The 72,089-nt window shown below is 41.0% G+C and overlaps 1 protein-coding gene across 1 annotated transcript; it reads right to left on the bottom strand.

The window, feature by feature from the left end:
- Nucleotides 1-39,801: 39,801 nt before the first annotated feature.
- On the bottom strand, nt 39,802-40,158 carry LOC148846212 (uncharacterized). The gene has a single exon (XM_088955947.1). The coding sequence runs from the start codon at nt 40,156-40,158 to the stop codon at nt 39,802-39,804; it is 357 nt and encodes a 118-aa protein (XP_088812073.1).
- Nucleotides 40,159-72,089: the final 31,931 nt, after the last annotated feature.

The following is a 72,089-nucleotide window of genomic DNA, read 5'->3' as shown; positions in this document are numbered from 1 at the left end:
GGATTCTTAATCAAGAAGAAAGGAGGAGAAACCCTAACCAAGAAAGAGAAATATCAGATTTCGAACCACCTTGAAGAGATATAGGATATCTCCTGCGAATTGAGAGAGGATCTCATTCATACTCCAGAAAAAGAAAAAGGCAGTTCAGCCTTTTCGCCTTTAGAGTTCTCCTCCTGCCGCCGTCATCTTTTTTGCAAGATTAGATCTTTGCAGAAAAAGAAAGTCAAGAAATCTGTTCTTGACATTAGTCATGCAACAAAGACTAAAAGGATTCATTGTTTAGTGTTTCCAGAGAATTCTTGTGAAGGATCCAGTGTGTAGGACGCACCCTGTTTGTTCTGTTCCATCCACAGCTGTGTCATCTTCAGCAGGAACGGATCTTGGAGCATTCTTTGGGCGTGAACACCAACTTTGGGAGATACTGCTTCTCTGGATCAGGTATATTCCTCCCATTTATCTTTTGGTACAGATCTGGTTTGGTTATGGTTCAAGTAGGATCCTTGAATATTGTATTCTAAACTTAGGGAATATAATTCCAAGTTGGGAGAAGGTAGGAAATTTTTTGAAATTCGCCCACCCATTCCGCAACCTTTATGGTGTCCATTAGATGGATCCTACCATTCTTTCAGTGGTATCAGAGCCACAGGTTCGAATCTTGAACCAAAAGAAAATCAGATCTTACCCTGCACAGATGGATAGAAGGTGTTCTTTCAAGATTTGCGCAGATTGTTTTCTTTTTTCAAGAAACTGTTTCTTGTTAAGGGCGACTGATCTGAAATTAATTTTTTATTAAATCCAAAATTTATTTAGAATTGTTCTTTATTTATTTTGATTTAATGGACTGTTCAAACCTGGAGATCGCAGTGCAGATTTGGCGCAGATAGTCTGTGCACCCTTTTTCTTTCTATTTATTTATTTCATTTAATTTGGTTTGTAAATAATTTTTTTTATTTTTTGACTGAATGTATAGGATTTGATCAAGAATGTAATTAATAGAAATAGGATTTCTGTTATTTTTCTTGATTAAAGAAGAAGGAAGAAGAAGGCGGCGCTGGAGATTTGCAGTTGGAGAAATCGCTTTCTGCGATTTGCAGTTTGTGAAACTACAACCCTTGTGATTACCCTCTGTTTTGCAGGTGGTGCGAACAGTCCATAGTTTGATTTGTGTTTGTTTGAAATCAAAATTATTAATTTCAAATCTTTCATGAATTAATTCTTGAATTGAAAATCAGTTTTGGATCCTCTCGGACTAGATTGAACCAAAACTGTTTGGACCGAATCTGGGGTTCGATAGGGACTGTTTTTCAATCTGTATTTCTCACACTTGCTGTTTCAAATCTGATGTTCAATTACAGGGATTAATTCGGCCCACCTGTAAAGCCCAGTTTTAAAGGGTTAAAACTGCAAAAGGCCCATTACTGTGAGATAAGCTGTATGGGCCGAACTGCTATCTGCGATTCAGCCCATACACCTAGTAGTCATTAATTGTTAATGACTTAGATTTTAAATGGGCTATTCAATGGGCTTTACAGCAGTTAATTGATTGGATCAATTCCTCCTGTACATGTGATGTTTGGATGTTTGATGTGCTGCACCCATGGGCCATAAGAATTTGGCCCATGAAGACTCGTTAGTGGCTCTTGCGCACACCATGGCTAAATGCACATCATTGCCATGGTGTCCTTCAAGGTCATTGGATGACCCCTCTTTGCTTGGTGGGCCCCACAACCCTGAAAAGGGATGCGTACGGAACCCCTAGCCGATTAAGGCCCACCAGAAATCTGACTTTATGAAAGTCAGTGGGAGCCACTTTGGTTTGACCTAAATTAAAACTAGGGCATTTTTTTGTTCCCTCCAGCAAATATGAATGCATGTGATAGGGAGACCCATATGATGGACTCTCTAAAGGCCTTCCGTCATTAGCACAATGATGGGTCCTTCAGTAATGAGGAAACGCATCATAAAATTGGGCTATCCATTTGCTGTTGGATCTATTAGAGTGTTTCATAAGATGATAGGGGCGTCATAGACCGATGTGGGAGGGGCTTCACCAGAAAATGAGAACTCTCTCACGGTACCTTGGCGTAACCTGAATATGATGGGTGTGCACTCACTGGACAGAAAGGTTTACCTGAAAATGGCTCTGAACCTTGTCTGACAGAGGCCAAAAGGAAACTCATTTAATGAGTGGATATGATCCGTCACAGAAAGGTGGTGGGGTTATGCAGCTGAAACAGTTGGCTTCACGCACCCCATGTGATTTCCCACATTTCTAGAGACATTTCGTCGTCTCCGTCACTGAGAAAGGAGGGAAATCTCAGAGATGAACAAATGGGAATGGAACATAGATTAAAAGCCATATCTATGTAGGTAACATGAATCAAACTAAGGTTGTGGACTAATGATTTTGCTATTTTATCAGAAAATGGCAAACGGTCAATTTGCAAAGCTTCTAGACGATAACAAGCTTAAGGGCCCAAACTATGCCGACTGGTACAGAAATCTTATGCTAGTTCTAACTTCCGAAAAGTTAGACAAGGTGGTGAAAAATCCTGCTCCGGAACGTCCGGGTGATAGGGCTTCTGAGGCTCGTAGGAGGGACTACCAAGAGTGGGAGGATAAGAACTCCCTAGCCCACTGCTTTGTCATTGCCTCATTAGACAACTCAATACAGAGGCAGTTCGATCAGATCGAACTAGCCAAGGACATATTGGACAGTCTAAGAACAATGTATGAAGAGCAGAACCGTTCTACTCGACAGAAGGTCCTGAAATTGTTCATGACCGCGCAGATGACCAAAGGGCAGAAAGTTCATGACCATTGTCTTCGGATGATGGGATACATTAACGAACTTGAAGCTCTTGGATCCGGGCTAGATCTTGGCACGCAAGTGGATGCCATCCTCAATTCTTTGCCCTCTTCCTTCAATGCGTTCACAATGAACTACAATATGAATAAGCTGAATGTCAACGTCCAGGAACTCAGCAAATTGTTGCGGAGAGCCGAGGATGTACTCATGAAGGATGAGCCTGTGGTTATGCTTGCTGAAGCTAACAGATCGGGCAAGAAAAAGAGAAAAGCAAAGAAGCCCCAGAAGAAAGCTGCCAAACCCAAGAAGTAGAAGAAGAACAAGGAATCTGATGTCTGTCACTTTTGCAAGCAGACCGACCACTGGAAGAGGAATTGCCCTACCTACCTAGAATCTAAGAAATGTAACATCGAAACTTGTGTCATAGAAACTAACATGTTAGTTACTTCTGTGTCCTAGTGTGTTGACTCCAGGGCTCCAACTCATGCGTGTAACTCACTGCAGGGGTTCAAAGTTAGCAGATGGTTGAGTGAAGGTGAAGTGACACTATTCTTGGGAACAACTGCAAGTGTTGCAGCGGCGGCAATAGGAACCATAGAATTAGTTTTTAAAGAAGGAATACTTGTACTTAAAGATTGTCTTTATGTACAGAACTTGAGAAGAAATTTAATTTCTGTTTCAAAACTGTGTGCTGATGGATATACTGTTTATTTTAGTAATATGATTACTGTTAAACGGAATAGTAAATTCATCGCATGCGGGGAACTAGAGAATGGTCTCTATGTTCTACATCCTTCTCTGGAAACTAACTTAACCGAAACTACGTCGGTTGAAAATCCCAAGAAAAGGAATCGTGATACAGTAAGTCCCACGTGCCTCTGGCATTACCGACTTGGCCATATCAGTATTGACCGAATCACAAGGCTGGTAAAGGATGGTCCTTTGGATTTTCTAACCGTAGAAAATCTTCCCACTTGTGAACCTTGCCTTCAAGGTAAGATGTCTAAGCGGCCATTTGACGGTAAGCCTGAAAGATCTGAAGGCACACTTGACCTGATACATGCTGATGTATGTGGTACCCTGAGTGTTAGGACACGCAATCAACACGTGTACTTCATCACTTTTTCAGATGATTTTTCACGATATGGTTACGTGTACCTAATGAGACATAAGTCTGAATCATTTGAAAAGTTCAAAGAGTTCAAACAGGAAGTCGAGAAACAGTTAGGGAAAGAAATTAAGGCCCTTCGATCAGATCGAGGTGGCGAGTATCTCTCTAACGAATTCAGGGACTACTTAAAGGCCAATGGGATAGTGTCACAATTAGCTCCTCCTGCTACACCTCAACTCAACGGTGTTTCAGAGAGGAGGAATAGGACCTTGTTGGACATGGTCCGGTCGTTTCTCGTACGCTCACAATTACCCACATCCTTTTGGGGATACGCATTAGAGACTAATATCTACGTGCTGAATCGGGTTCCAACCAAATCAGTTCCGAAAACTCCATATGAACTTTGGACTGGAAGGAAGCCAAGTGTAAGACACTTGAAGATTTGGGGTTGTCCTGCACACGTTAAAAGAACAAGTGTGGATAAGTTGGAATCTAAAACCAGCCGTTGCCTGTTTATAGGCTACCCAAAGGATTCGGTGGGTTATCTATTCTATGACCCGAGTGAGAAGAAAGTGTTCTGCAGTCGAAACGCCCAATTCTTAGAATCCGATTACATCCTGGACACCCATCGTCAGGAAATAGTTCTTGATGAGGAGAGCTTAGGAGCAGTGGGAGATGTCCCACAAATTCCAGGTAATGACCAACCTAGAAGAACCACCCGGGTATCCAGACCACCAGTCCGATATGGTTATGACCAGGATAGTTACCTGGTGGAAACATTGACTAGTGAAGAGGATCCCGTGACTTACGCGGAAGCTATGTTAGACATAGACTCCCAGAAGTGGGTGGAGGCCATGAGAGCTGAAATGGACTCAATGGAGACCAATGGAGTCTAGACTCTAGTGGATCTGCCCCTCGGGGTAAAAGCAATTGGTTGCAAATGGATCTACAAGAGGAAGAAGGGCCCCGATGGCAGGATTGAGACCTTTAAAGCTCGCTTGGTGGCGAAAGGGTATACTCAGAAAGAAGGCATCGATTATGAGGAAACCTTTTCGCCCGTGGCCATGCTTAAATCCATTAGGATCCTGCTAGCTGTAGCAGCGTACCATGACTATGAGAGTTGGCAAATGGATGTCAAAACCGCGTTCCTGAATGGAGATCTTAGTGAAGATATCTACCTGCAGCAGCCGCAAGGCTTCATTGCTGCTAGTCAGGAACACATGGTATGTAAACTTAATAGATCCATATATGGACTTAAGTAGGCTTCTAGGAGTTGGAACATCCGTTTTGATTCTGCAGTCAAAACGTTTGACTTTGAGCAGAATCCGGATGAGCCCTGTGTTTACAGGAAGTCCAGTGGGGATAAGATCACCATTTTGGTGTTGTACGTGGACGATATCCTACTCATTGGGAATGATGTAGGAATGTTGACTTCGGTCAAGGTATGGCTATCACAGCAGTTCTCCATGAAAGATCTTGGAGAAGCTTCATACATACTGGGTCTTCGACTCTATAGAGATAGATCGAAGCGGATAATTGGATTATCCCAGGCTACTTATATTGACAAAATTGTCAAGAGGTACAGCATGGAGAACTCCAAGAAAGGAAACGTTCCTTTCAGGCACGGAGTCACTCTCTCCAAGAAGATGTCTCCCAAGACCTCTGAGGAGATTGAGAGCATGAGAGACGTTCCCTATGCCTCAGCCGTAGAAAGCATCATGTATGCCATGCCGTGCACTCGCCATGACATTGCTCAGGCGGTGAGTGTGGTAAACAGATTTCAGGCAAACCCAGGGCAGGAGCATTGGACTGCTGTGAAGAACATACTCAAATACCTTCGAAGGACAAAAGAGTTTTGTCTGGTATTCGATGGTAGTTCACTGCAATTTCTAGGGTATACCGATGCCGATTTTCAGTCGGATCCAGATGATAGAAAGTCTACATCTGGGTATATTTTCATGATAGGATCGTGTGTTGTTTCCTGAGTGTCAGCAAAAAGGGGTCCTAAGTTGCAAATTAATAGTACACAACCCAAGCCGAGTGCATTGCCGTAAGTGATGCTGCCTTATGAATGAAAGTGTTCACTCATGAATTTGGAATTCAGCACATCACCCATTCCATTGTTGTATGACAACACTGGACCTACGGGAGGATGATAGCAAGAGGTAGCATCAGCGGAGAATGTGGTAGACCCATTGACTAAGCCACTAACACAGAAGGTGTTTGAGAAACACGCAAAAAGTATGGGACTCCAGCTTGTACCAGATTGGACCTAAGTGCAAGTGGGAGCTGTTAGACAGTTTTTGTATGCCCTTAGCTTCAATCTGATTTGATGTGCTTTTGTTATTTAGTGGAAATAAATAAAGTGCATGTTTGATTCATGTTGTTTGGTTTAATTCTATGTAAAACCCTAAAACTGGACATTTATAGAGACTCGTGTTAGTTTTAAATGTTCACAACCGTTGGATAAGTCTGGGGAGATTTATCCTGCCAAGGCTGATACTGGTGTGCCACCAAGTGTTGGGATGGCCTGTCTCAGCCACCAGGGTAAGACCCGAGGCACATGCAGTGTGGGATTACTTGAATCCTTGAACCGGACCAGATTTCCAGTATTGCCCTAGACCTTGGAGATAGATGGGCAAAAACTGGAAAGTTACACCTGACCCCTAGACTCGATTGTGACACTTCACTAGGTGTTGGATCAGGCTACCTTTGATATGCCAATCAGTGAGATCCTTAGCGGGGATCAAAACCTGGGTATGTTGGGGCAGTTTGAGAATTCATCTGAGTGGGTGATCATAGTGACTGAATCAGCCACTTTGTTGGACAAAGGGTAATGATCGGGAATGCACTCTCTCTGATGGAAACCAAACTGCCGGCAGTTGATTTCAATCGTTGGAATTTTGTTTTGCAAAATTAATATATTTATATATATATGTACGGTTTCAAATTGTTTGCAAATGGTTTTAATTCCCGGGATCCATGTGAGAGGAGAGTGCGGCACTGCTCCTTGTAACCGAGGGAGAGGTCCTCTCTTGTCGGGTAGTGCTTGATCATTAAGGGCTGAGAGGTTAAGTGTAAGACCATTGAGGATAATACCTGATGGGCTAATCTTGCACCTGCCCACAGTCCTTGGGTTTTTATAAGATGGCTTGGCCCAGGGACCACTTAATGTAAGTGTTGGGCCCATAGGGTCCATATGATGGACTCAAGGGGTTCATTGAGTTTTTCAGTGAATTCGGCTGGGCTGAACCCATGTGGCTGGTGTGTAGATCAATGCTTGGGTCCCACGCCATACAAAGATGCCCAACTGGGCAGTAGATTGGAATGTAATTAGACACTGAACACTTAATGGGCCAGAAGCCCATTTCGAGGTGGGCTGATATGATCACCCATCCTTGGGGCGAATCTGAGATTAATGTTAGTAAAAGGATTGGGCCTTTAGCCTTATCCACTCTTGGAGACCAAATTCAAATTAGATTTGAATCTGGTAACCTCCTGATAAGATCAGCAGTAAGCTAACTTTATCTGCAGATAGGATTAAGATTATCCCCTATCCAAATACTGATTTGGATTGGGATAACTCCTAATTAGGAGGATTCTTAATCAAGAAGAAAGGAGGAGAAACCCTAACCAAGAAAGAGAAATATCAGATTTCGAACCACTTTGAAGAGATATAGGATATCTCCTGCGAATTGAGAGAGGATCTCATTCATACTCCAGAAAAAGAAAAAGGCAGTTCAGCCTTTTCGCCTTTAGAGTTCTCCTCCTGTCGCCGCCATCTGTTTTTGCAAGATTAGATCTTTGCAGAAAAAGAAAGTTAAGAAATATGTTCTTGACATTAGTCTTGCAACAAAGACTAAAAGGATTCAATGTTTAGTGTTTCCAGAGGATTTTTGTGAAGGATCCAGTGTGTAGGATGCACCCTGCTGGTTCTGTTCCATCCATAGCTATGTCATCTTCAGCAGGAATGGATCTTGGAGCATTCTTTGGGCGTGAACACCAACTTTGGGAGATACTGCTTCTCCGGATCAGGTATATTCCTCCCATTTATCTTTTGGTACAGATCTGGTTTGGTTATGGTTCAAGTAGGATCCTTGAATATTGTATTCTAAACTTAGGGAATATGATTCCCAGTTGGGAGAAGCTAGAAAATTTTTTGAAATTCGCCCACCCATTCCGCAACCTTTATGGCGTCCATTAGATGGATCCTACCATTCCTTCATCCTTGACTATCGATTTAACTTGGGACCATGAGGAATGGTGATTTGCGATCACTTTTGGACAAGAAATAGGGGAGAAAGAGATGAAAAGGGAAAGGTTACCAAGTCTGAACTAAAGCATGAAATGAACCAGGCCTCATGTAGAGAAAAAGAAAGATTGAAAATCAATAGTTAGTCTCTCTTGTGTTACTTGAGTTTTTGCCTTGCCCGAGGACGGGCAAAGTTTAAGTGTGGGGGGATTTGATGAGACCAAAATGAACCCTAATTTTATCCCTAATATTTACTCTTTTACATTTATTTTTCATTTAAATGTACTCATTACTCATGTATTTCGATTCAGGGCAATAAAAAAGGCAATTGGAAGAAAACAGGGCAAATCGGGTGATTTTGCACAGTTTCGGCGACAGTCAATAATCTGGGCCTAACTCTCAATTCTGGACACCGAATTGGACAATTCAAGAAGCATTAGAAAGATGAAAGGAAGGCCCACAACTTTTATGTTTTGGGTTTTGATAGATTCGGCTCGCATCAAATATGACAATGAGCCCGAAGTCGGAGCAAGTTCGCAGCCATGCCCATTTCACAACTTAAGCCCAACTCGCAGAAGTACCTTGAAGCAGCCCAAGTTTTAAAGCAGCCCAACTCGAACTCAAGAGTTAAGAGTCCGAATTTCGAATATAATCTCCAAGGAGAGAGTTTTATCAGATCTAAATTCTTGAATGTAATCGTAGAGAGATAAGAAGATTGAGATTAGAGCATTAAATAAGAGATAGGATAGGATTAGTTCAAAGAAGATAAGATCAAGACTCCCTAAGGATAAGATGATCTCCTAGAAGAAGTTGGAAAACAGCCCTCTCCTTTGGCTATATAAAGAGGGGGGTGAACCAGCTCTAGCAATCACTCAATCATCCAGCAATCAAGCATCAAGCAACTCAAGAAGATCAGTTCGGCCATGGAGAAGCAAAGTATGGAGATTGCGCAGATCATGAGCAGCTAAGCTTCTTTTTCTGGTTCAAGGGGGGAGGTTCGATTGTGCCATTGTGAGGTTCTGTAGTTACCTTATTTTCTTTCTTTTTAATTCAAATATTCATTGGTTCTTGTGCACATTTTTATTGGAAGTTAATGTTAATTAGTCTGACAAACTGAATTAATGTTGATTTTCCTACTGCTATCCATGATTTCAGTGATCCGTAATTATCACGAATAATGGTACAAGTAGCAATTAGGTTGATATCTTTTTGGGTCAATTGTTCGTGATAGCCTTTGACCAATGTTTTAACATGGTTCAATCTAAATAATCGATGGAACAAAATTTAGTAATTGCAGCTATCTCAATTATTGTTATTTTGGTTTAAATGTTTTCACAAATCTTAATGCTATCATTGTTTAACATGGAACATTATTGTACCCAGTTGAGTGGTAATAAGTGTTGATTGAATGCTGGGTTTGGTCAACTGAAATAGGAAAACACAAGGTTTATTATGGCTATGCTAATAAATCTATGGTTAAATGCTTGAATTGCAAGAATTCTGAATTGTACCTAGGATCGATGGCCAATCGATTCAACCCGAACCCTTGAACCAGAATTCGGTAAGACTGATTTTCTCTTGTTTGTTTAGTTTGTTATTCTTTTAATTTTAGTTATTTAATTTTCCGACACAATTACTTTTCCCATTCGGCTCAGAGATTATTGATTTGCTCCCTGTGGGATTCAAGCTAGAACCACTTTTACTGCAAACTTTTTATTGTGGGACTATTACTAATTTTGAGGGCTTCGACAAACCCGTCAAGGTGCAAGATCAGCCCACCAGGTATCATCCCAAATGGCCTTACACTTAACCTCTCAGCTCATAATGATCAAGCACTGCCCGGCAAGAGGGGACCTCTCCCTCGGCTGCAAAGGATAGTGTTGCATTTGAAGGGATAGGAAATCCATCACATGGACGCTCAAAGATTGCAGAATAAGGGGGGCAAATTTCAAAAATTTTTCTCTCCCTTCAACTGGGAATTGAAATCCCCATTTAGAAAATCATATTTTCAAGGATCATTCTTGAACCATAAACTGAACCAAATCTGAACCAAAAGGAGTAGGGAGGGATAATACCTAATACAGAGAAACAGTATCACCCAATGGAGGTGTTCACGCCCAAGGAAGGATCCAAAATCTGCTCCCACTAAAAATGACGCAGTGTAGTGTGGAGCAGAATCAGTAGTGTTCTTCCAAAAGATTGGTATCAAGATCAAATCTTGATTTCTCCCATGAACTAGAGATCGAATGGCTATAGGCGGCGGCTGCAGGAAGGAGGCGGCAAGAGAGTATTTGCAGGGTGCAGAATTCTCTCTTCTAATAATCTTAAAGGGATCAGCTCCTAATCCCATTTGGAGTTGCTAACCCAAATCATATTTGGATTAAAGTCCCCTTAAGTGATAAGGGATAACCCTTATCTTATCTACAAATTAGATCAGCCATCTCCTAATCTAATTAGGAGGTTTCCAGATCCAAATCTTATTTAGATCTTGGACTCTCTAAGTGGATAGGGTCTGGGCCCAATCCTATCTGCTGACCCATCTCAGAATTCGCCCCTTAAGTGACTAATCAAATTAGCCCAGTACAAAATGGGCTTAAGGCCCATTTAAGGTTATGTATTCATTTAGCCTTCCAATCTGCTGCCTAGTTGGGCTTTTTGTATGGCGTGGGACCCTAACATTGATCTACACATCAGCCACATGGGTTCGGCCCAGCCTTTGTTACAAGGCGTGGTCGAATACACTGTTATGGATAGTGCACCCCCTGAAACCCATCAGATGGGCTCTATGGGCCCAACACTTACCCTAAGTGGTCCCTGGGCCAAGCCACCTTGTAACACCCAGGGACTATGGGCAGATGCAAGATTAGCCCATCAGGTATTATCCTCAATGGTCTTACACTTAACCTCTCAGACCATAATGATCTTACACTGCCCGACAAGAGAGGACCTCTCCCTCGGCTGAAAGGAACAGTGTTGCACTCTCTCTTCTATGGATCCCGGGAATTAAAACCTTTTTCAAATCATTTAGAAACCATAATATATATACTTTCATATCTCATATAAAATATATTTTGCAAAACAAATCTCAACGATTGAAATCTGCTACCGGTAGTCTAGGTTTCCATCAGTGAGAGTGCATCCTCGATCATTACCTTTGTCCGACAAAGGGGCTGATCCTGTCACTATGATCAACCACTTAGATGCATTCTTAGACTGTCCCAACATACCCAGTTTTTGACCCCCACTACGAATCTCACTGAATGGTACATCAAAAACAGCCCAATCCGACACCCACTACAGTATCATAATCGAGTCTAGGGGTCGGGTGTAACTTTCCAGTTTTGCCCATCAATCTCTAAGGTCCAGGGCAATACTAGAAATCTGGTCCAGTTCAAAGATTCAAATAATCCTACACTGTGTGTGCCTAGGGTCTCACCCTGGTAGTTGAGACAGGCCATCCCAACCGACTTGGTGGCACCATAGTGTCAGCTTTGTCAGGATATGTCTTCCCAGACCGACCCACTGGCTATGAACATTCTAAACTAACAAGAGTCTCATTAAGTGTCCAGTTTAAGGGTATTACATAGAAACATACCAAGGGAACATGAATTAAATATGTACTTTTATTCATTTACAATAAACTCATAAAGTACATCAATTTGATTGAAGCTAAGGGCATACAAAACTGTCTAACAACACTCTCTAATTAAATGGATCTCGGGAATTAAAACAATTTGCAAATATTTTGAAACCATACTTAGATATATATCATATATATAGATTTTGCAAAACAAAATTCCAATGATTGAAATCAACAGGTCAAGTGTAACTTTCTAGTTTTGCCCATCAATCTCCAAGGTCCAAGGCAATACTAGAAATCTGGTCCGGTTCAAGTGTTCAAGTAATCATACACTACATGTGCCTTGGGTCTCACCCTGGCGAATGAGACAAGCCACCCCAATAGTTGGCAGCACACCAGTGTCAGCCTTGGCAAGATAAATCGCCCCAGACTTATTGAACGACTATGAACATTTAAAATCGACACAAGTCTCATTAAGTGTCCAGTTTTAGGGTTTTACATAGATGTATACCACCAAACATGAATCAAACATGTACTTCATTTATTTACATTAAATATCTAAAGTACATCAGAAATGATTGAAGCTAATGGCATACAATAACTGTCTAACAACTCCCACTTGCACTTGGGTCCAATCTGGTACAAGCCGTAGTCCCATACTTTCTACGTGTTTCTCAAACAACTTCTGTGTGAATGGCTTAGTTAATGGGTCTGCCACATTATCCATTGATGCTACCTTTTGAATCAGGGCATTCCCTCTACCAACGATCTCCTGCAGTACAAGGTACTTTCTCTCGATGTGCTTTGACTTTGAGTGAGCCCGAGGCTCCTTAGCCTAGGCGATCAATCCATTGTTGTCTCACAACAATGGGATGGGTTTGTGCTGGATGAAACCACTCCTAATTCATGAATGAACTTCTTCATCCACACAGCTTCCTTGGTAGCTTCACTTGCGACAATGTATTCGGCTTCGGTTGTGGAGTTTGCCATGGACACTTGTTTGCTGCTTTTCTAGAATTTGCAATGAACTACCATCGAATACTAGACAAAACTCTTTTTCCCTCCGAAGGTATTTGAGTATGTTCTTCACAGCTATCCAATGGTCCTGCCTTGGGTTGGCCTGGAACCTGCTTACGACACTCACTGCCTGAGCAATGATAGGGCAAGTGCATAGCATGGCATACATGATGCTCCCTACTGCTGAGGCATAGGGAACGTCTTTCATGCCCTCAATCTCCTCAGAAGTCTTGGGAGACATCTTCTTGGAGAGAGTGACTCCGTGCCTGAAAGGAACGTTTCCTTTCTTGGAGTTCTTCATGTTGTACCTTTTGACAATTTTGTCATTGTAGTCAGCCTAGGATAATCCAATTATCCACTTTGATCTATCTCTATAGAGTCAAAGTCCCAGTATATAGGTAAGATGACTAAGCGGCCATTTGACGGTAAGTCTAAAAGATCTGGAGGCACACTTGACCTAATACATTCTGATGTATGCGGTCCCCTGAGTGTTAGGACACGGAATCAACACGTGTACTTCATCACCTTTACAGATGATTTTTCACGATATGGTTACATGTACCTAATGAGACACAAATTTGAATCCTTTGAAAAGTTCAGAGAGTTCAGACAGGAAGTCGAGAAACAGTTAGGAAGAGAAGTTAAGGCCCTTCGATCGGATCGAGGTGGTGAGTATCTCTCTAACGAATTCAGGGACTAATTAAAGGACAATGGGATAGTGTCACAACTAGCTCCTCCTACTACACCACAACTCAATGGTGTTTCAGAGAGGAGGAATAAGACCTTGTTGGACATGGTCCAGTCACTTCTCGTACACTCAGAATTACCCACATCCTTTTGGGGATATGCATTAGAGACTGCTATCTACGTACTGAATCGGGTTCCAACAAAATCAGTTCCGAAAACTACATATGAACTATGGACCGGAAGGAAGCCAAGTGTAAGACACTTGAAGATTTGGGGTTGTCCTGCACATGTTAGAAGAACAAGTGTGGACAAGTTGGAATCCAAAACCAATCGTTGCCTATTTATAGGCTACTCAAAGGATTCAGTAGGTTATCTATACTATGACCCAAGTGAGCAGAAAGTGTTCTGCAGTCAAAACGTCTAATTATTAGAATCTGAATACATCATGGACACTCATCGTCAGGAAATAGTTCTTGATGAGGAGAGCTCACGAGTAGTGGGAGATGTCCCACAAGTTCTAGATAATGACCAACCTAGAAGGTCCACCTGGGTATCCAGACCACCAGTCCGATATGGTTATGACCAGGATACCTACCTGGTGGAAGCCTTGACTAGTGAAGAGGATCCCGTGACTTACGCGGAAGCTATGTTAGACATAGATTCCAAGAAGTGGGTGGAGGCCATGAGAGCTGAGATGGACTCGATGGAGACCAATGAAGTCTGGACTCTGGTAGATCCACCCTCTGGGGTAAAAGCAATTGGTTGCAAATGGATCTACAAGAGGAAAAAGGGCCCTGATGGCAGGATTGAGACCTGCAAAGCTCATTTGGTGGCGAAAGGGTATACTCAGAAAGAAGGCATCGATTATGAGGAAACCTTTTCGCCCGTGGCCATGCTTAAATCCATTAGGATCCTGCTAGCTGTAGCAGCATACCATAACTACGAGATTTGGCAAATGGATGTCAAAACTGCATTCCTGAATGGAGATCTTAGTGAAGATATCTATATGCAGTAGCCACAAGGCTTTATTGCTACTGGTCAGGAACACATGGTATGTAAACTCAACAGATCCATATATGGACTTAAGCAGGCTTCTAGGAGTTGGAACATCCGTTTTGATTATGCCGTCAAAATGTTTGACTTTAAGCAGAATTCGGATGAGCCCTGTGTTTACAGGAAGTCCAGTGGGGATAAGATTACTTTTTTAGTATTGTACGTGGACGATATCCAACTCATTGGGAATTATGTAGGAATGTTGACTTTGGTCAAGGTATGGATGTCACAGCAGTTCTCCATGAAAGATCTTGGAGAAGCTTCATACATATTGGGTCTTCGACTCTATAGAGATAGATCAAAGCGGATAATTGGATTATCCCAGGCTATTTACATTGACAAAATTGTCAAAAGGTATAGCATGGAAAACTCCAAGAAAGGAAATGTTCCTTTCAAACATGGAGTAACTCTCTCCAAGAAGATGTCTCCCAAGACTTCTGAGGAGATTGAGGGCATGAGAGATGTTCCCTATGCCTTGGCCGTAGGGAACATCATGTACGCCATGCTGTGCACTCGCGCGGACATAGCTCAGGCGGTGAGTGTGGTAAGCAGATTCCAGGCTAACTTAGGGCAGGAGCATTGGACTGCTGTGAAGAACATACTTAAATACCTTCGAAGGACAAAAGAGTTTTGTCTGGTATTCGATGGTAGTTCATTACAAGTTTTGGGGTATACCGATGCCGATTTCCAATCGGATCCAGATGAAAGAAAGTCTACATCTGGGTATATTTTCATGATAGGATCGTGTGCTGTTTGCTGGAAAAGTAGCAAATAGGGGTCCACTGTAGACTCCACAACCGAGGCTGAGTACATTGCCGCAAGTGAAGCTGCCAAGGAAGCCGTGTGGATGAAGAAATTCATACACGAATTGGGAGTGATTCCATCCAGTACATCACCCATCCCGTTGTTGTGTGACAACAATTGAGCGATCGCCCAGGCTTAAGAGCCTCGGGCCCACTCGAAGTCAAAGCACATCGAGAGGAAGTACCATGTACTGCGGGAGATCGTTGGTAGAGGGGACATCATAATTCAGAAGGTAGCATCAGCGGATAATGTGGCAGACCCATTGACTAAGCCACTAACATAGAAGGTGTTTGATGAGACCAAAACGAACCCTAATTTTATCCCCTAATATTCATGCTTTTACATTTATTTAGCACTTAAATGGACTCATTACTCTTGTATTTCGATTCAGGGCAATAAAGAAGGCAATTGGAAGAAAACATGGCAAATCGGGTGATTTTGCACAGTTTCGGCGACAGTGAGTAATCTGGGCCTAACTCTCAATTCCGGACACCGAATTGGACAATTCAAGAAGCATTAGAAAGATGAAAGGAAGGTCCACAACTTTTATGTTTTGGGTTTTGACAGATTCGGCCCGCATCGAGTAAGAAAACGAGCTCAAAGTCGGAGCAAGTTCGTAGCCAGACCCATTTCACAACTTAAGCCCAACTTGCAGAAGTTCCTTGAAGCAGCCCAACTCGAATTCAAGAGTTAAGAGTCCGAATTTCGAATGTAATCTCCAAGGAGAGAGTTTTATCAGATCTAAAGTCTTGAATGTAATCCTAGAGAGATAAGAAGATTGAGATTAGAGCATTAGATAAGAGATAGGATAGGATTAGTTCAAGATAAGATCAAAACTCCCGAAGGATAAGATGATCTCCTAGAAGGAGTTGGAAAACAGCCCTCTCCTTTGGCTATATAAAGAGGAGGGCGAACCAGCTCTAGAAATCACTCATTCCAAGGCCCAGTCGAATTCACTGAAAAACTCAATGAACCCCTTGAGTCCATCATATGGACCCTATGGGCCCAACACTTACATTAAGTGGTCCCTGGGCCAAGCCATCTTATAAAAACACAGGGACTGTGGGCAGTTGCAAGATTAGCCCATCAGGTATTATCTTCAATGGTCTTACACTTAACCTCTCAGCCCTTAATGATCAAGCACTGCCTGACAAGAGAGGACCTCTCCCTCGGCTGCAAGGAACAGTGCCGCACTCTCCTCTCACATGGATCCCGGGAATTAAAACCATTTGCAAACAATTCGAAACCGTACATATATATATAAATATATTAATTTTGCAAAACAAAATTTCAATGATTGAAATCAACTGCCGGCAGTTTGGTTTCCATCAGAGAGAGTGCATTCCCGATCATTACCCTTTGTCCGACAAAGTGGCTGATTTTGTCACTATGATCACCCACTCAGATGAATTCTCAAACTGCCCCAACATACCCAGGTTTTGATCCCCGCTAAGGATCTCACTGATTGGCATATCAAAGGCAGCCTGATCCAACACCTAGTGAAATGTCATAATCGAGTCTAGGGGTCAGGTGTAAATTTCCAGTTTTGCCCATCTATCTCCAAGGTCCAGGGCAATACTGGAAATCTGGTCCGGTTCAAGGATTCAAGTAATCCCATACTGCATGTGCCTCGGGTCTTACCATGGTGGCTGAGACAGGCCATCCCAACACTTGGTGGCACACCAGTATTAGCCTTGGCAGGATAAATCTCCCCAGACTTATCCAACGGCTGTGAACATTTAAAACTAACATGAGTCTCTATAAATGTCCAGTTTTAGGGTTTTACACAGAATTAAACCAAACAACATGAATCAAACATGCACTTTATTTATTTCCACTAAATAACAAAAGTACATCAAATCAGATTAAAGCTAAGGGCATACAAAACTGTCTAACAGATAACTCCAAAAATATTGGGAGGTTTCTTAATTAAGAAGAAAGAGGAGAAAACCCTAGCAGAAATATCAGATTTCGAACTAGGGGGTTTGAGTAAGCAAGAAACACATCCTGCAATATGAGATTTGATCTCTCACAGACTCCAGAGAGAAGAGACAATTCTGCCCTCTTCATCCCTGGACTTCTCCTTCTTCAGCCGCCGCCACTACCTGTTGGAAGATTGGATCTTTGCAGCAACAGGAAGTCAAGAAAGCAGTTCTTGACAATAGTCTTGCAAGAAAGACACTAGGATTCGGTATTCAAGGTTTCCAGAGGGTTCTTGTGAAGAATCCAGTGTGTAGGATGCACCCTGCTGGTTCCGTTCCATCCACAGCTGTGTCATCTTCAGCAGGAGTGGATCTTGGTTACTTCTTTGGGCGTGAACACCAACTTTGGGAGATATTATTTCTCCGGATCAGGTATAATCCTTCCTGTTTCCTTTTGGTTCAGATCTGGTTTGTTTATGGTTCAAGTAGGATCCTTGAATAATGTATTCTAAATTTAGGGAATATGATTCCCAGTTGGAAGAAGGTAGGAAATTTTTTTGAAATTCGCCCCCCATTCCGCACCTTTCTTGGCATCCATTAGATAGTCCTACCATTCTTTCACGATCGCCCAGATTAAGGAGCCTCGAGCCCACTCAACGTCAAAGCACATCAAGAGGAAGTACCATGTACTGCAGGAGGTCATTGGTAAAGGGGATGCCCTGATTCAGAAGGTAGCATCAGCGGATAATGTGGCAGACCCATTAACTAAGCCATTCACACAGAAGGTGTTTGAGAAACACGTAGAAAGTATGGGACTGCGGCTTGTACCAGATTGGACCCAAGTGAAAGTGGGAGTTGTTAGACAATTTTTGTATGCCTTTAGCTTCAATCATTTCTGATGTACTTTAGATATTTAATGTAAATAAATGAAGTACATGTTTGATTCATGTTGTGTGGTATACTTCTGTGTAAAACCCTAAAACTGGACACTTAATGAGACTTGTGTCGATTTTAAATGTTCACAACCGTTCGATAAGTCTGGGGAGATTTATCCTACCAAGGCAGACACTAGTGTGCTGCCAAATATTGGGGTGGCTTGTCAGCCGCCAGGGTGAGACCCAAGGCACATGTTGTGTAGGATTACTTGAACACTTGAACCGGACTAGATTTCCAGTATTGCCTTGGACCTTGGAGATTGATGGGCAAAACTGGAAAGTTACACTTGACCCGTAGACCCGATTATGGTATTGCACTAGGTGTCAGATTGGGCTATCTTTGATATGCCAATCAGTGAGATCCTTAGCGGGGGTCAAAACCTAGGTATGTCGGGACAGTCTGAGAATTCATTTGAGTGGGTGATCATAGTGACAAAATCAGCCACTTTGTCGGACAAAGGGTAATGATCGGGAATGCACTCTCTCTGATGGAAACCAAACTGCTGGCAGTTGATTTCAATCATTGAAATTTTGTTTTGCAAAATTAATATATTTATATATATATGTACGGTTTCGAATTGTTTGCAAATGGTTTTAATTCCCGGGATCCATGTGAGAGGAGAGTGCGGCACTGTTCCTTGCAGCCGAGGGAGAGGTCCTCTCTTGTCGGGCAGTGCTTGATCATTAAGGGATGAGAGGTTAAGTGTAAGACCATTGAAGATAATACCTGATGGGCTAATCTTGCACCTGCCCACAGTCCCTGGGTTTTTATAAGATGGCTTGGCCCAGGGACCACTTAATGTAAGTGTTGGGCCCATACGGTCCATATGATGGACTCAAGGGGTTCATTGAGTTTTTCAGTGAATTCGACTGGGCCTTGGAATGAGTGATTTCTAGAGCTGGTTCACCCTCCTCTTTATATAGCCAAAGGAGAGGGCTGTTTTCCAACTCCTTCTAGGAGATCATCTTATCCTTAGGGAGTTTTGATCTTATCTTGAACTAATCCTATCCTATCTCTTATCTAATGCTCTAATCTCAATCTTCTTATCTCTCTAGGATTACATTCAAGACTTTAGATCTGATAAAACTCTCTCCTTAGAGATTACATTCGAAATTCGGACTCTTAACTCTTGAATTCGAGTTGGGCTGCTTCAAGGAACTTCTGCGAGTTGGGCTTAAGTTGTGAAATGGGTCTGGCTACGAACTTGCTCCGACTTTGAGCTCGTTTTCGTAATCGATGCAGGCCGAATCTGTCAAAACCCAAAACATAAAAGTTGTGGACCTTCCTTTCATCTTTCTAATGCTTCTTGAATTGTCCAATTCGGTGTCCGGAATTGAGAGTTAGGCCCAGATTACTCACTGTCGCCGAAACTGTGCAAAATCACCCGATTTGCCATGTTTTCTTCCAATTGCCTTCTTTATTGCCCTGAATCGAAATACAAGAGTAATGAGTCCATTTAAGTTCTAAATAAATGTAAAAGAGTGAATATTAGGGGATAAAATTAGGGTTCATTTTGGTCTCATCAAACACCTTCTATGTTAGTGGCTTAGTCAATGGGTCTGCCACATTATCCGCTGATGCTACCTTCTGAATTATGATGTCCCCTCTGCCGACAGTTGATTTCAAAATATTTGCAAATTGTTTTAATTCCCGGGATCCATGTAAGTAGAGAGTGTTGTTAGACAGATTTGTATGCCCTTAGCTTCAATCAAGATGATGTACTTTATGAGTTTATTGTAAATGAATAAAAGTACATATTTGATTCATGTTCCCTTGGTATGTTTTTGTGTAATACCCTTAAAATGGACACTTAATGAGACTCGTGTTAGTTTAGAATGTTCACAGCAAGTGGGTCGGTCTAGGAGACCTATCCTAACAAGGCTGACACTGTGGTGCCACCAAGTCGGTTGGGGTGGCCTGTCTTAGCTGCTAGGGTGAGACCCTAGGCACATACAGTGTAGGATTAATTGAATCTTTGAACAGGACCAGATTTCCAGTATTGCCCTAGACCTTGGAGATTAATGGGAAAAACTAGAAAGTTACACCCGACCCCTAGACTCAATTATGATACTACACTGGGTGTCGGATTGGGCTATCTTTGATGTACCATTCAGTGAGATCCTTAGCGGGAGTCAAAACCTGGGTATGTTGGGATAGTCTGAGAATGCATTTGAGTGGGTGATCATATTGACACCCTTTGTCAGACAAAGGTAATGATCGCGGATGCACTCTCACTGATGGAAACCTAGACTGCCAGCAGCCGATTTCAATCGTTGAGATTTGTTTTGCAAAATATATTTTATATGAGATATGAAAGTATATATATTATGGTTTCTAAATGATTTGAAAAAGGTTTTAATTCTCGAGATCCATAGAAGAGAGAGTGCAACACTGTTCCTTGCAGCCAAGGGAGAGGTCCTCTCTTGTCGGGCAATGTATTATCATTATGGGCTGAGAGGTTAAGTGTAAGACCATTGAGGATAATACCTGATGGGCTAATCTTACATCTACCCATAATCCCTGGGTGTTACAAGGAGGCTTGGCCCAAGAACCACTTAGGGTAAGTGTTGGGCCCATAGAGCCCATCTGATGGGTTTTAGGGGTGCACTGTCCATAACAGTGTATTCGACCAGGCCTTGTAACAAAGGCTGGGCCGAACCCATGTGATTGATGTGTAGATCAATGTTAGGGTCCCACGCCATACAAGGAAGCCCAACTGGGCAGCATATTGGAAGGCTAAATGAATACATAACCTTAAATGGGCGTTAAGCCCATTTCGAATTGGGCTAATTTGATTAGTCACTTAAAGGGTGAATTCTGAGATGGATCAGCTGATTGGATTGGGCGTAGACCCTATTCACTTAGAGAATCCAAGATCTAAAAAAGATTTAGATCTGGAAACCTCCTAATTAGATTTGGGGATGGCTGATCTAATCTGCAGATAAGATAAGGGTTATCCCCTTATCATCTGGATCCTACTGGAAATCGGCATAAATATACCCTAGAATTTGCAGTGAACTACCATCGAATACTAGACAAAACTCTTTTGCCCTCCGAAGGTATTTGAGTATGTTCTTCACAGCTATCCAATGCTCCTGCCCTGGGTTGGCCTGGAACCTGCTTACGACACTCACTGCCTGAGCAATGTCAGGGCGAGTGCACAGCATGGCATACATGATGCTCCCTACTACTGAGGCATAGGGAATGTCTTTCATGCCCTCAATCTCCTCAGAAGTCTTGGGAGACATTTTCTTGGAGAGAATGACTCCGTGCCTGAAAGGAACGTTTCTTTTCTTGGAGTTCTTCATGTTGTACCTTTTTACAATTTTGTCATTGTAATCAGCCTAGATAATCCAATTATCCGCTTCGATCTATCTCTATAGAGTCAAAGTCCCAGTATATAGAAAGCATCTTCAAGATCTATCTCTATAGACCTTGATCGAAGTCAACATTCCTACATCATTCCCAATGAGTAGGATATCGTTCACATATAACACCAAAAAGGTGATCTTATCTCCACTGGACTTCCTGTAAGCACAGGGCTCATCCGGATTCTGTTCAAAATCAAACGATTTGACGACAGAGTAAAAATGGATGTTCCAACTCCTTGAAGCCTTCTTAAGTTCATATATGGATCTATTAATTTACATACCATGTGTTCCTGACTAGTAGCAATGAAGCTTTACGACTGCTGCATGTCGATAACTTCACTAAGATTTACATTCAGGAACGTGGTTTTGACATCCATTTGCCAAATCTCGTGGTCATGGTATGCTGATATAGCTAGTAGGATCCTAATGGATTTAAGCATGGCCACGGGCGAAAAGGTTTCCTCATAGTTGATACCTTCTTTCTGAGTATACCCTTTCACCACTAAACAAGCTTTGTGGGTCTCAATCTTGCCATCGGGGCCCTTCTTCCTCTGATAGATCCGCTTGCAACCAATTGCTTTTACCCTAAAGGGCAGATCTACTAGAGTCTAGACTTCATTGGCCTCCATCGAGTCCATCTCAACTCTCATGGCCTCCACCCACTTCTGGGAATCTATGTCCAACATAGCTTCCTCGTAAGTCAGGGGATCCTCCTCACTAGTCAAGGCTTCCACTAGATAAATATCCTGGTCATAACCATAACGGACTAGTGGCCTGGATACCTGGGTGGATCTTCTAGGTTGGTCACTACTTGGAACCTGCGGGACATCTCCCACTAATCCTGAGCTCTCCTCATCAAGAACTATTTCCTGACAATGAGTGTCCAAGATATAATCCATCTCTAAGAACAAGGCATTTCAACTGTAAAACACTTTCTACTCACTTGGGTCATAGAAAATATCACCCACTGAATCCTTTGGGTAGCCTACAAATAGGCAACGACTGGTCTTAGATTCCAACTTGTCCACACTCGTTCTTTTAACATGCGCAGGACAGCCCTAAATCTTCAAGTGTCTGACACTTGGTTTCTTTCCGGTCCATAGTTCGAATGGAGTTTTTGGAACCGATTTGGTTGGAATCTGATTCAGCACGTAAATTGCGGTCTTTAACGCATATCCCCAAAAAGATGTGGGTAATTCTGAGCGTGTGAGAAGTGACCGGACCATATCTAACAATGTCTTATTCCTCCTCTCTAAAACACTGTTAAGCTGAGGTGTTGTAGGAGGAGTCAACTGTGAGATAATCCCATTGGCCTTCAAGTAGTCCCTGAATTCGTTATAGAGATACTTGCCACATCGATCTGATCGAAGGGCCTTATTTTCTCTCCCTAACTGTTTCTCGACTTCTTATCTAAACTCCTTGAACTTTTCAAAGGATTCAGGTTTATATCTCATTAGGTACACGTAACCATATCGTGAGAAATCATCGGTAAAAGTAATGAAATACACATATTGGTTGTGGGTCCTAACACTTAGGGGACCACATACATCACTATGTATAAAGTCATGTGTGTCTATACATCTTTTAAGCTTACCATTAAATGGCCGCTTTTTCATCTTGCTACTAAGGCAAGGCTCACAAGTGGGAAGGTTTTCTATGGTTAGAAACCCAAAGGACCATCATGTACCAATATTGTGATTCGGTCAATACCGATGTGGCCAGGTCAGTAATGCCACAAGCACGTGGGACTAATCATGTCACGAGTCATTTTCTTGGGGATTTTGACCGATGTTGTTTCGGTTAGGTTAGTTTCTAGAGAAGGATGTAGAACATAGAGATAGTTTTCCAGTTCCCCGCATGCGATGAATTTTTTGTTCCTCTTTATAGTAATCATATTACTAAAAGAGATAGTATATCCATCCACACACAGTTTAGAAACAGAAATCAAATTTCTTCTTAGATTTTGTACATAAAGACAACCTTTCAGTACAAGAATCCCTTCTCTAAAATTTAATTCTACGGTTCTTATCACCGTAGCTGCAACACTTGCAGAAGTCCGCAAGTTAAGTGTCACCTCTCCTTCACTTAGCCTTCTGCTTACTTTGAACCCCTGCAGTGAATTACACGCATGAGTTGAAGCCCCGGAGTCAATACACCAGGACACAGAAGTTACTAATAAATTAGTTTTCATGACACAATTTTTGAAAGTACCTTTCTTAGATTCTAGGTAGGCAAGACAATTCCTCTTCTAGTGGTCGGCCTGCTTATAGAAGTGACAGGCATTAGATGCCTCTTCTTTGTTTTGTTTCTTAGATTTGGTGCTCTTCTTCTAAGGCTTTCTCTTTGCCTTCCTCTTCTTGCCTGATTTGCCATATTCAACAAGCATGGCTATCGACTCATCCTTCCTTATTAATTCCTCAGCTCTTTGCAACATATTGATGAGCTATTGGATGCTGACATTCAGCTTGTTCATATTATAATTCATAATGAACAGGTTGAAGGATGGAGGTAGAGAGTTGAGAATAGCATCGATCTGTGTGACCAGATCCAGCTCGGAACCAAGGGCCTCCAGCTCATTTATGTAGCCCATAATCCAAAGACAATGGTCATGCACTTGCTGCCCTTTAGTCATCTGCTCGGTCATGAACTTTTCAGGACCTTCTATCGAGTAGAACGATTCTGCTCTTCGTATATAGTCTTCAGTGAAGGGTTAAGAGATCCATCACATGGATGCCCAAAGATTGCGGAATAAGGGGCAAATTTCAAAAATTTTTCTCTCCCTTCAACTGGGAATCACATTCCCTATTTAGAAAATCATATTTTCAAGGATAAATCTTGAACCTTAAACTGAACCAGATCTGAACCAAAAGGAATGGGAGAGAATGATACCTGATACAGAGAAGCAATATCTCCCAACGAGGGTGTTCACGCCCAAGGAAGGATCCAAAGACTGCTCCCACTGAAGATGGCACAGTGCAGGATGGAGCAGAATCAGTAGTGTTCTTCCCCAAGAACTCTATTCTTCGTAAGAAACAGCAGGATGGAACGTGAGCACAACTCCCTTTTCAATCCTTTCTCAAAGAATTGATGCCAAGATCCAATCTTGACTTCTCCCACAGTTGGAGATCAAACTGGCAAACAGGGCGGCAAGAGCAGGGAGGTGGCAAGAGAGTATTCGCAGGTTGCAGAATTCTCTCTTCTTGATTTCAGCACTAAAGAGGATCTGATGTGTTTCTTCATCTCTCTCAAGGCTGCCGCCCCCTCCTTCCTTTTGTTAACTTGAAAAGATCAGCTCCTAATCCCATTAGGAGGTGGTTATCCAAATCATATTTGGATCAACTTTCTCTTCTAATGATAAGGATAAACCCTTATCTTATCTGCAGATTAGATTAGCTTTATCCTAATCTTATTAGGAGGTTTCTAGATCTGAATCACATTTAGATCTGGACTCTCTAAGTGGATAGGATTAAGACCATATCCTAACTGCTAATCTATCTCAGAACTTGCCCCTTTAATTAACTAAATTAATAGCCCAGTTCGAAATGGGCTTTAGGCCCATTAAGCTTATGTGCTCACTTAACTTTCCTAACTGCTGCCCAGTTGGGCTTCCTTCTATGGCATGGGACCCAAGCATCGATCTACACATCAGCCACATGGGTTCGGCCCAGCCTTTGTTACAAGGCCTGGTCGAATACACTGTTAAAGACAATGCACCCCCTGAAACCCATCAAATGGGCTCTATGGGCCCAACACTTACCCTAAGTGGTCCCTGGGCCAAGCCACCTTGTAACACCCAAGGACTGTGGGCAGATGCAAGATTAGCCGATCAGGTATTATTCTCAATGGTCTTACACTTAACCTCTCAGCCCATAATGATCATACACTACCCGACAATAGAGGACCTCTCCCTCGGCTACAAGGAACAGTGTTGCACTCTCCACTTATATGGATCCCAGGAATTAAAACCCTTTTGCAAACATTTTAGAAACCATAATATATATACTTTTATATCTCATATAAAATATATTTTGCAAAACAAATTTCAACGGTTGAAATCGGCTGCCGGCAGTCTTGGTTTCCAACAGTGAGAGCGCATCCCCGATCATTACCTTTGTCCGACAAAGGGGCTGATCCTGTCACTATGATCACCCACTCAGATGAATTCTCGGATTGTCCCAACATACCCAGGTTTTGACCCCTGCTAAGGATCTCACTGATTGGTACATCAAAGACAGCCCGATCCGACACCTAGTGCAGTATCATAATCGAGTCTAGGGGTCGGGTGTAACTTTCCAGTTTTGCCCATCAATCTCCAAGGTCCAGGGCAATACTGGAAATTTGGTCCAGTTCAAAGATTCAATTAATCCCACACTGTATGTGCCTAGGGTCTCACCCCGGTAGCTGAGACAAGCCACCCCAACCGACTTGATGGTACCACAGTGTCAGCCTTGTCAGGATAGGTCTCCCCAGACTGACCCACTGGCTGTGAACATTCAAAACTAACACGAGTCTCAATAAGTGTCCAGTTTAAGGGTAATACACAGAAACATACCAAGGGAACATGAATCAAATATGTACTTTTATTTATTTACAATAAACTCATAAAGTACATCAATTTTGATTGAAGCTAAGGGCATACAAAACTGTCTAACATTTAGGCTATCCAATATGTCTTTAGCGAGTTCAATCCGATCAAACTGCCTCTGTATTGGATTGTCCAAAGAGGCTATGATATAGCAGTGGGCCAGGGAGTTTTTATCTCCCCATTCTTGGTATTCTCTCCTTCGGGCCTTAGAAGCCTTGTCCCCTGGACAATCCGGAGCAGGATTTTTAACCACCTTATCCAGTTTTTTTGAAGCTAGGAACAACATAAGGTTTCTGTACCAGTCGGTATAATTGGGTCCCTTAAGCTTGTTGTCGTCAAGCAACTTAGCAAATTGTCCGTTTGTCAATTTTTGGTAAAACAGCAACCATTTTTTGATTTGATCGAAGGGCTTTAATTTCTCTCCCCAGCTGTTTCTCGACCTCTTGTCTAAACTCTTTGAACTTTTCAAAGGATTTAGACTTGTGTCTCATTAGGTACACATAACCATATCGTGAGAAATCATCTATGAAGGTGATGAAATACACGTGTTGATTTCGTGTCCTAACACTCCGGGGACCACATACATCAGTATGTATTAGGTCAAGTGTGCCTGTACATCTTTCAGGCTTACCGTTAAATGGCCGTTTTGTCATCTTGCCTTGTTGGCAAGGCTCACAGGTGGGAAGATCTTCTACTTTTAGAAAATCCAAAGGACCATCCTTTACCAACATTGTGATTTGGTCAACACCGATGTGGCCAAGTCGGTAATGCCACAGACACTTGGGATTAACTGTATCACAGGCTCTCTTCTTGGAGACTTCAGCCGACATAGTTTTGGTTATGTTAGTTTCTAGGGAAGGATGTAGAACATAGAGACCGTTCTCCAGTTCCCCGTATGCAATGAATCTGTTATTTCTTTTAATAGTAATCGTATTACTAAAGAAGATAGAATAACCATCTGCACACAGTTTTGAGATAGAAATCAAATTTCTCCATAAATTTTGTACATAAAGACAATCTTTCAATATAATTATTCCTTTTCTAAAAATTAACTCCACGGTTCCTGTGGCTGCGGCTGCAATAGTTGCAGTAGTCCCAAAGTAGAGTTTCACTTCTCCTTCACTCAACCTTCTACTTACCTTGAACCCATGCAGTGAATTACACGCATGAGTTGAAGCCCCAGAGTCAATACACCAGGATGCAGAAGCTACCAATAAATTGGTTTCTATAACACAAGATTCGAAATTACCTTTCTTGGATTCTAGGTAGGCAGGACAGTTCCTTTTCCAGTGGCCAGTCTTTTCGTAGAAGTGACAGGCATCCGATGCTTTGTCTTTCTTCTACTTCTTACCCTTAGTGACTTTCTTCTGAGGCTTCTTTGCCTTCCTCTTTCTCTTGCCTATCTTGCTAGCTTCAACAAGCATAGCTATAGGCTCATCCTTTCTGATCAGTTCTTCGGCTCTTTGAAACATATTGCTGAGCTCTTGCAAGCTGACATTCAGCTTGTTAATGTTATAGTTCATGAGGAACGAATTAAAGGAAGGGGGAAAAAATTAAGGATAGCATCTATCTGGGTCGCAAGGTCCAGCCCGGATCCAAGAGCCTCCAGTCCCATCATCCAAAGACAATGATCGTGAACTTGTTGACCCTTGGACATTTGTGCGGTCATGAACTGTTTCAAGACCTTTTGTTGAGTAGAACAATTCTGCTCTTCATACATCATCCTGAGACTATCCAATATGTTCTTGGCAAGTTCGATCTGATCGAACAGCCTCTGTATTGGGTTGTCCAAGGAGGCAATGATGTAACACTGGGCAAGGGAGCTTTTCTCCTCCCATTCCTGATAGTCTCTCCTTCGGGCCTCAGAAGCTCTATCACCCGGACGCTTCGGGACAGGATTCTTTGCCACTTTGTCTAGCTATTTAGAAGCTAGGACCGGCATAAGGTTCTTGTACCAGTCGGCATAGTTTGGGCGCTTAAGCTTGTTGTCATCAAGAAGCTTTGCAAAAGATCTATTTGCCATTTTCTGATAAAAAAGCAAACATCAGTCCACAACCTAATTTATTCATGTTCATTTCATAGATATGGATTTTAATCTACGATCCATTTCCATTTATTCATCTCTGAGATTTTCCTCTTTTCTTAGTGACGAATACTATGGGTTGTCTCTGGAAATGTGGGAAATCACTTAGGGTGCATGGAGCCAACTGTTTCAGCTGCATAACCCCACCACCTTTCTGTGAAGAATCACATCCACTCATCATATGAGTTTTCCCTTTGGCCTCTGTCAGACAAGGTTCAGAGCCATTTTCAGGTAAACCTTTCTATCCAGTGAGTGCTTACCCATCATATTCGTGAACGCCAAGGTACCGTGAGAGAGTTCCCATTTTCTGGTGAAGCCCCTCCCACATCGGTCTATGACACCCCTATCATTTTATGAAACACTCAGACAAGCCCAATAGCAAATGGATAGCCCATTTTTTGGTGTGTCTCCTCATTACTGAAGGACCCATCCTCATGCTAATGATGGAAGGCCTTTAGATAGTTCATCATATGAATCTCCCTATCACTTGCACTCATATTAGTTGGAGGGAACAATTATTACGCCCTAGTTTGATTTAGGTCAAACAAAAGTGACTCCCACTAACTTTCATAAAGTCAGACTTCGGTGGGCCTTAAATCGGCTAGGGTTCCGCATGTAACCTTTTGATGAGGTGTGGGGCCCACCACTGAGGGAGGTCATCCAATGACCAAAAGGAACACCATGGCAAAGATGTGCATTCAGCCATGGTGTACGTAAGAGCCACTGTCAAATTAGCATGGGCCAAGCACTTATGGCCCATGTACGCAGCACATCATACATCCAAACATCTCATGTAAGGATAAATTGATCCAATCAATTAATTATCTGTAACGCCCATTGGAAGCCCGTTAAAAATCCATAATATTAACCATTAATATTATCTAGGTATATGGGCCGAATTAGGGTTACCCAGTTTGGCCCATATAGCTTTATCCTTTGAAGTGGACTTTTAGCAGTTTTAACTATTTAAAACTGGGCCTTTACAGGTTGGGCCGAATTAACCATTTAATTAAATATCAATCCTTAGGCCCATTAGTGGGAAAATTAGGGTTGACTTTCAGCCTTGATTAAATCCTAGATTTGGTCCAAATAGTTTGAACCAATCTTGGTTCAAATGGGTCTAGGGTTTGATCTTTAATTAAATCTTTAATTCAAGAAAATAATATGAAATTAAATAACTGATAAAAGAAAATCAAGAATTAGTTAAACAAGGCTGTTCGCACAATCCATCCTGCAAAACAGAGGTTAGATCATAATCTGCAGTTTCATAAACTACAAATCGCAGATAGCGAATGTCCCATCTACGAAATCTCCTTCTCTGCAAATCTATTTATTTTTATTTTTGGATCGAAGATGGCAGCGCAGAGAGGGAGATTTCACAGAGAAGGAGATTTCACAGATGGGACATTCGCTATTTGCGATTTGCAGTTTATGAAACTACAAGTTGTGATCTAACCTCTGTTTTGCAGGATGGATTGTGCGAACAGCCCTGTTTAATTGATTCTTGATTTTCTTTTATCAGTTATTTAATTTTAGATTATTTTCTTGAATTAAAGATTTAATTAAAGATCAAACCCTAGATCAATTCGAACCAAGATTGGTTCAAACTGTTTGGACCAGATCTAGGGTTTAATCAAGGCTGAAAGTCAGCCCTAATTTTCTCACTAATGGGCCTGAGGATTGATATTTAATTAAATGGTTAATTTGGCCCAACCTGTAAAGGCCCAGTTTTAAATAGTTAAAACTGCTAAAAGCCCACTTCAAAGGATAAAGCTATATGGGCAAAATTGGGTAACCCTAATTCAAACCCATATACCTTGATAATATTAATGGTTAATATTATGGATTTAAAACATGCTTCCAATGGGCCTTACAGATAATTAATTGATTGGATCAATTTATTCCTACATGAGATGTATGGATGTGTGATGTGCTATGTGCATGGGCCATAAGTGCTTGGCCCAAGCTTATTCGACAGTGGCTCTTGCGCACACCATGGCTGAATGCACATCATTGCACACACCATGTGATAGGGAGATTCATATGATGAACTCTCTAAAGGCCTTTCATCATTAGCATGAGGATGAGTCCTTCAGTAACGAGGAAACACACCAGAAAATGGGCTATCCATTTTTTATTGGGCGTGTCTGAGTGTTTCATAAGATGATAGGGGCGTCATAGACCGATGTGGGTGGGGCTTCACCAAAAAATGGGAACTCTCTCACGGTACCTTGGCGTTCACGAATATGATGGGTAAGCACTCATTGGACAGAAAGGTTTAACTGAAAAGGGCTCTGAACCTTGTCTAACAGAGGCCAAAGGGAAAACTCATATGATGAGTGGATGTGATCCTTCACAGAAAGGTGGTGGGGTTATGCAGCTGAAACAGTTGGCTCCATGCACCCTATGTGATTTCCCACATTTTCAGAGACAACCCGTAGTCTCCATCACTGAGAAAGGAGGGAAATCTTAGAGATGAATAAATGGAAATGAAACATAGACTAAAATCCATATCTATGTAATGAACACGAATCAAATTAGGTTGTGGACTGATGTTTTCTCTTTTATCAGAAAATGGCAAATGGATTTTTTGCATAGCTTCTTGATGACAACAAGCTTAAGAGCCCAAACTATGCCAATTGGTACAAGAACCTTATGCTGGTATTAACCTCTGAATAGTTGGATAAGATAGCCAAGAATCCTACCCCGGATCGTCCGAGAGATAGGGCTTCCGAGGCCCAAAGAAGAGAATACCAAGAATGGGAGGAGAAAAACTCCCTTGCCGGCTGCTATATCATTACTTCTTTAGACAATCCAATTCAGAGGCAGTTCGATCAGATCGAATTTGCCAAGGACGTATTGGATAGTCTCAAGACAATGTATGAAGAGCAGCATCGTTCTACTCGGCAGAAGGTCTTGAAACAATTCATGACCGTGCATATGCCCAAGAACAAACAAGTTCACGACCATTGTCTCCGGATGATGGGATATATCAATGAATTGGAGGCTCTTGGATCCGGGCTAGATCTAGTAACACAGATCGAGGCTATTCCCAACTCTCTGCCTCCATCCTTTAATGCATTCATCATCAACTACAACATGAACAAGCTGAATGTTAGCTTGTAGGAACTTAGCAATATGTTGTAGAGGGCCAAAAAATTGATTAAAAAGGATGAGCCCATTGCCTTGCTTGTTGAAATTGGCAAATTGGGCAAGAAAAGGAAGGCAAAGAGAAAGCCCCAAAAGATGGCTGCCAAACCCAAGAAGCAGAAGAAAGACAAAGCATCGGATGCTTGTCACTTTTGCAAGAAGACTGGCCACTGGAAAAGGAACTGTCTTACCTACCTGGAATCTAAGAAAGGTAGTTTCAAAACTTGTGTTATAGAAACCAATTTATTGGTTCAAGGTAAGCAGAAGACTGAGTGAAGGAGAAGTCACACTCTACTTGAGGACTACTGCAACTATTGCAGCCGCGTCCTTAGAAACCATGGAGTTAATTTTTAGAGAATGAACAATTGTACTGAAAGAGTGTCTTTATGTACAAAATTTAAGAAGACATTTGATTTCTGTCTCAAAATTGTGTGCAGATGGTTATTCTGTCTTCTTTGGTAATACGATTACTATTAAAAGAAATAACAGATTCATCACATATGGAGAACTAGAGAACGGTCTCTATGTTCTACATCCTTCTCTAGAAACTAACATAACCGAAACTACGTCAGTTGAAATCTCCAAGAAGAGAGCCCGTGATACAATTAATCCCACGTGTCTGTGGCATTACTGACTTGGCCACATCAGTGTTGACCGAATCACAAGGTTGGTAAAGGATGGTCCTTTGGATTTTCTAACTGTAGAAGATCTTCCCACCTGTGAGCCTTGCCTACAAGGCAAGATGACAAAACGGCCATTTAACGGTAAGCCTGAAAGATGTACAGGCACACTTGACCTAATACATATTGATGTATGTGGTCCCCTGAGTGTTAGGACACGAAATCAACACATGTATTTCATCACCTTCACATATGATTTCTCACGATATGGTTACGTGGACCTAATGAGACACAAGTCTGAATACTTTGAAAAGTTCGAAGAGTTTAGACAAGAGGTCGAGAAACAGTTAGGGAGAGGAATTAAGGCCCTTCGATCAGATTGAGGTGGCAAGTATCTCTTTGATGAATTCAGGGACTATTTAAAGGACAACGGGATAGTATCACAATTAGCTCCTCCTGCTATACCACATCTTAATGATGTTTCGGAGAGGATGAATAGAACCATATTGGATATGGTCCAGTCGCTTCTCATACACTCAAAGTTACCCACATCCTTTTGGGTTACGCATTAGAGACTGCGATTTACGTGCTGAATCAGGTTCCAAACAATTCGGTTCCGAGTACTCCATATGAACTTTGGACCGGAAAGAAACGAAGTGTCAGACACTTGAAGATTTGGGGTTGTCCAGCACATGTTAAAAGAATGAGTGCAGACAAGTTGGAATCCAAAACCAGCCATTACCTATTTGTAGGCTACCCAAAAGGCTCTGTAGGTACCTATTCTATGACCCAAGTGAGCAGAAAGTGTTCTATAGTCGAAATGCACAATTCTTGGAGACCGATTACATCCTGGACACCCATCATCAAGAAATTGTTCTTGATGAGGAGAGCTCAGGAGTAGTGGGAGATGTCCCACAAGTTCTAGGTAATGACCAACCTAGAAGATCCACTCGGGTATCCAGGCCACCAGTCTGTTATGGTTATGACCAGGATAGTTACTTGGTCGAAACCATGACTAGTGAGGAGGATCCCGTGACTTACACAGAAGTTATGTTGGATATAGATTTCCAGAAATGGGTGGAGGCCATCAGAGCAAAGATGGACTCAATGGAGACCAATGGAGTCTAGACTCTAGTAGATCCACCCTCCGAGGTAAAAGCAATCGGTTGCAAATGGATTTACAAGAGGAAGAAGGGCCCCGATGGTAGGATTGAGACCTACAAAGCTCATCTGGTGGCGAAAGGGTACACTCAGAAAGAGGGCATCGATTATGAGGAAACCTTTTCGCCTGTGGCCATGCTTAAATCCATTAGGATCCTGCTAGCTATAGCAGCATACCATGATTATGAGCTTTGGTAGATGGATTTCAAAACTGCATTCCTAAATGGAGATCTTACTGAAGATATCTATATGTAGCAACCGCAAAGCTTCATTGCTGCGGGTCAGGAAAACATGGTATTTAAACTTAATAGATCCATTTATGGACTTAAGCAAGCTTCTAGAAGTTGGAACATCCGTTTTGACTCTGTTGTCAAATCGTTTGACTTCAAGCAGAATCTGGATGAACCATGTGTCTACAAGAAGTTCAGTGGAGATAAGGTTACATTCTTGGTTCTGTATGTAGATGACATTCTACACATTGGGAATGATGTAGGAATGTTGACTATGGTGAAAGTATGGCTTTCACAGCAATTCTCCATGAAAGATCTTGGAGAAGTCTCCTATATACTGGGTCTTCGAATTTATAGAGATAGATCGAAGCAGATAATAGGATCATCCCAATCTGCCTACATTGACAAAATAGTCAAAACATATAGCATGGAGAACTCCAAGAAGGGAAATATTCCTTTAAGGTACGGAGTCACTCTCTCCAAGAAGATGTCTCCCAAGACTTCTGAGGAGATTGATGGCATGAATGACGTTCCCTATGCCTCTGCCATAGGAAGCATCATGTATGCCATGCTGTGCACTCGTCCAAACATTGCTCAACAATGAGTGTAGTAAGCGGATTTCAGGCCAACCCAGGGCAAGAGCACTGGACTACTATGAAAAACATACTTAAGTACCCTCGAATGACAAAAGAGTTTTGTCTAGTATTCGATGGTTTCTCCTTACAGATGATAGAAAGTCTTCATCTAGATATATTTTCACGATAGGATCGTGTGCTGTTTGCTGGAAAAGCAGCAAACAGGGGTCCACTACAGACTCCACGACCAAAGCCGAGTACATTGCCATAAGTGAGGCTGCCAAAGAAGCCGTGTGGATGAAGAAGTTCATTCACGAGTTGGGAGTAGTTCTATCTAGCACATCACCCATCCCATTGTTGTATAACAACAATGGAGCCATTGCTCAGTCTAAGGAGCCACGAGCCCACTCGAAGTCAAAGCACATCGAGAGGATGTACCACATACTAAGGGAGATTGTTGGTAAAGGGGACGTCCTGATTCAGAAGGTAGCGTCAACGGAAACTGTACCAGACTCATTGACGATTCCACTATCACAAAAAGTGTTTGAGAAACATGTGGAAAGCATGGGACTCCGGTTAGTACCTAATTGGACCTAAGTGCAAGTGGGAGCTGTTAGACAATTTTGTATGCCCTTAACTTCAATCAAGATGATGTACTTTATGAATTTATTGTAAATGAATAAAAGTGCATTTTTGATTCATTTCCCTTGGTATGTTTCTATGTAATACCCTTAAACTGGACACTTAATAAGACTTGTGTTAGTTTATAATGTTCACAGCCAATGGGTCGGTTTAGGGAGACCTATCCTGACAAGGCTGACATTGTGGTGCCACCAAGTCGGTTGGGGTGGCCTGTCTAAGCTGCCAAGGTGAGACCCTAGGCACATACTGTGTAGGATTAATTGAATCTTTGAACTGGACCAGATTTCCAGTATTGCCCTGGTGGAGATTGATGGGCAAAACTGGAAAGTTAGACCCGACCCCTAGACTCGATTATGATACTGCACTAGGTGTCGGATTGGGCTGTCTTTGATGTACCATTCAATGAGATCCATAGCGGGGGTCAAAACCTGGGTATGTTGGGGAAGTCTGAAAATTCATCTGAGTGGGTGATCATAGTGACAGGATCAGCCCCTTTGTCAGACAAAGGTAATGATCGGGGATGCACTCTTACTAATGGAAACCAAGACTGCCAGCTGCCGATTTCATTCGTTGAGATTTGTTTTGCAAAATATATTTTATATGAGATATAAAAGTATATATATTATGGTTTCTAAAAGGTTTGCAAAAGTTTTAATTCCCGGGATCCATACAAGCAGAGAGTGCAACACTGTTCCTTGCAGCCGAGGGAGAGGTCCTCTCTTGTCGGGCAGTGTATGATCATTATGGGCTGAGAGGTTAAGTGTAAGACCATTGAGGATAATACCAGATGGGCTAATCTTGCATCTGCCCATAGTCCCTTGGTGTTACAAGGTGGCTTGGCCTTGGGACCACTTAGGGTAAGTGTTGGGCCCATAGAGACCATGAGATGGTTTTCAGGGGGTGCACTGCCAATAACAGTGTATTCAGCCAGGCCTTATAACAAATGCTGGGCTGAACCCATGTGGCTGATGTGTAGATCAATGTTTGGGTCCCACGCCATACCATGAATAGTGTTGCAATTTCTGCTTATATGGATCCGAGGAATTAAAACAAGAGAGAACCTCTCCCTTGACTGCAAGGAATAGTGTTGCACTCTCTGGTTATATGGATCCGAGGAATTAAAACCTTCTTGCAAACATTTTAGAAACCATAATATATATACTTTTATATCTCATATTAAATATACTTTGCAAAACTAATCCCAACGATTGAAATCGGCTGCCGACAGTCTTGGTTTCCATCAGTGAGAGTGCATTCCCGATCATTACCTTTGTCTGACAAAGGGGCTGATCCTATCACTATAATCACCCACTCAGATGAATTCTCAGACTGTCCCAACATACCCAGGTTTTGACACCTAGTTGAAGGGAATTCGATTCCCTTCTCTGTATCAGGTATTATCCCTCCCTACTCCTTTTGGTTCAGATCTGGTTCAATTTGTGGTTGAAGAATGATCCTTGAAAATATGATTTTCTAAATAGGGAATTCGATTCCTAGTTGAAGGGAGAGAAAAATTTTTGAAAATTTCCCCCTTATTCTGCAATCTTTGGGTGTCTATGTGATGGATATCCTATCCCTTCAGTGGTATCAGAGCCAGGTTCAAATCTTAAACCATTCTGTTTTATATCTGAACCTGCGCAAATAGGGAGAATGCGTTCTACCCAATTTGCGCAAATATGGGTTTTGGGAAATTTGTTCCCAAAATTAATGGGCAAATAATCAGAAATTAATTTTATATAAATCTGATTATTGTTTAGAATAGTTCTTTATGATTTTCTTGATTTATAGGTTGTTCGTACAAGAGGAGATCGAATTCTTGGTTTGCGTAGGGAGAACTGCAAGATTTGCAGTTTTGTCTAGTATTCGATGGTTTCTCCTTACAGATGATAGAAAGTCTTCATCTAGATATATTTTCACGATAGGATCGTGTGCTGTTTGCTGGAAAAGCAGCAAACAGGGGTCCACTACAGACTCCACGACCAAAGCCGAGTACATTGCCATAAGTGAGGCTGCCAAAGAAGCCGTGTGGATGAAGAAGTTCATTCACGAGTTGGGAGTAGTTCTATCTAGCACATCACCCATCCCATTGTTGTATAACAACAATGGAGCCATTGCTCAGTCTAAGGAGCCACGAGCCCACTCGAAGTCAAAGCACATCGAGAGGATGTACCACATACTAAGGGAGATTGTTGGTAAAGGGGACGTCCTGATTCAGAAGGTAGCGTCAACGGAAACTGTACCAGACTCATTGACGATTCCACTATCACAAAAAGTGTTTGAGAAACATGTGGAAAGCATGGGACTCCGGTTAGTACCTAATTGGACCTAAGTGCAAGTGGGAGCTGTTAGACAATTTTGTATGCCCTTAACTTCAATCAAGATGATGTACTTTATGAATTTATTGTAAATGAATAAAAGTGCATTTTTGATTCATTTCCCTTGGTATGTTTCTATGTAATACCCTTAAACTGGACACTTAATAAGACTTGTGTTAGTTTATAATGTTCACAGCCAATGGGTCGGTTTAGGGAGACCTATCCTGACAAGGCTGACATTGTGGTGCCACCAAGTCGGTTGGGGTGGCCTGTCTAAGCTGCCAAGGTGAGACCCTAGGCACATACTGTGTAGGATTAATTGAATCTTTGAACTGGACCAGATTTCCAGTATTGCCCTGGTGGAGATTGATGGGCAAAACTGGAAAGTTAGACCCGACCCCTAGACTCGATTATGATACTGCACTAGGTGTCGGATTGGGCTGTCTTTGATGTACCATTCAATGAGATCCATAGCGGGGGTCAAAACCTGGGTATGTTGGGGAAGTCTGAAAATTCATCTGAGTGGGTGATCATAGTGACAGGATCAGCCCCTTTGTCAGACAAAGGTAATGATCGGGGATGCACTCTTACTAATGGAAACCAAGACTGCCAGCTGCCGATTTCATTCGTTGAGATTTGTTTTGCAAAATATATTTTATATGAGATATAAAAGTATATATATTATGGTTTCTAAAAGGTTTGCAAAAGTTTTAATTCCCGGGATCCATACAAGCAGAGAGTGCAACACTGTTCCTTGCAGCCGAGGGAGAGGTCCTCTCTTGTCGGGCAGTGTATGATCATTATGGGCTGAGAGGTTAAGTGTAAGACCATTGAGGATAATACCAGATGGGCTAATCTTGCATCTGCCCATAGTCCCTTGGTGTTACAAGGTGGCTTGGCCTTGGGACCACTTAGGGTAAGTGTTGGGCCCATAGAGACCATGAGATGGTTTTCAGGGGGTGCACTGCCAATAACAGTGTATTCAGCCAGGCCTTATAACAAATGCTGGGCTGAACCCATGTGGCTGATGTGTAGATCAATGTTTGGGTCCCACGCCATACCATGAATAGTGTTGCAATTTCTGCTTATATGGATCCGAGGAATTAAAACAAGAGAGAACCTCTCCCTTGACTGCAAGGAATAGTGTTGCACTCTCTGGTTATATGGATCCGAGGAATTAAAACCTTCTTGCAAACATTTTAGAAACCATAATATATATACTTTTATATCTCATATTAAATATACTTTGCAAAACTAATCCCAACGATTGAAATCGGCTGCCGACAGTCTTGGTTTCCATCAGTGAGAGTGCATTCCCGATCATTACCTTTGTCTGACAAAGGGGCTGATCCTATCACTATAATCACCCACTCAGATGAATTCTCAGACTGTCCCAACATACCCAGGTTTTGACACCTAGTTGAAGGGAATTCGATTCCCTTCTCTGTATCAGGTATTATCCCTCCCTACTCCTTTTGGTTCAGATCTGGTTCAATTTGTGGTTGAAGAATGATCCTTGAAAATATGATTTTCTAAATAGGGAATTCGATTCCTAGTTGAAGGGAGAGAAAAATTTTTGAAAATTTCCCCCTTATTCTGCAATCTTTGGGTGTCTATGTGATGGATATCCTATCCCTTCAGTGGTATCAGAGCCAGGTTCAAATCTTAAACCATTCTGTTTTATATCTGAACCTGCGCAAATAGGGAGAATGCGTTCTACCCAATTTGCGCAAATATGGGTTTTGGGAAATTTGTTCCCAAAATTAATGGGCAAATAATCAGAAATTAATTTTATATAAATCTGATTATTGTTTAGAATAGTTCTTTATGATTTTCTTGATTTATAGGTTGTTCGTACAAGAGGAGATCGAATTCTTGGTTTGCGTAGGGAGAACTGCAAGATTTGCAGTTTCTTGGTTTATTTATTACATTTGGTCTGTAAATATTTTTTTTTCTAGACTCAATGTCTAGGCATTCGATCTGATGTAATTATTAATAGAAATAGGATTTCTATTTATTTTTATTTTTGGATCGAAGATGGCGGTGTAGAAAGGGAAATTTCACAGAGAAGGAGATTTCGTAGATGGGACATTCACTATCCGCTTCGATCTATCTCTATAGAGTTGAAGACCCAGTATATAGGAGGCCTCTCCAAGATCTTTCATGGAGAATTGCTGTGAAAGCCATACTTTCACCGTAGTCAACATTCCTACATCATTCCTAATGAGTAGAATGTCATCTACATACAGCATAAAGACGGTTACAATTCATTCTCTGAAGATTAAATCTATTGTTCCTATAGCAGTATCTACAATAGTTGCAAAAGTCCCCAAGTAGAGCACCACCTCGTCATCATTCAGCCTTTTGCTTTCCTTGAACCCCTACAATGTGTTACTTGCATGAGTGGAAGCCCCAGAGTCAATACACCAGGATGCAGAAGTGACCAACATATTGGTCTCTATGACAAGAGATTCAAAATTACCTTCTTTATTCTTGTGGGATTCTAGATACTAAGGACAATTCCTTTTCTAGTGTCTGATCTGTTTGTAGAAGTGACATTCATCCGATGAATTGTCTCTCTTCTGCTTTTTCGGCTTGCATTCTTTATTTTGAGGCCTCTTCTTGCCCTTTCTCTTTCTTTTTCTAGATTTTCCACTTTATAAGCATGGCTACTATCTTATCCTTCTTAATCAGTTCTTCATCCCTCTGCAACATATTGCTAAGTTCCTAAAGGATAAACTTTATCTTGTTTAAGTTATAGTTCATGACAAACTGATTAAAGGATGGAGGCAGAGAGTTTAGGATGGCATCAGTCTTGGTGTCATCATCTAGTTGGGATCCAAGAGCTTCCAGTTTGTTTATATACCCCATCATTCGCATGACGTGGACATGGACTGGCTAGCTCTCGATCATCCTTGTGGTCATCAATAGCTTGAAGACCTTCTTTCTAGTGGAATGATTTTGCTCTTTGTACATAATCTTTAGACTATCTAGAATATCTTTGCAAATTTTGATCTTATCGAATTGTCTCTGGATGGAGTTGTCTGAAGATGCTACAACGTAACACCAGGCAAGAGAGTTCTTCTCCCATTCCTGATATTCCCTCTTATGCTCTTCAGAAGCCATGTCACCTTGATGTTCCAGAGCTGGGTGCTTGGACTTGAGGACCAAATTAAAGTTACGGTACCAGTCAGCATAATTAGGTCCCTTTAATTTGTTGTCGTCCAACAATTTGGAAAATTGTCCATGTGTCATTTCTAATAAAAGGCAACAATTATTAATCCATGACCTAAAGTTGTTTCATGTTGTGAGTGTCAAAAAATGGGCTCACTTGCCACTTGGGCTGGAAATGGAGTCGTCACCCATCATTTATGAAAATGGAGGTGATTGAACCTCTGAGAATGACTTTAAAACCATTTTTAAATAGTGACTCCAATAACCCAAGGCACCAGCTAACCAACTAGTCTAGGTATGAATCGAATGGGAGAGGGGAAGGGATTAAGCACCCCTCTCCCGGGTTCAATGGGTGGGGCTCACTGAAGGGATTAGAGATCCATCATATGGATGGCTGAACCCTACAGGTAGGTTAGGCGAAATTTCAAAAATTTCCTCTCCGCTCATCTGGGAATCACATTCCCTATTTTAGAAAATCTGCATTTTCAAGGATCAATCTTGAACCATAAACCAAACCAGATCTGAAACCAGAAGCAGGAGTGGGATATACCTGATACAGAGAAACAACATCTCCAAATGGATGTGCTCACACCCAAGGAAGGAACAAAAAACTGCTCCCACTGAAGATGGCATAGTGTAGGATGGATCAGCATCAGCAATGCTCGTCCAACAAACCGAACCCTTCACAAGAATTCGCAGGAGGCTGTGAGCACAACTTTAGATCAGCCTTTCTCCAAAGGCTGATATCAAGATCCAATCTTGATCGTTCTTGCTTGAAAGAGGAGATCAAACTGGCAGTAATGGCGGTGGCAAGGAGGCGGAAATGAGAAAATAGCTCAGTCTCATTGGGTGCTATGTTCTCTCTTTGATTTGAATGTGATGATCTTCTAAAGCTACCGCCCCCTTCTCCTTTTATAACCTTAAAGGGATCAGCTTCTAATCCCATTAGGAGTTGCTAATCCAAATCATATTTGGATCTGAATTCCCTTTAAGAGATAGGGATAAACCCATATCTTATCTGCAGATTAGATCAGCCCTCTCCTAATCTTATCAGGAGGTTTCTAGATCTGAATCTGTATTTAGATTTGTCCTCTCTGAGTGAATAGGGTAAGACTCTATCCTATCTGCTAATCCAATCTCATATTTGCCCCATCTCTAACTGATCAAATCAGCCCAGTTCGAAATGGGCTTTAGGCCCATTAAGAGTATGTGCTCACTTAGCCTTCCAAATTGTTGCCCAGTTGGGCTTCCTTGTATGGCATGAGACCCAAGCATTGATCTATAAATCAGCCACAAGGGATTGACCCAGCCTTTGTTACAAGGCCTAGCCGAATTCGCTAGAATGCCCAGTGAACCCTTGAGCCCATCACATGGACTCTATGGGCCCAACACTTACACTAAGTTGTCCCTGGGCCAAGCCACCTTGTAACACCCAGGGACTATGAGCAGATGCAAGATTAGCACATCAGGTATTACCCTCAATGGTCTTACATTTAACCTCTCAGCCCCTAATGATCATATACTGCCTGACAAGAGAGGACCTCTCCCTCGGCTGTAAGGAACAGTGTTGCACTCTCTACTCACATGGATCCCAAGAATTAAAACTCTTTTGCAAACGTTTTGAAACCGTAGTATATATATATATATATATATATATTTATATCTATATATAAAATTAATTTTGCAAAACAAATTTCAACAATTGAAATCAGCTACCGGCAGTCTTGGTTTCCATCAAAGAGAGTGCATCCCCGATCATTACCATTGTCTGACAAAGGGGCTGATCCTGTCACTATGATCACCCACTCAGATGAATTCTCAGACTGTCCCAACATACCCAGGTTTTGACCCCCTCTAAGGATTTTACTTATTGGCATATCAAAGACAACCCAATCCAACACCTAGTGCAGTATCATAATCGAGTATAGGGGTCAAGTGTAACTTTCCAGTTTTGCCCATTAATCTCCAAGGTCTAGAGCAATATAGGAAATCTGGTTCGGTTCAGGGTTTCAAATAAACCTACACATCATGTGCTTTGGGTCTCACCTTGGCAGTTGAGACAGGCCACCCCAACACTTGGTAGCACACCAGTGTCAGCCTTAGTAGGATAAATCTCCCCAGACTTATCCAGCGGCTGTGAACAATCTAAACTAACACGAGTGTCACTAAGTGTCCAGTTTAAGGGTATTACACAGAAACACACCACAAGAACATGAATCAAATATGCACTTTATTCATTTACAATAAATGTCAAAAGTATATCAATTTGATTAGAGCTAAGGGCATACAACTGTTTAACACTCATATAAGGTCCAAATAAGTACAAACACAAAATACACTTAATCAACCAACATGATAACAAGGAAAACAGATAACCAGGTTAAACACAAAATATACAAAATACTCTTATTTATTTATCATTTCAAAATTTGAGGCTTTTTTAATTTTTTTAATTTTTAATTTTTAAGTTTTTATCTCTCATCCAAGGTTCGGTGGGGGTAAACCAGTATGTTTCTAGGCCTTAGTGCATCTATCCTATCTGGGCAAAACCTCCAACTTAATAAAATCATTGCTTTTGACATGATCAGTACCATAAATTGCAATAGTTAAAAGGAATTTACTCTAAAACAAAATCACCGATGGGCATAGCAATTTCAAAACAACATATATATTTTAGCATCTCCTTTGATCTCCTGAGACAAAATTAACATTAACAAGCAATCTAACCTATAACAGATGGAAGTGATATCAGAAATAAGAGAAATGAAGGACAAGACACATGATCAGAACATCACCACGCATAACCACGCATAAGAAATATCTACTCAGAGATGATGAACTAAGCAGAAAGGCAACTATAGAATCTAACTAAACATGAAGCAAGTAGTAGATCTCAGACCGGATTGGGTTGGGGACAAGACCTACGGGAATGAATCTGAAGGAATCTACTCCATAGGTCTAACCCACCCTAACCTTGAGTCCTCTCATTCAAAGAAAATACATGAGTTCAATTTTAGTTTACCTGAATGAGGTGTTGGCCAAAGTTCAATGCTACGAATATGAACTCCAGGTTAAGTCTGATGTGCTCCGAGGGTCAGAATCAAGGATTATGGAAAATCAGATGATCCTACTTCCTCCTTCTAAACTAAAGTAAGCTAGTTCTATCCACTACAACTTGCCTAACTCAAGCTCGCAGACAGAGGAGGTCTCAGTTTGTATCGAATGCCGAAAGTGGAACAAGAGAAGAAACCATCAGAAAATGGTGGAGAAATGAGAAATGATGCCAAAAATGATGGAGCCTTTACTAGATTTGGTAGAAAACGATGCTTCTATTGATGACTATATGCTTTGTTCTTCACTGAAAGGGGTGATGACGACTGAAGCAACTAGGGACTATTTTGTTGGATTCGTAAGTAGAAGCGGAGAGAGATCTGATGGATTGGTAAGTAGAAACTGAGAGGGAGCTCTGATGGTGGGGAGGTTTTCCATGACAATTCACCGCTACAACTGGTTACAGTAGTGGTAATGAATGGAAATAGGGAGAAGAAGAGGGAGAAGAAGGAGAAGAAGAAGACTGGGAGTAAGCATGAGAGAACGATCGGTGAAGAAAGACTTCTACCAATCTATCATTGTGTGTCGAAGGTGAAAGAGTGAATAGTCGATGAGTCTCTTCCTTCAAATTCTTTAGATTAGGATGAATGAAAATGTTAAGTTGAATTTATATGGAAGGCAGGGGTAATCTTGTAATTTTATAAAATCCAAGGGACATTTTGGTAATTTTTGGCAAGTTGGGCTAAACCGGGTTCTTGATTCTATGATGGGTGGTTTCGGGGACAAAAAGTGGATGGTTGAGATGGGTCTAACCCCAGAGAGTGGGTTTGTGTGTGGGCTAGCAAGATTGACTGAAATGGAATCTTTTTAGATGAAAGGGTTAATGAGGGTATTTTTTATTGAAATTTGGTAAGATTAGGTTTTTGGGGATTCTTAGTTGATTGGTGGGGTTAAATTGGCCCGACTGGGCCTAGATTGGGTAGATCTAGAAAGGGATCGATTTGGTTAATCTGATGGCTCAAAATGAAATCTTTGTGTGATGAAGGGGCAAATATAGGCAGTTTTTGGTGAAATTTCATAGGGTAAGGTCTTTAAGCAATCTAATGTGATTGGCAAGGTTTGATTGGTTGAGAAGTGTTCAGATCAAGTGGATATGGGTTGTGGGTGCAAGGGTCAAAATGGAATCTTTATTTGATAGAAGGGTAAACGGACGAATCTTGAACTAAAACTTCATGGGTAGGTGTTTTGGAAAGTCTTGGGCCTGGTGGTTGTGTTTGATCTAATCATTAAGGTGTAAATGGGGGTTGATCGGGGCCATCGGTTTGGCATCGGATAAGTTTGATGATGAATCTGAGGCTTTTGGGATAAAAGTTGGGTTTTTTGGGTTTTTGTATGTTTCGGGGAAGTTGAATGGGTCTGATTGGGTATTTGAGGTAAATTGGAGGTTCAGGTGGCAGACCGAGCAAAATTTGAGTGCTAACACATGTTATCTCACATAGAATGGTTTCTTATCTATGTTCCATCTCCATTTATTCATCTTTGAGATTTCTCTTATATCTCAGTGACGAGGACATGATACATGTCCCCAGAAATGTAGGAAATCACATAGGTGCATGGAGCTAACTGTTTCAACTGCATAACTCCACCACATTTTGTGAAGGATCAAATATCCACCCATCCAATGAGATTTCCCTTTGGCCTCCATCAAACAAGATTCATTGCCATTTAAGGTTAAACTTTTCTATTTGGTAAGTGCTGACCTATCATATCATGGACTCCAAAGTACCATTAAAGAGTCTTCCATTTTAAGATAGGCCTCTCCCACCTCGGTCTATGATGTCCCTATCATCTCATGAAGCAATCCCATTGATTACATCAACAAAATGGATAGCCCCATTTTATGGTGCATCTCCACCCACCAATTCAGCCTGTTTTCATGCTAATGACGGAAGGCCTTTAGAGAATTCATTATATGATATTCCCTATCCCTTTGCACTTATATTAAACTGGAGGGAAGGAGCAAGATAGTCCCTAGGTCTGATTTAGGTCATACAAAAGTGGCTTCCATTGACTTTCATAAAGTCATATTCAAATGGGCCTATGTTGGGTTAGGATTCTTCGAGGTTTCTCTTGGGGAGGAAGCTGATCAGGGGCCCATCGAAAAGGGATATCATGTAATGATCTAAGGGCATCATGGCAATGATGTGCATTCGGCCATGATGTTCGCAAAAAGCCACATACATCTAAACACGGGCCAATCACTTATGGCACATGAACAAATCACATTCATTCAACACATCACAAGCACAAACACAAATTGATCCAATCAATTAAAAGGCTTGTAAAACCCTAATTAACTTAGATTAACACATAACCAGTCCATTAAAGGCCCAAAATTATCCAATAACTTCATCTTGGTATATGGGCCCATATATCAGTGATGAGACCAAAATGAACCCTAATTTTATCCCCTAATATTCACTTTTTACATTTATTTAGCACTTAAATGGACTCATTACTCTTGTATTTCGATTCAGGGCAATAAAGAAGACAATTGGAAGAAAATAGGGCAAATCGGGTGATTTTGCACAGTTTCGGCGACAGTTAGTAATCTGGACCTAACTCTCAATTCCGGACACCGAATTGGACAATTCAAGAAGCATTAGAAAGATGAAAGGAAGGCCCACAACTTTTATGTTTTAGGTTTTAACAGATTCGGCTCGCATCAAGTACGACAATGAGCCCGAAGTCGGAGCAAGTTCGCAGCCAGGCCCATTTCACAACTTAAGCCCAACTCGCAGAAGTACCTTGAAGCAGCCCAAGTTTTAAAGCAGCCCAATTCGAATTCAAGAGTTAAGAGTCCGAATTTCGAATGTAATCTCAAAGGAGAGAGTTTTATCAGATCTAAATTCTTGAATGTAATACTAGAGAGATAAGAAGATTGAGATTAGAGCATTAGATAAGAGATAGGATAGGATTAGTTCAAAGAAGATAAGATCAAGACTCCCTATGGATAAGATGATATCCTAGAAGGAATTGGAAAACAGCCATCTCCTTTGGCTATATAAAGAGGAAGACGAACCAGCTCTAGCAATCACTCAATCATCCAGCAATCAAGCATCAATCAACTCAAGAAGATCAGTTCGGCCATGGAGAAGCAAAGCATGGAGATTGTGCAGATCATGAGCAACTAAGCTTTTTTTTGGTTCAAGGGGGGAGGTTCGATTGTGTCATTGTGAGGTTCTGTAATTACTTTATTTTCTTTCTTTTTAATTCAAGTATTCATTGGTTCTTGTGCACATTTTTATTAGATGTTAATGTTAATTAGTCTGACAAACTGAATTAATGTTGATTTTCCTACTGCTATCCATGATTTCGGTGATCCGTAATTGTCACGAATAATGGTACAAGTAGCAATTAGGTTGATATCTTTTTGGGTCAATTGTTTGTGACTGCCTTTGACCAATGTTTTAACATGGTTCAACCTAAAAGAATCGATGGAACAAAATTCAGTAATTGCAGCTAACTCAATTATTGTTATTTTGGTTTAACTGTTTTCACAAATCTTAATGCTATCATTGTTTAACATGGAACGCTATCGTACCCAGTTGAGTGGTGATAAGTGTTGATTGAATGCTGGGTTTGGTCAACTGAATTAGGAAAACACAAGGTTTATTATGGCTATCCTAATAAATCTAAGGTTAAATGCTTGAATTGCAAGAATGCTGAATTGTACCTAGGATCGATGGCCAATCGATTCAACCCGAACCCTTGAACCAGAATTAGGTAAGACTGATTTTCTCTTGTTTGTTTAGTTTTTTATTCTTTTAATTTTAGTTATTTAATTTTCCCACACAATTACTTTATCCATTCGGCTAAGAGATTACTGATTTGCTCCCTGTGGGATTCGACCTAGAACCACTTTTACTGCAAATATTTTATTGTGGGACTAGTAATAATTTTGAGGGCTTCAACAAACCCGTCAAAATTTTGGCGCCGTTGCCGGGGAGCAACTTTAATTTCTTAGCTATTACCTTCCTCTTGTTAACCTATTTTGTTTTATGACTCATGCTTCTCAATGAGGTGAACTTGAGTACAATCCTGAAATTGAGACGACCACCCGTCGTTTAGGAAAGGAGGTGAAGCAAATGAAGGATCGTTCACCAAAGAAGGTGAATTCAGATTGTGATCTTCCCATCTTCGAAGAAGTAGAAAGAATGGCTGACAGAGAGAGGACATTAAGGGAGTTGGCTGCACCAATTATGAACCAACAGCCTTTATGCATCACGTACCCCACTCTTGAGGTAGCCTTTGAACTCAAATATGGTTTTATTCAACTATTACCTCTGTTTCATGGTTTCCCAAGTGAGGACCCTCACAAACATCTTAAGAAATTTCATGTCGTCTGTTCAAGCATGAAACCCCACGGTATGATCGAGGACCAGGTAAAACTCATAGCCTTTCCATTTACTTTAAGAGACAAAGCAAAGGATTGGTTGTATATTCTCCCTCCCGGTTCTGTACGCACATGCGATGAAATGAATAGGATATTTTTAGATAAATATTTTCCTGCATCCCGGGCTGCAAATATAAGAAAAGAAATATGTGGAGTTCGGCAGTTTGGTGGTGAGACATTATATGAATATTGGGAAAGGTTTAAGCAACTTGTTGCTTGTTTCCCCCACCACCAAATTCCTGAGCAATTGTTAATCCAATACTTCTATGAAGGGCTTCAGCCCATGGATAGAAGTATGGTCGATGCAGCCAGTGGAGGAGCTCTAGTGAACAAGACACCTGAAGCGGCCAGGGAATTAATCTCCAATGTGGCCAAAAATTCTCAGCAATTTGGTGCAAGGACAGACGGTACCATTAGAAGGGTTAATGAGGTAAGCCATGTAAATTTAGAAAATCATATTTCTTACCTAACTGCTTTGGTAAGACAACTCGTTGCAGGACAAGTACAAACTGCCAGGGTGTGTGGTATTTGTTCGATTCCTGGCCATCCTACGGACATGTGTCCATCATTGCAAGATGGTTCGATGCAGCAAGTCAATGCCGTAGGAGGATTTCCGGGCCAGCCCCAACGAAAGTATGATCCCTTCTCCAATTATTACAATCTGGGGTGGAGAGATTACCCAAACCTAAGCTACGGGAACCAAGGAGGACAGCAGCAATACCAGCCCCATTTTTTCAGTCGACAACCCCAGTTTTCAACACCCATCACAATGCAAGGCCAACCCCCGAATTCAGGTATGTCATTAGAAGATATAGTTAAGGCTCTAGCTACTAATACTCAGCAATTTCAGCAGGAAACAAGAGCCAGCATTCAGAATTTGGGGAATCAAATCAGCCAACTTGCCACTTCCATTAGCAAGTTGGAGGCACAGAGCTCCGGGAAACTACCATCACAAACGGTAGTCAACCCCAAGGAGAATGTAAGTGCAGTGGTGCTGAGAAGCGGGAAGGAACTGCAGCTAAAACCTACCTCACCAAGAAAGGCGGATAAAAGACAAGAAGAAGAGGAGATACAAGACTCAAATGAAAGCCCCATTAAGGTAGGAGTTGGAGAGAACGTTTCAGCCGTGATCAAGAGGACCTTACCAAAAAAACATGCTGATCCAGGTATGTTCACCCTACCTTGTGTGATTGGCAATAAGAAAATCGAGTATGCCATGCTAGACTTAGGTGCATCTATCAACATCATGCCATACTCGATTTACTATGCTTTGAGATTAGGTCCTTTAAGGGAAACTAAAGCTGTTATCCAATTAGCTGATCGTTCTAATGCCTTCCTAGAAGGGATTGTTGAGAATGTAATGGTGCAGGTTAACGATTTAATTTTCCCAGCTAATTTTTACATTCTGAAGATGGAGGAGGACACGATCGAAAGTTCAGCCCCACTCTTATTAGGCAGGCCATTTATGAAAACGGCCAAGACCAAAATAGATGTGGATGAGGTTACCCTCTCCGTCGAAATCGGCGGGGAGACTATTAAATTTAATATTTTTGAAGCTATGAAGTACCCAATTGAAGACCATTCGATCTATTTGGTTGACACTTTTGATCCAACTGTGCAGGAAATTTTTGAAAAAGATATGAATGAGGAGTTAGAATCGAGTGCACAATTGGATACCAAGGCCCCTATTCCAAATTTGAACCCGCCCATGATGGATGGAAGGGGAGCACACCGAAAGCTGCAACCACGAGAGTTAAAGTAGCGAAGGAGGACGTCGAGCATAACGACGTTAAACAATTGCGCTTCTGGGAGGCAACCCATTATGTTTAGTTAATTTGTTATTTTGTTTGGTTTTGATTTTTGTGTTTAGCAGGAACCCAACAAGACAAACAGGGAAGTACCCCCAAATCCTTCTACTTTATGCATAATCACATACATTGGGGACAATGTATAACTTAAGTGTGGGGGGATTAGGGAAATCTGATGGAAATTTGAGATACCTTACCTTCTTGAAATTTCTGCTCCCTAGAAACTTATCCTTGAACGATTTCAATTTATCAGGAATCATGTGCTTAGACTGAATAGATAAGATAGGATGCAAGCAAGACTAACTGAATCTTTCTTGGCTGCATATGGTTACCCATGATTTTAATCAATCAATAGGCAAGATGCATAATTGATTTTCACATGATTATCTGTCAAACATGGGTTGATTATTCTAGAACTTGCTGTGTTAGGCATATAGAGACCACGATCAATGAATTCATGGATCAGGCGGTGAAACCCTGTGATTCTTGTGAAAAAAAAAGAGGGAGTTTGAAAATAAAATCATAACTAATGTGAGATGGAGCATAAAATGCACTCACATTTAGAAACAAAAACAAGTGTGAGATGGAGCATAAAATGCACTCACATCTAGAAATGAAAGCAAGTGTGAGATGGAGCATAAAATGCACTCACATCTTGAAAAAAAAAAAAGAGGCAAGGGTGAGATGGAGCATAAAATGCACTCACCCTAGAACCCCAACTCCATTCTCACCTTCAGATCCTAGGAATTCACACTAAGTGGTGAAGATGTGATACATAGCAAACTTATGGCAATAAGCACACCTTGTTTTGATTCAAAGGAAAGTAATTGCATCTGGCTGAATTGGTTTGTTAAAAGCAATGAGCACCTGTGCAGTCCAAGGAGTTTCAGCCCTGGAAGGCTTGTCTCCTTGACTATCGATTTAACTTGGGACCATGAGAAATGGTGATTTGCGATCACTCTTGGACAAGAAAAAGGGGAGAAAGAGATGAAAAGGGAAATGTTACCAAGTCTGAACTAAAGCATGAAATGAACCAGGCCTCATGTAGAGAAAAAGAAAGATTGAAAATCAATAGTTAGTCTCTCTTGTGTGACTTGAGTTTTTTTTTCCTTGCCCGAGGACGGGCAAAGTTTAAGTGTGGGGGATTTGATGAGACCAAAATGAACCCTAATTTTATCCCCTAATATTCACTCTTTTACATTTATTTATCACTTAAATGGACTCATTACTCTTGTATTTCGATTCAGGGCAATAAAGAAGGCAATTGGAAAAAAACAGGGCAAATCGGGTGATTTTGCACAGTTTTGGCGACAGTTAGTAATCTGGGCCTAACTCTCAATTCCGGACACCGAATTGGACAATTCAAGAAGCATTAGAAAGAAGAAAAATAGGCCCACAACTTTTATGTTTTGGGTTTTGACAGATACGGCTCGCATCAAGTACGACAATGAGCTCAAAGTCGGAGCAAGTTCGCAGTCAGGCCCATTTCACAACTTAAGCCCAACTCGCAGAAGTACCTTGAAGCAGCCCAAGTTTTAAAGCAGACCAACTCGAACTCAAGAGTTAAGAGTCCGAATTTCGAATGTAATATCAAAGGAGAGAATTTTATCAGATATAAATTCTTGAATATAATCCTAGAAAGATAAGAAGATTGAGATTAGAGCATTAGATAAGAGATAGGATAGGATTAGTTCAAAGAAGATAAGATCAAGACTCCCTAAGGATAAGATGATCTCCTAGAAGGAGTTGGAAAACAGCCCTCTCCTTTGGCTATATAAAGAGGAAGACGAACCAGCTCTAGCAATCACTCAATCATCCAGCAATCAAGCATCAATCAACTCAAGAAGATCAGTTCGGCCATGGAGAAGCAAAGCATGGAGATTGCGCAAATCATGAGCAGCTAAGCTTTTTTTTGGTTCAAGGGGGGAGGTTCGATTGTGTCATTGTGAGGTTCTGTAATTACTTTATTTTCTTTATTTTTAATTCAAGTATTCATTGGTTCTTGTGCACATTTTTATTGGATGTTAATGTTAATTAGTCTGACAAACTGAATTAATGTTGATTTTCCTACTACTATCCATGATTTTGGTGATCCGTAATTGTCACGAATAATGGTACAAGTAGCAATTAGGTTGATATCTTTTTGGGTCAATTGTTCGTGACAGCCTTTGACCAATGTTTTAACATGGTTCAACCTAAAAGAATTGATGAAACAAAATTCAGTAATTGCAGCTATCTCAATTATTGTTATTTTGGTTTAACTGTTTTCACAAATCTTAATGCTATCATTGTTTAACATGGAATGCTATCGTACCCAGTTGAGTGGTAATAAGTGTTGATCGAATGCTGGGTTTGGTCAACTGAAATAGGAAAACACAAGGTTTATTATGGCTATCCTAATAAATCTAAGGTTAAATGCTTGAATTGCAAGAATGCTGAATTGTACCTAGGATCGATGGCCAATCGATTCAACCCGAACCCTTGAACCAGAATTTCGTAAGATTGATTTTCTCTTGTTTGTTTAGTTTGTTATTCTTTTAATTTTAGTTATTTAATTTTCCCACACAATTACTTTATCCATTCGGCTAAGAGATTACTGATTTGCTCCCTGTGGGATTCGATATAGAACCACTTTTACTACAAATATTTTATTTTGGGACTAGTAATAATTTTGAGGGCTTCAACAAACCCGTCAATCAGTTTTGCTAAAATGGACTAATGTTGCTTTAACCTAACTTAAATAGGTTTTTCAAGGGAGGGCTGAATTCGTCCATGTAGTGGGCCATCAAACCCTTGGCCCATTTCCAATTTTGAGCCACCAAAAACCTGACCCATGGGGCTGTGAATAGACCCCATTGAACCATTGGTTCATCCCAACAAGTTTAGACCAAACTAGATCAAATCAGCCTAGGGTTTGTTGTCTAAATCATGCAGCAATTCATATGAATATGATTTGAAATTTTAACAGCTGAAAATGTTAGACAGTGTATGCCCTTAGCTCCAATCAGATTGATGTACATTATGACATTTATTGTAAATGAATAAAGTACGTATTTGATTCATGTTATTGTGGTGTATTTCTGTGTAATACCCTTAAACTGGACACATAATGAGTCTCGTGTTAGTTTAGAATGTTCACGGCCATTGGATAAGTCTGGAGAGATTTATCCTGCTAAGGCTGACACTGGTGTGCCGCCAAGTATTGGGGTGACCTGTCTCAGCTACCAGGGTGAAACCCGAGGTACATATAGTGTAGGTTTATTTGAAAACCTGAACCAGACCATATTTCCAGTGTTGTCCTAGACCTTGGTGATTAGTGGGCAAATCTGAAAAGTTATACCTAACCCCTAGACTCGATTATGATACTGCACTAGGTGTCAGATTGGGCTGTCTTTGATATGCCAATTAGTGAGATCCTTAGTGGGGGTCAAAACCTGGGTATGTTGGGACAGTCTGAGAATTCATCTGAGTGGGTGATCATAGTGATAGGATCAGCCCCTTTGTCCGACAAAGGTAATGATCAAGGATGCACTCTCTCTGATGGAAACCAAGACTACCGATAGCTGATTTTAATTGTTGAAATTTATTTTACAAAATATATTTTATATACGGATATAAATATATATATTATATGGTTTCAAAATGTTTGCAAAAGGTTTTAATTCCCGGGATCCATGTGAGTAGAGAGTGCAGCATTGTTCCTTACAGCCGAGGGAGAGGTCCTCTCTTGTCAGGTAGTTTATGATCATTATGGGCTGAGAGGTTAAGTGTAAGACCATTGAAGGTAATAGCTGATGGGCTAATCTTGCATCTGCCCACAGTCCCTAAGTTTTTATAAGGTGGCTTGGCCCTAGGACCACTTAGTGTAAGTGTTGAGCCCATTGGGAGTCCATGTGATGGGCTTCAAGGAGTTCACTGTCATTTTAGTGAATTCGGTCAGGCCTTGTACTAGAGGCTGGGCCGAACCCATGTGGCTGATTTGTAGATCATTGTTTGGGTCCTACGCCATACAAAGAAGCCCAATTGGGCAACTGTTTGGAAGAAGTTCGAGCACTTAGACTTCATTGGCCTAAAAGCCCATTTCAAAATGGGCTGATATGATTAGTTAAATGAAGGGGCAGATCTGGGATTAAATCAGCAGATAGGATAGGGTCTTACCCTATTCCCTCAGAGAGTCCAAATATGAATACAGATTCAGATTTGGAAACCACCTAATGAGATTGGGAGAGAGCTGATCAAATCTGCAGATAAGTGATGAAACTGAAAGGAATACTATTTTTGTCCCCTAATTTTCATCTTTTTACATTATTTTATCACTTAAATGAACTCATTACTCTTGTATTTCGATCTAGAGCAATAAAAAAGGCAATTGGAAGAAAACAGGGCAAATCGGGTGATTTTGCATAGTTTCGGCGAAAGTCAGTAATCTGCGCCTAAATCTCAATTCCGGACTCAGAATTGAACAATTCAAGAAGCATTAGAAAGATGAAAGCAAGGCCCACAACTTTTATGTTTTGGGTTTTGACAGATTCGGCCTGCATCAAGTACGAAAATGAGTCCGATGTTGTAGCAAGTTCGTAGTCAGGCCCATTTCATAACTTAAGCCCAACTCGCAGAAGTACCTTGAAGCAGCCCAAGTTTTAAAGCAGTCCAACTCGAATTCAAGAGTCAAGAGTCCAAATCTCGAATGTAATCTCTAAAGAAAGAGTCTTATCAGATCTAAAGTCTTGAATGTAATCCTAGAGACATTGAGATTAGATCATTAGATAAGAGATAGGATAGGATTAGTTCAAAGAAGATCAAGACTCCATAAAAATAAAATGATCTCATAGAAGGAGTTGGAAAACAGCCCTCTCCTTAGTTATATAAATAGGGGGGGTGAACCAGCTCTGGCATCACTCACTCTCAGATCCAAGATATCATCAAGAAGACCAAGAAGCTCAAGAAGGCAGTTCGGCTATGGAGAAGAATAGCATGGAGATTGCGCAGATCATGAGTAGCTAAGCTTCTTTTTCTGGTTCAAGGGGGGAGGTTTGATTGTGTCATTGTGAGATTCTGTAGTTACTTTATTTTCTTGCTCTCTAATTCAAGTATTCATTGATTCTTGTGCATATTTTTATTGGATGTTGATGTTAATTAGTTTGACAAACTAAATTAATGTTGATCTTCCTACTGCTATCCATGATTTCGGTGATCCATAATTGTCACAAATAATGGTGCAAGTAGCAATTAGGTTGATATCTTTTTGAGTCAATTGTTCATGACAGCCTTTGACCAATGTTTTAACATGGTTCAACCTAAAGGAATCGATGGAACAAGATTCAGTAATTGCAGCTATCTCAATTATTGCTATTTTGGTTTAACTGTTTTCACAAATCTTAATGTTGTCACTGTTTAACATGGACGCTATTGTACCTAGTTGAGTGGTGATAAGTGTTGATCGAATGCTAGGTTTGGTCAATTGAATTAGGAAAACACAAGGTTTATTATGGCTATCCTAATATTTCTAAGGTTAAGTGCTTGAATTGCAAGAATGCTGAAATTTACCTAGGATCGATGGTCAATCGATTCAACCCGAACCCCTGAACCAGAATTCGGTAAGACGGATTTCTTTTTTATTGTTGAGTTTGCTATTGCTTTCTTATTCTTTTAGTTATTAAATTTTCCCACTCAATTATAGTCTCCATTCGGCTAAGAGATTATTGTTCAGCTCCCTGTGGGATTCGACCTAGTACCACTTTTACTACAAATATTTTATTGTGGGACTAGTATTAATTTTGAGGGCTTTGACAAACCTGTCAAAATTTTGGCGCCATTGCCAGGGAGCAACGCTAATTTCTTAGCTATTACCTTCTTTTTGTTAACCTTCTTGTTTTATGACTCGTGCTTCTCAATGATGTGAACTCGAGTACAACCCCAAAATTTAGAAGACCACCCGTCGTTTAAGGAAGGAGGCTAAGCAAAGGAAGGATCGCTCACCAAAAAGGGTGAACTCAGATTGCGAATTGCCCACTTGTGATTTTCCCATCTTCGAAGAAGGAGAAAAAATGGCTGACAGAGAGTGGACATTGAGGGAGTTGGCTGCACCGATTATGAACCAACAACCCTTATGCATCACGTAACCCACTATTGAGGTAGCTTTTGAATTGAAATCTGGTTTGATACAATTATTGCCTATATTTCATGGTTTCTAGGAGAGGACCCTCATAATCATCTAAAGGAATTCCATGTCGTCTGTGCAAGCATGAAGCCCCAAGGTATGATCAAGGACCACGTAAAACTCATAGCCTTTCCATTTACTTTAAGAGATAAAGCAAAGGATTGGTTGTATATTCTTTCTCTCGGTTCAGTATGCACATGGGATGAGATGAATAGGATATTCTTGGACAAATATTTTCCTGCATCCCAGGCTGCAAATATAAGAAAAGAAATATGTGAAATTCGGCAATTTGGTGGTGAGACACTATATGAATATTGGGAAAGATTTAAACAACTTGTTGCAAGCTGTCCACACAACCAAATACCCGAACAACTATTAATCCAATACTTCTACGAAGGGTTGTAGCCCATGGATAGAAGTATGGGTCGATGCAGCCAGTGGAGGAGCGTTGGTGAACAAGACACCCAAAGCGGCCAGGGAGTTAATCTCCAACATGGCCAAAAATTCATAGTAGTTCGGTGCAAGGACAAACGGTACCATTAGACGAGTTAATGAGGTAAGCCATGTAAATTTAGAAAATCAGATTTCTGACTTGACTGCTTTGATAAGACAACTCGCTGCAGGACAATTACAAACTGCCAGGGTGTGTGGTATCTGTTCAATTCCAGGCCACCCTATGGACATGTGTCTATCATTACAGGATGGAACGATGCAGCAAGTGAATGCCATAGGAGGATTCCCGGGCCAGCCCCAACAAAAGTATGATCCCTAGTCCAATTACTACAATCCGGAGTGGAGAGATCATCCAAATCTAAGCTACGGGAACCAAGGAGGACCGCAGAAATATCAACCCCAGTATTTCAGTCGACAGCCCTAGTTTTCAACACCCATCACAGTGCAAGGCCAACCCCTGAATTCAAGTATGTTCTTAGATGATATAGTTAAGACTCTTGCTACTAATACTCAGCAATTTCAATAGGAAACAAGAACCAGCATTCATAATTTGGAGAACCAAATTAGCCAACTTTCCACTTCCATTAGCAAGTTGGAGGAGTAGAACTCCGGGAAACTACCCTCACAAACAGTAGTTAATCCAAAAGAGAATGCAAGTGCGGTGGTGTTGAGGAGTGGAAGAGAGTTGCAGTCCCAACCAAGTTCACCATTGAAGGTAGCCAAGAAAGTGGAAGGACAAGGGTCAAACAATAGCCCCATTGAGGTAAAATCCAACCCCCTCTCCCTAAGGTTACTAATGTTGTACCACCTTTTCCTAGCAAGTTGGCAAGTTCAAAGAAAGAGGAATATGAACAAGAAGTGTTAGAAACCTTCAGGAAGGTGGAGATCAACATTCCCTTGTTAGATGCAATAAAACAAATCCCTAAATATTCAAAATTTTTGAAAGAGTTATGCACTAACAAGAGAAGGCTGCGAATTTATGAAAAGGTAAGTGTGGGAGAGAATGTTTCAGCCGTGATCAAGAGGACCTTGCCAGAAAAATATGCTGATCCAAGTATGTTTACCCTACCCTGTGTGATTGACAATAAACCAATCGAGCGTGCCATGTTGGACTTAGGTGCATTTATTAATGTCATGCCATACTCGATTTACTGTGCATTAAGACTAGGTCCTTTAAAAGAAACTAGAGTTGTTATACAATTAGTTGATCATTCTAATGCATACCCAAAAGGGATTGTTGAGGATGTATTAGTTCAGGTTAACAATTTGATCTCTCCAGTTGATTTTTACATCCTAAAGATGGAAGAAGACACAGCCACGAGTTCAGCCCCACTTCTATTAGGCAGGCCATTCATGAAAATGGCCAAGACCAAGATAGATGTGGATGAGGGTACCCTCTCCATCGAGTTTGATGGAGAGATTATAAAATTTAATATTTTTGATGCAATGAAATATCCTAGTGAGTGTCATTCGATCTTCTCTATTGATACTATCGATTCGATTGTGCAGGAAGTCTTTGGAGAGGAGAACATGGACGATGAGCTAGAGTATAAGGCACAATCAGACAGGGAGGAGGAGATCGATGCATCCTATGATACTCCGGAACCAGAACAGGAGGTAAGTACTTCTGATGTTCAATCGAAAGTTTCTCACACAAGGCTATTGCCCTCTGTTTTGTAGGCTCCAGAGCTGGAACTAAAGACCCTACCTGATCACCTAAAATATGCCTACTTGGGTGAAAAGAGACTACCTGTGATCATTGCAAAAGGGTTGATTGAGGAGCAAGAAGAAAGGCTCATTAAAGTCCTAAAGGACCATAAGGAGGCAATTGGCTGGACCCTAGCCAACATAAAAGGGGTCAGCCCCTCGATTTGCATGCATAGGATCCTTTTGAAAGATGATGCCAAACCGGTTAGAGAACCACAAAGAAAACTCAACCCGGTAATGAAAGAGGTAGTAATGAAAGAAATGCTTAAACTGTTAGATGAAGGGATAATTTATCCTATTTCAAATAGCAAATGAGTAAGTCCTATTCATATTGTACCTAAGAAAACTGGGATTATTGTAGTAAAAAATCAAAATAATGAACTAGTTTCCATGAGGGTACAAAGTGGCTGGTGAGTGGTAATAGATCTTTGAAAACTCAACTTGGCCACTCGAAAGGACCATTTTCCCTACCCTTCATTGATCAGATGCTAAAGAGGCTGGTAGGTAAGGCTTTCTTTTGTTTTCTCTATGGGTTCTCAAGATATTATCAAATTGTTATTGTGCAGGAGGACCAAGAGAAAACGACATTCACTTGTCCATTCGGCACCTTTTCCTACAGACGAATGCCCTTTGGTTTGTATAACGCTCCGGGCACTTTTCAAAGATGCATGATGAGCAAATTTTTTGATTTTATTGAAAAATGCATTGAAGTGTTCATGGATGATTTTACTGTTTATGGTGATTCGTTTGATGACTGCTTAAATAGTTTAAGTAAAATTCTGAATAGGTGTGTGGAAACAAATCCTGTCTTAAACTATGAAAAATGTCATTTTATGGTGAAGGAAGGTATTGTGTTGGGACATGTAATTTCAGCTAGAGGAATAGAGGTCGACAAGGCAAAAATTGATTTGATTGTGAGCTTACCCTACCCTACGACTGTTAGGGAGGTTCGCTCCTTTTTTGGACATGCAGGTTTCTATCGCAGGTTCATCAAAGATTTTTCAAAAATTGCATTGCCATTGTCCAGTTTGCTGCAAAAAGATGTGCCTTTCGATTTTGATGATGAGTGCAAGGAAGCATTTAACAAGCTTAAAAATTTATTAACCATTGCACCCATCATTCAACCACCCGATTAGAGCTTGCCGTTTGAGATCATGACTGATGCAAGCAATTATGCAGTAGGGGTTGTTCTAGGGTAGTGAATAGATGGGAAGAGCCATGTCATTTACTATGCTTCCAAAATGTTGAATGTTGCACAGAGCAATTACACAACCACTGAAAAAGAGCTATTAGCATTGTGTTTGCTTTAGATAAATTTAGGTCATATTTGCTTTGCTCTAAAGTGATTGTATTTTCTGACCATGCAGCTTTGAAATACCTACTAGCGAAGAAGGAATCGAAACCGAGGCTGATAAGGTGGATACTCTTGCCCATCGATGAGTTGTTTCCTGATGAACAGTTGGTCACTGGAGTTTTGCCTAATGACCTTAGCAAATCCATGAAGTACAAAAGCAGGTATGAGGCAAAATATTATGTTTGGGATGAACCTTATCTATGGAAATTCTGTTCTGATCAAATGATTAGGAGATGTGTCCTTGAGGATGAGCAGATGTCGATTCTAATGTTTTGTCATAATTATGCTTGAGGTGGCCATTTTGGGCCAAAGAGGACTGCTCGAAAAATCTTGGAAAGTGGGCTGTATTGGGCCACCCTATTTAGAGATGCATACTTGTTTTGTAAAAACTATTAAAGATGTCAGCAAACAAGTACACTATCTCGCAGGAATGAGATGCCCCAAACCTCCATTCTTATATGTGAAATATTTGATGTTTGGGGTATTGATTTCTGAAGGGATAGGAAACCATCATATGAACGCCCAAGATTACAGAATAAAGCGGGGGGGGGCGAATTTCAAAAATTTTTCTTTCCCTTCAACTGGGAATCGAATTCCCAATTTAGAAAATCATATTTTCAAAGATCATTCTTGAACCATAAACTGAACCAGATCTGAACCAAAGGGAGGAGAGAGAGATAATACCTGATACAGAGAAATAATATCTCTCAACGGAGGTGTTCACGCCCAAGGTAGAAACCAAAATTTGCTCCCACTGAAGATGGCGCAGTGCAGGGTGGAGCAGAATCAGCAGTGTCCTTCCTAAGAGCATGATTCTTCCCAAGAATCACCTGAGCGGCTAGTGAATACAACTCCTACCAATCTTTTCTCCAAAAGATTGGAATCAAGATCTGATATTGATTTCTCCCAAGCAATGGAGATCGAACTGCTATAGGCGGCGGCTGCAAGAAGGAGGCGGCTAGAGAGAATTTGCAAGGTGTAGAATTCTCTCCTCTGTGATCTCAACTCTGAAGACAAGACTGTTGCTGGTGATTGTGTGTCTAAAGGCTGCCGCCCCCTCTTCCTTTTATAGACTTAAAGGGATCAGCTCCTAATCCCATTAGGAGTTGCTAACCCAAATAATATATGGATTAGAAGTCCCTTTAAGATAAGGGATAAACCTTATCTTATCTGCAGATTAGATCAGCCAGTTCCTAATCTAATTAGGAAGTTTCCAAATCTAAATCTCATTTAGATCTTGGACTCTCTGAGTGGATAGGGTGTGGGCCCAATTCTATAAGCAAATCTTATCTCAGAATTTGCCCCTTAAAGACTAATCAATTAGCCCAGTTCGAAATGGGCTTAAGGCCCCTTTAGGGTTATGTATTCATTAAACCTTCCAAGCTGCTGGCCAGTTGGGCTTCCTTGTATGGTGTGGGACCCAAACATTGATCTACACATCAGCCACATGGGTTCAGCCCAGCCTTTGTTACAAGGCTTGGCCGAATACACTATTATGGATAGTGCACCCCCTGAAATCCATCAGATGGGTTCTATGGGCCCAACACTTACCCTAAGTGGTCCCTGGGCCAAGCCACCTTGTAACATCCAGGGACTGTGGGTAGATGCAAGATTAGCCCATCAGGTATTATCCTCAATGGCCTTACACTTAACCTCTCAGCCCATAATGATCATACACTGTTCAACAAGAGAGGACCTCTCCCTCGGCTGCAAGGAACAGTGTTGCACTCTCTCAAGTATGGATCCCGGGAATTAAAATATATTTTGCAAAACAAATCTCAATGATTGAAATCGGCTGCCGGCAGTCTTGGTTTCTATCAGTGAGAGTGCATCCCTGATCATTACCTTTGTCCGACAAAGGGGCTGATCCTGTCACTATGATCACCCACTCAGATGAATTCTCAGACTGTCCCAACATACCCAGGTTTTGACCCCCGCTAAGGATATCACTGATTGGTATATCAAAGACAGCCCAATCCGACACCTAGTGCAGTATCATAATCGAGTCTAGGGGTCGGGTATATCTTTCTAGTTTTGCCCATTAATCTCCAAGGTCCAGGGCAATACTGGAAATCTGGTCCAGTTCAATGATTCAATTAATCCCACACTGTATGTGCCTAGGGTCTCACCCCGGTTGCTGAGACAAGCCACCCCAACCGACTTGGTGGCACCACAGTGTCAGCCTTGTCAGGATAGGTCTCCCCAGACCGACCCACTAGCTGTGAACATTCTAAACTAACACGAGTCTCATTAAGTGTCCAGTTTAAGGGTATTACACAGAAACATACCAAGGGAACATGAATCAAATATGCACTTTTATTCATTTACGATAAACTCATAAAGTATATCAATTTGATTGAAGCTAAGGGCATACAAAACTGTCTAACAATTTCATGGCACCCTTTGCTCCCTCTTGTGGTTTTTCTTACATACTTTTGGCAGTCGATCATGTCTCAAAATGGGTGGAAGCCAAAGCCACAAAAACTGATGATTCTAAATGTGTTGTAGGATTTATCAAGGGACCCACTTTTGCAATAGAACAGTCGAAGCCCTGTTGAGAAGATATGGGGTACATCACCGAATTTCCACTGCTTATCATCCCAGACTAACGGGCAAGCTGAAATTTCCAATAGAGAGGTAAAGTCCATTTTGGAAAAGACGGTGAATCCAGGAAGGAAGGATTGGAGCCTACGTCTAGATGATGCTCTCTGGGCGTATCGAACTACTTACAAGGCCCCAATAGTATGTCCCCTTACAGGTTAATTTTTGGAAAATCTTGCCACCTGCCGGTCGAAATTGAACATAGGGCCTATTGAGCAATCAAGCGATGCAACATTAATATGGAAGAAGTAGGGAAGGAAAGGAAACTCCAGTTGCAAGAGCTGGAGGAGTTGAGGTTAGAGGCATATGAAAATTCAAGAATCTACAAAGAAAAGACCAAATCGTTCCATGACAATGTACTCTTAAGAAAATAATTTAAAATTGGACAAAAGGTCTTATTGTATAATTCTTGACTTCAACTCATGCCAGGTAAGCTGCGTTCTAAGTGGATGGGTCTGTTTATTGTGACTAATGTTTTTCCTTATGGTGCAGTAGAGATCAAAAGTCTTGACACAAGTAAGATCTTCAAGGTGAATGGACATCGACTGAAGTTGTTCCACGAGGATGCAAATGTCTCCTCTACGGTATGGACATTCCACGGTATTCATTAGATTAAAGGAGCAAAAGGAGGACGTCGAGCATAACGACGTTATACAATTGCTCTTGTGGGAGGTAACCCATTGTGTATAGTTAATTTTGTTATTTTGTTTGGTTTTCATTTTTTATATTTAGCAGGAACCCAACAAGATAAATAGGGAAGTACCCCCAAATCCTTCTACTTTATCACATACATTGGGGACAATGTATAACTTAAGTGTGGGGGGATTAGGGAAATGTAATGGAAATTTGGGATACCTTACCTTCTTGAAATCTCTGCTCCCTGGAAACTTATCCTTGAACGATTTCAACTTATCAGGAATCATGTGCTTAGGCTGAATAGATAAGATAGGATGCAAGCATGACTAACTGAATCTTTCTTGGCTGCATATGGTTACCCATGATTTTAATCAATCAATAGGCAAGATGCATAATTGATTTTCACATGATTATCTGTCAAACATGGTTTCATTATTCTAGAACTTGTTGTGCTAGGCATATTGAGACCACGATCAATGAATTCATGGATCAGGCGGTGAGACCCTGTGACTATTGAGCAAAAAAAAAAAAATCGTGACTAATGTGAGATGGAGCATAAAATGCACTCACATATGGAAACGAAAGCAAGTGTGAGATGGAGCATAAAATGCACTCACATATGGAAACGAAAGCAAGTGTGAGATGGAGTATAAAATGCACTCACACCTTGAAAGAGAAAGCAAGGGGGAGATGGAGCATAAAATGCACTCACCTTAGAACCCCTACCCCTTTTCTCACCTTCAGATCCTTGGAATTTATATTAAGTGGTGGAGATATGATACACAACAAGCTTATGGCAATAGGCATACCTTGTTTTGGCTTTAGAAACAAAGAAACGTAAGTGAATCTGGCCGTATTGGTTAGTTAAAGCAATGAGAAACCATTCAGCCAAGGATGCTTCAGCTGGGAAGGCTTGCCTCCTTGACTGTGGATTTAACCCGGGACAATGAGGATGGGTGATTTGCAATCACTCTTGGACGAGAAGAAGGGGAGAAAGAGATGAAAGAGGGAAGGTTACCATGTCTGAACTAAAGCATGAAATGAACCAGGCCTCTTGTAGAGAAAAAGAAAGATTGAAAATCAATAGTTAGTCTCTCTTATGTTACTTGAGTTTTTGCCGAGGACGGGCAAAGTTTAAGTGTGGGGGATTTGATGAGACTGAAAGGACCCTATTTTTGTCCCCTATTTTTCATCTTTTTACATTATTTTAGCACTTAAATGAACTCATTACTCTTGTATTTCAATCCAAGGCAATAAAGAAGGCAATTGGAAGAAAACAGGGCAAATCGGATGATTTTGCACAGTTTCGGCGATAGTCAGTAATCTGGGCCTAACTCTCAATTCCCGACTCCAAATTGGATAATTCAAGAAGCATTAGAAAGATGAAATGTAGGCCCACGATTTTATGTCTTGGGTTTTGACAGATTCTGCACGCATAGAGTACAAAAATGAGTCCGAAGTCATAGCAAGTTCGTAGCCAGGCCCATTTCACAACTTAAGCCCAACTCACAGAAGTACCTTGAAGTAGCCCAAGTATTAAAGCAACCCAACTCGAATTCAAGAGTCAAGAGTCCAAATCTCGAATGTAATCTCTAAAGAAAGAGTCTTATCAGATCTAAAGTCTGTTAGATAGTTTTGTATGCCCTTAGCTTCAATCAAAGTGATGTACTTTATGAGTTTATTGTAAATGAATAAAAGTGCATATTTGATTCATGTTCCCTTGGTATGTTTCTATGTAATACCCTTAAACTGGACACTTAATGAGACTCGTGTTAGTTTAGAATGTTCACAGCCAGTGGGTCGGTCTGGGGAGACTTATCTTGACAAGGCTAATACTGTGGTGGCACCAAGTCGGTTGGGGTGGCTTGTCTCAGCTAACGGGGTGAGACCCTAGGCACATATAGTGTGGGATTAATTGAATCTTTGAATTGGACCAGATTTCCAGTATTGCCCTGGACCTTGGGGATTGATGGGCAAAACTGGAAAGTTATACCCGACCCCTAGGCTCGAGTATGATACTGCACTAGGTGTCGGATTGGGCTGTCTTTGATGTACCAATCAGTGAGATCCTTAGCGGGGGTCAAAACCTGGGTATGTTGGGACAGTCTGAGAATTCATCTGAGTGGGTGATCATAGTGACAGGATCAGCCCCTTTGTCAAACGAAGGTAATGATCGATGATGCACTCTCATTGATGGAAACCAAGACTGCCGACAGCTGATTTCAATCGTTGAGATTTGTTTTGCAAAATATATTTTATATGAGATATAAAACTATATATATTATGGTTTCAAAATGATTTGCAAAAGGTTTTAATTCCCGAGATCCATACTTGAGAGAGTGCAACACTGTTCCTTGCAGCCGAGGGAGAGGTCATCTCTTATCGGGCAATGTATGATCATTATGGGCTGAGAGGTTAAGTTTAAGACCATTGAGGATAATACCTGATGGGATAATCTTGCATCTACCCATAGTCCTTGGGTGTTACAAGGTGTTTTGGCCCAGGGACCACTTAGGGTAAGTGTTGGGCCCATAGAGCCCATCTGATGGGTTTCAGGGGGTGCGCTGTCCATAATAGTGTATTCGGCCAAGCCTTGTAACCAAGGCTGGGCTGAACCCATGTGGCTGATGTGTAGATCAATGTTTGAGTCCCACACCATACAAGGAAGCCCAACTGGGCAGTAGTTTGGAAGGCTAAATGAATACATAACCCTAAATGGGCCTTAAGCCCATTTCGAACTGGGCTAAGTTGATTAGTCATTAAGGGGCGAATTCTGAGATAAGATCAGCTGATAGGATTAGGCCCACACCCTATCCACTTAGAGAGTCCAAGATCTGAATAAGATTTAGATATGGAAACTTCCTAATTAGATTAGGAGATGGCTGATCTAATCTGCAGATAAGATAAGGGTTATCCCTTATCTTAAAGGGACTTCTAATCCAGATATGATTTGGGTTAGCGACTCCTAATGGGATTAGGAGATTATCCCTTTAAGTCTATAAAAGGAAGAGGGGGCGGCAACCTTTAGACACAACACACAACAGACAACTAACAGTCTTGTCTTCAGAGCTGAGATCACAGAAGAGAGAATTCTGCACCCTTCAAATACTCTCTAGCCGCCTCCTTCCTGCAGCCGCTGTCTACAACAGTTCGATCTCCATTGCTTGGGAGAAATCAAGATTGGATCTTGATTCCAATATTTTGGAGAAAAGATTGGTGGGAGTTGTATTCACAAGCCATCTAGGTGATTCTTGAGAAGGATCAAGTTCTTTTGGAAGAACGCTACTGATTCTGCTCCACCCTTCACTGCGCCATCTTCAGTGGGAGCAGATTTTGGATCCTACCTTGGGCGTGAACACCTCCATTGAGAGATATTGTTATTCTGTATCAGGTATTATCTATCCCTACTCCTTTTGGTTCAGATCTGGTTCAGTTTATGGTTCAAGAATGATCATTTAAAATAAGTTTTTCTAAATAGGGAATTCGATTCCCAGTTGAAGGGAAAGAAAAATTTTTGAAATTCGCCCCCTTGGCTATATAAATAGCCCTCTCCTTGACTATATAAATAGGGAGGGCAAACCAGCTCTGGCATCACTCACTCTCAAATCCAAGAGATCATCAAGAAGACCAAGAAGCTCAAGAAGGCAGTTCGGCTATGGAGAAGAATAGCATGGAGATTGCGTAGATCATGAGCAGCTAAGCTTCTTTTTCTGGTTCAAGGGGGGAGGTTCGATTGTGTCATTGTGAGATTCTATAGTTACTTTATTTTCTTGCTCTCTAATTCAAGTATTAGTTGATTCTTGTGCATATTTTTATTGGATATTGATGTTAATTAATTTGACAAACTGAATTAATGTTGATCTTCCTACTGCTATCCATGATTTCGGTGATCCGTAATTGTCATGAATAATGGTGCAAGTAGCAATTAGGTTGATATCTTTTTGGGTCAATTGTTCGTGACAGCCTTTGACCAATGTCTTAATATGGTTCAACCTAAAGGAATCGATGGAACAAGATTCAGTAATTGCAGCTATCTCAATTATTGCTATTTTGGTTTAACTGTTTTCATAAATCTTAATGCTATCATTGTTTAACATAGACGCTATCGTACCCAGTTGAGTGGTGATAAGTGTTGATTGAATGCTGGATTTGTTCAACTGAATTAGGAAAACACAATGTTTATTATGGCTATCCTAATAAATCAAAGGTTAAAGCTTTGAATTGCAAGAATGCTGAAATTTACCTAGGATCGATGGCCAATCGATTCAACCCGAACCCCTAAACCAGAATTCATTAAGACATATTTCTTTTTTATTGTTGAGTTTGCTATTGCTTTCTTATTCTTTTAGTTATTAAATTTTCCCACTCAATTATAGTATCCATTCGGCTAAGAGATTATTGTTCATCTCCCTATGGGATTCGACCTAGTACCACTTTTACTACAAATATTTTATTATGGGACTAGTATTAATTTTGAGGGCTTCGACAAACCCATCAATAAGATAAGGGCTTATCCTTATCTCTTAAAGATGACTCCTAATCCAAATACATATTTGGAATAGGAAACTCCTAATGAGATTAGGAGCTCTCTTTAAGGCTATAAAAGGAGGGGGGGCAAACCATTCATCCAATCCCAAAAATCTCAGAGATACAAGATCTTAGAGCACAGAGAGAAGTCAAATACAGTGTGACTGCGCCTTTTCCCTATGTTCTCCTCCTGTCACTACTCGTTCTCCAGTTTTCTAGGAGTGATCATGATAAGATCTTGATATCAGTCTTTGGAGAAAGACTGATTGATTTGAAGTTGTGCTCACTGCCTCCATTGAATTCTTGTGAAGGGTGCGGTTCTTGCGAAGAACACTGCTTATTCTGCTCCACCCTACATTGCAGAATAAAGGGGGCAAATTTCAAAAAAAATTTCTTTCCCTTCAACTAGGAATCGAATTCCCTATTTAGAAAATCATATTTTCAAGGATCATTCTTGAACCATAAACTGAACCAGATCTGAACCAAAAGGAGGAGAGAGAGATAATACCTGATACAGAGAAATAATATCTCTCAATGGAGGTGTTCACGCCCAAGGTAGAAACCAAAATCTGCTCCCATTGAAGATGGCGCAGTGCAAGGTGGAGCAGAATCAACAGTGTCCTTCCTAAGAACTTGATTCTTCCCAAGAATCACCTGGACGGCTTGTGAATACAACTCCTACCAATCTTTTCTCCAAAAGATTGGAATCAAGATCCAATATTGATTTCTCCCAAGCAATGGCGATCGAACTGCTATAGGCGGCGGCTGCAGGAAGGAGGCGGCTAGAGAGAATTTGTAGGGTGCAGAATTCTATCCTCTGTGATCTCAGCCCTAAAGACAAGACTCCTGGTTGTCTGTTGTGTTGGATGTTGTGTCTAAAGGCTGCCGCCCCCTCTTCCTTTTATAGACTTAAAGGGATCAGCTCCTAATTCCATTAAGAGTTGCTAACCCAAATCATATCTGGATTAGAAGTCCCTTTAAGATAAGGGATAATCCTTATCTTATCTACAGATTAGATCAGCGAGCTCCTAATCTAATTAGGAAGTTTCAAAATCTAAATCTCATTTAGATTTTGGACTCTCTGAGTGGATAGGGTGTGGGCCCAATCCTATCAGCTGATCTTATCTCAAAATTCACCCCTTAAAGACTAATCAAATTATCCCAGTTCGAAATAGGCTTAAGGCCCATTTAGGGTTATGTATTCATTAAGCCTTCCAAACTGCTACCCGTTGGGCTTCCTTGTATGGCGTGGGACCCAAACATTGATCTACACATCAGCCACATGGGTTCAGCCCAGTCTTTGTAACAAGGCCTGGCCAAATACACTATTATGGACAGTGCACCCCTTGAAACCCATCAGATGGGCTCTATGGGCCCACACTTACCCTAAGTGGTCCCTGGGCCAAGCCACCATGTAACACCCAGGGACTGTGGGCAGATGCAAGATTAGCCCATCAGGTATTATCCTCAATGGTCTTACACTTAACTCTCAGCCCATAATGATCATACACTGCCTGACAAGAGAGGACCTCTCCCTCGGCTGCAAGGAACAGTGTTGCACTCTCTCAAGTATGGATCCCAGGAATTAAAACCTATTTGCAAACATTTCAAAACCATAATATATATATACTTTTATATCTCATATAAAATATATTTTGCAAAACAAATTTCAACGATTGAAATCAGCTGCCGGCAGTCTTGTTTCCATCAGTGAGAGTGCATCCCCGATCATTACCTTTGTCCGACAAAGGGGCTAATCCTGTCACTATGATCACCCACTCAGATGAATTCTCAGATTGTCCCAACATACCCAGGTTTTGACCCCCGCGAAGGATCTCACTTATTGGTACATCAAAGACAACCCAATCCGACACCTAGTGTAGTATCATAATCGAGTCTAGGGGTCAGGTGTAACTTTCCAGTTTTGCCCATCAATCTCCAAGGTCCAGGGCAATATTGAAAATCTGGTCAAGTTTAAAGATTCAATTAATCCCACACTGTTTGTCCTTAGGGTCTCACCCTGGTAGCTGAGACAAGCCACCCCAACCGACTTGGTGGCACCATTGTGTCATCCTTGTCAGGATAGGTCTCCCCAGACCGACCCACTAGCTGTGAACATTCTAAACTAACACGAGTCTCATTAAGTGTCCAGTTTAAGGGTATTAAATAGAATCATACCAAGGGAACATGAATCAAATATGCACTTTTATTCATTTATAATAAATTCATAAAGTACATCATTTTGATTGAAGCTAAGGGCATACAAAACTGTCTAACAGGCGGTTCTTGGGAAGAACATTGCTTATTCTGCTCCACCCTACATTGTGTCATCTTCAGTGGGAGCAGTCTTTGGAGATTTTCTTTAGGCGTGAACTCCTTAATTGGGAAATACTATTTCTTCATATCAGGTATATCCCTCTCCTACCTTTTGGTTAAGATCTGGTTCGGTTCTTGGTTCAATATTGATCCTTGAAAAATGCAGTTTTTCTAAAACAGGAAATGCGATTCCCACATGGGAGAGAAATTTTTGAAAATTTTCCCTACCTTCCTATAGGGTTCGGCCATCCATATGATGGATCTCTCATCCCTTCAGAAAATTGACAATCAACCACAACAAATAAACAATAAACTAGGGCTCCAAGTGTGATGGTCTGAATCTAATCTAGATGAATTGCAAATCTGCAAAAAACTTTTAAGTACAAATTGCACTTTTCTACAAAAACTTTCTTCTCCTCCACGTGTTCTAGCAGGTCTTCCGATGTAAAAAAAAAAAGAAAAAAACCATAATTTTCTACTACTTACATCAGGAAAAACCTAATACAATTTTTCTAAAAAGAAAAAAAAAATTATTACAGATCAATAATCAAATAATAAATTTCTCGGGTGTGCAAATCTTGGCGCCTATAAAGAACTCGATCTCCATCACACAAACAATCCAAGAACCAAAGATATCATAATAGAACAATTCTAAATAATATCAGAATATAATAATTAAAATTTCAGATCAATTCCCCCAAAACTGAGAACTAATTTCTCAGGAAATTGTAAACTACTAAAATTCGGCCAGACTAGTTCAGCCGATTTGAGTCTTGGTTCAGATCTGATCTTTTCCGGTTCAAGATTGAACCTGGCTCTGATACCACTTAAGGAAGGTGAAATCCATCATATGGATGGCCAAACCATGCTAGATGGTTGGGCAAAATTTCAAAAATTTTTCTTTCAGCCCTCTGAGAATCATATTCCATGATTTAGAAAAGCTGCATTTTTCAATGATCATTTTTGCTCCGAAATGGACCAGACCTGAAACCAAACTACAGGGAGAAGTATATCTAATACAGATTCCACAAATGTAGCTCCCAAAGTGGTAGTTCATGCCCAAAGTGAATCCCAAAACCAGCCTCCACTAAAGATAGCGCAACTTGGAATGAAGTCAGTTCAGCAACGCAGTTTTCCGGAAAACTGCAATCAAACTCCTTGGATCGTACAAGGGAGGTGATGAGAATAAAAATTATCATATTTTTATCCCTCAATATTAAATCTTTTATACTTAATTAGTAACTAATTGGACTCACTATTCTTGTATTTCGATTTAGGGCACGAAAGAAGGCGTTATGGGAAAAACAAGGCTAATCGGGCAATTTTACACAGTTTCGGCACTGCGAGATAATCTGCAAATAACTCTCCCATCCGGATTCCGATTGTGAAGATTCAAGATGCATTGGAAAGATAAGAAAAAACTCTACAACTTTCATGTTTTGAGTTTTGATATTTTCGGACTGTATCGAGGTCAAACTTAGGCCCAAATTCTAAGCAAATCGTAGAGAATCCCAGTTCGCAGTTGAAGCCTAGTTCGCAGCTGAAACCCAATTCGCAGTGAACCTTGCAGTGGCCCAATTCGGAAGCCCAATATGAATGCAAGAATAAGAAACATTAAAGAGTCCTATCAGATTCAATTTTCTGTTGTATTTTTAGAAAGATAAAAGAGATTAGGATTACCAGTTAAAAGATAGGAGTAGATTAGATATAATCTAAGCATTATCTATTAGAGAACTGATATCCCAATGGAGAAAGAACTCCTTAGAGGAGAAGGAGACAGCTCCCTCCTAATTCTATATAAATGGGGGCGGACTAGCACCCAGGGCCATCATCAAATCCTCCAAGAGAGCTTCAGCCTTCAAGAAGAGCAATCAGCAACCAAGGAGGAAGAAGCAGAGTTCGCCCCCTCTCTACTGAAAGCTGTGATTTCATCATAAAGTGTCTGTAAGGTTTTTATTTCTGGTTGAAGGGTTAGGGAAGCTTTGATTCTATAAACATTGTGAGATTTAATTGATTTTTTTTTCATTTCATTGTTCATGGGTATTCATATGTTTTCTGCGATTAACTGTGAAGATTATTTTTATTGATTAAGCAAGAAGGGCCCCTTGCTCATTCAATGAAAATAATCTATGGCCGATTGAACCTCCAGTTTCGTATATGATTGGTAGGTTCAATCATGGTGGCAACTAACAGAAATTGATTGCAAAAAAGTTTTCGATCTATGTTAGGAAAATGTATAATCTGGTTTAAATGGTCTGAGCTTGTGAGATCGTTGACCAGAATTGGGTCTCTCCCCTCTTAATGCTATTAATAGATTAAATCCTAAGAGCTTATTTTGGTTGTCAAATAATACGAGTAGAGGCTGACTGTTAGAGCTTGTTAATGGCTATAACCAATTTATTCATAAACATATGAATCTATCTGTGCATCGAGGATCAATGATAAGAATCAAAGCTGAACTTGTCCCTTCAACCAGAAGCTATCTCCCATCGATTTAATCTTTTGCTTTCTGTTATTTCTATTATTTTCTTGTTTTCTTTAGCTTTACAACCCCCTTATTTCGTTTACATGGAAATAAATCAACCAAATCCCTATGGAAACGACCTTGCTCATCACTATCTACAAATTATTTAATTGAAGCAAGACTATTTATCTTTGGTTGGATTCGACACTCACCAGGAGGTGAGCACAAATTTTCTCTCATATTTTCTTGCAAAAATCAGAGACTTGACTGATCAAGATCCATCACCAAAAGGGGAGAACGATTTAGGGTTTTTTGGGGCAACAAGAGTAGAAAGGAAGAGCCAATAGTAGAGTGATCTCGAGTAGATCAAACTCTCTTTTCTTAAACCTTAAGAGCATAACTACTAATTGAATTAGGAGGTTCCTAATCCAAATCTTTATTTGGATTTGGACTCTCTTAGTGGATAAGACTTATCCTCT

This window comes from Nelumbo lutea, chromosome 7, assembly GCF_056320005.1.
Source record: "Nelumbo lutea isolate HS-2025 chromosome 7, American lotus-T2T, whole genome shotgun sequence".
Taxonomy (NCBI): domain Eukaryota; kingdom Viridiplantae; phylum Streptophyta; class Magnoliopsida; order Proteales; family Nelumbonaceae; genus Nelumbo; species Nelumbo lutea.
The sequence above is the reverse complement of the archived record's forward strand: the minus strand, read 5'-3'. Positions and strand labels throughout refer to the sequence as shown.

Excerpts from the sequence above, each read along its gene's own strand:
- LOC148846212 (XM_088955947.1), bottom strand. The coding sequence starts at position 40,158 with ATGACACATGGACAATTTTCCAAATTGTTGGACGACAACAAATTAAAG.